Source organism: Equus asinus, chromosome 1, assembly GCF_041296235.1.
Source record: "Equus asinus isolate D_3611 breed Donkey chromosome 1, EquAss-T2T_v2, whole genome shotgun sequence".
In the NCBI taxonomy this organism is placed as follows: domain Eukaryota; kingdom Metazoa; phylum Chordata; class Mammalia; order Perissodactyla; family Equidae; genus Equus; species Equus asinus.
Window position 1 is genome coordinate 117,357,308 of NC_091790.1, and position 72,089 is coordinate 117,429,396.

Sequence of the window (72,089 nt, forward strand, 5' to 3'; positions counted from 1 at the left end):
CTTGGAAGAGTATTTGATTTATAAGATAAGGATATTGAAACAGGAACACACTTCAACTGAAAAGAAATTTTTAAAAAAAATAAATTACTACTTTCAGAAAATTGCCTTAGCGTTTGTCTTAGAGAAAATAAAAAATTATAGCAGTATTATGATTTATGTGTATGCTTATATATTGCTATTAGTCACGTATTATTCCATTTCCTATGTGCCACCAGAGTGATGTTTCTAAAAGAAAAATATGATTGTCTTCTACTTGTTTCTGATCTTAAGCAGTTCCTCATTGCTCTTAGAACAAAGGCAAATCTCCTTACCATCACTTTTAAGGCCCTAAGCAGGCCCAGGACCTGCTTATCTCTCCAGTGTTATCTCTTTCTATCCCTCCCTTTACAGTCACACTCCTGTCATACTGACTTTATTTTAGTTCCTGGAATGGACCCTGCTCCTTCTTTCCTCTGGACTTTCACAAACACATCACTGTCTATGTGGGTTAATCAATCTTCCTCCAGCCATCATACAACCCTAAGCGGTGAACTCCTTTTCTACCATTGACTCACTGTAGAAGTTTCGTTTTCTTAAGTGTGCTTGCTTGACCCCTGAAGGAGGCATTAGGTCCTCTGCCATCTGGTTCCATAACACCCTACAATTCACCGATTATCACAACTTCTTGTTGTTGCTGTTCTTGCCAGTTTGTTTACCTGTATTACTCACAATATCATAAGCAGTGGATAGTCAGGGACCATGTCTATCCATTGAGTTCTTGACTTGGCCAGATCCTAGACATAGTCCCAGGCACACAGTATGTATTTGCAAAACGTGAATGAGTGAGTGTTCTTTCTATTTGCTGCTACAGCTGCCCTTTTAAAAGAAAAAACATGAAATATTGAACAATTCTACCTATTGCTCTTATTTTCCTGATGAAATATTTCTCTTCCAAAATCCATTATTAGTTTCTCTCTCGAAGTTTACTCATTTTCCCCTTCCTCTAGGGCTTGATGAGTAACGGTAGTGGGCAGAATGTGCATAAAGGAAAATTAAGACAAATAAAGGGTGACATCAAAATTGTTGAGTCTCTTAAACTTTCTTCATAGCACAGTGAATGGAATGACTCATTTCCATCAAACTTTTCTATAGAAATAAAAATGAACAAGTCGTATTTCATATTTGAACACATTTGAACAAAGAGATGGCTTTGTTTCAAAAGGCTTACTCACCATTTCACCTTTGCTCAGTTGTATGTGTACATGTGCTTAATTCACAATTTCCAATGAAGTTGGGCAATTCCATCTAAATTTGTCCTTTAACCACGAAGTATGCCAGTTGAGAAGAAAGTCTAGTTTGTGGTTCTGTTCATCATGTTGAAAGGAAATATTGGCCCATTCATTTTTTAAATGAGAAGATCAGATTTCAGTGACAATCATGTATGTGTTTCAGAGGAAAACAATTGGTCTGAAATACTAACTATAAACAAATAAAAAATTACATTTTTGAAGTGTTTATAGATTTTTGACATGTCTAAACAAGGAAATCCAAGTATCCTGGAACCACATATCAAAAAGATATAAAAACTACGTTTTAAAATATACGGTTTAGACACAAGAGCATTCATGCTGCAAACTGACATAAATAAATTTGATTATGCACAACATTGAAGTGTCCTTTTGTTTGTTTTTGTTTTTAGTAGGTTATAATACCCACTAAGGTGAGGACGGTTAGCTATACCCCCTAGGACTCATCTCACCACCAGTGAAAGCAAATCTCAAATTTATTTCTTCCACACATACAGTCACTTACTAACCATATATTAACAAAACACTGCAAAAGAGTCTATACAACCTGTTCTTTAACCTTGATACAACCCAGCTCTTTGTAACCCCTTGTGTTCTGACAACATCTTGCATACAAGGTCCAGTTGAGTCAGAAATGGCAAGATCCTGGAAGCAGGCTTAGATTACCCTTCTAGTCAACACAACCCAGAAATCCTCCAACCTAATGTTTGGACATACGACTGTTAGCAATAAAACTTTGGCCACCATCCCTAAGAGGAAAGTTTCTAGGCTTGGATGGATTCTTCTTTTTTTTCCCCCAGTAATTTTATTGAAATCATAATGGCTTATAAATGTGTGATTTCAGCTTTGCATTATTATTTATCAATTTCTGAATAGACTTCATCATGCTTACCACCAGTAGTCTAATTTTTGTCTGTCACATATGTGCCCCTTTACCCAATGCCCAACTCCCAACCTTCTCCCCCTCTGGTAAGTATTAATCTGTTCTCTTTATCCATGCATTTATCGTCTTCCACATATGAGTGAAATCATGCTGTGTTTGTCTTTCTCTGTCTGGCTTATTTTGTTTAACATAACATCTTCAAGCTCCATACATGTTGTTGCAAATGGGACCATTTGTCTTTTTATGGCTGAGAAGTATTCCATTGTATATATACACAACATCTCCTTTATCCATTTATCTATAGAAAGGCACTTGGGTTGCTTCTATGTCTTGGCTATAGTGAATAATGCTGCAATGAACATAGGGGTGCATACATCTCTTTGTATCATTAATTTCAAGTTCTTTGGATAAATATCCACTTGTGGGATACTGGCCCATATGGTATTTCTATTTTTAATTTTTTGAGAAATCTCCATACTGTTTTCCATAGTGTCTGGATCAGTTTGCACTCCCACCACCACTGCGTGGGGGTTCCTTTTGCTCCACATCCTCTCCAACATTTGTTGTTTATTGTCTTGTTAATTAAAGCCATTCTGAACAGTGTAAGGTGGTATCTCATTGGAGTTTTGATTTTCATTTCCTTAATACTTGGTGATGCTGAATATCTTTTCATGTGTCTGTTGGCCATCTGTATATCTTTTTTGGAAAAACATCTGTTCATATCCTCTGCCCATGTTTTGATCAGGTTGTTTGGTTTTTTAATTGTTGTTGTTGAGTTGTATGAGTTCTTTATTTATTTTGGAGATCAACCCCTTGTCAGATAAATGATTTGCAAATATTTTCTCCCAGTTGGTAGGTTGTCTTTTAGTTTTGTTGATGGTTTCCTTTGCTTTGCAGAAGCTTTCTAATCAGATGTATTCCCATTTGTTAACCTTTTCTTTTGTTTCTCTTGTCTGAGTAGACATGGTATTTGAAAAGATGCTGCTAAGACCAGTGTCAAATAGTGTACTGCCTATATTTTCTTCTAGGATTTTTATAGTTTCAGGTCTTACATTCATGTCTTTAATCCACTTTGAGTTAATCTCTTTGCGTCGTGTAAGATAATGGTCTACTTTCATTCTTTTGCACATGGCTGTCCAGTTTTCCCAACACGATTTATTGAGGAGATTTTCCTTTCTCCATTGTATTTTCTTGGCTCCTATGTCAAAGATTAACTGTCCATAGATGTGTGGTTTTGTTTCTGGGCTTTCAATTCTGTTCCATTGATCTGTGTGCCTGTTTTTGTGCCAGTATCATGCTGTTTTGATTACTATAGTTTTGTAGTATATTTTGAAGTCAGGGATTGTGATGCTTCCAGCTTTGTTCTTTTTTCTCGGGATTGCTTTGGCTATTTAGGTTCTTACTATGAACTAGCAGAAAGAGAAATCAAGAATACAATCCCATTTACAATCGCAACAAAAAGAATGAAATATCTAGGAAAAAATTTAACCAAAGAGGTGAAAGACCTATACACTGGAAACTATAAGACATTTTTGAAAGAAATTGAAGATGATATAAAGAAATGGAAAGATATTCCATGCTCATGGGTTGGAAGAATCAACATAGTTAAAATGTCCGTACTACCTAAAGCAATCTACAGATTCAGTGCAATCCCAGTTAGAGTCCCACTGACATTCTGCAAGGAAATAGAACAACGAATCCTAAAATGTGTATTGGATGCATTCTTGATTTACACCTTATTATATAATTTTTAGTAATGCCTTGAAAATATATTATCCGATCCGTGTACTTCAAGTATCTTTAGTTTCACATAAGAGCTTATTTTATTATTCAATATGTTAGTTAATGGATCAAATAGTTTACCAATAGAACCTGTTTTTACTATGTTAGCTGATATTTCTATAGTGAGGATCTTCTGTTCAGGAAACTGACTGCAACTAGAACTATTCACAATTTCTAGATAATAGCTTAATGAAGTCTTTTTGATTTGTTGAATTGGTTTGCACTAGCCTTTGAGGTCTATTAGTAAGGGAGTGTGGAGAACTTCTCTTTTTCCATTTTTATTTAATATGTGTGTTTTGTAAAGTACTATTCTCTTTTACGTTTTACATTCCCTTTTATAATTACCTTAAACTTTGATGAAGGAAGTCCCTACTTAATTATAAGCATTTTCATTGTCAGGAGAGTCTGTGTAATCCTTCGGGACTGCCTAACTGAGATTTATAGGCTCTGCTTTGACAGTGGAACAATTAAGTCTATTTTTGTTTTATAGCCAAATGAGCAAAGAAAGTTTATTTTAGAGAAGTTGATACTAAGTATGTCAATTAAGTATGTCACCAGAAAGAGTTATTGTGCTTATAATATCAAAATTTTTGTAAGTAGAAATACATAATATATGCTCCTGTTTAAATGTAGGCTTATTTAGATTTCCTTTAAAATGATTAACTAAGCAAATATTTACTGAATTCCCATTATGAACCAGACTAATGCAGATCTTGCACAATAAATAATGAATCTTCAAAGAGCTGAGAAAGAGAAAAAAAGAGATGAGAGAGGTGGGAGAGAGTAGATGTGGGGGTCTTTCTTCTCTCCAAATTCACCAAGTTGGTCATAGGGGAGTCTCGAATGCTCTCTTGGTTTTTAGATTGCAAGCAGAATATAGGGTAATTCAATTTAGTTACAAACATTCATCTTCATAAATGTTTGTTCTTTGTGATACTAGATCAACAAAAAGTTCTGGATGGTTTTTCTACATATTTTATGGATGTTTAGCTAAATGTAACCAAGTGGCTAAATTCTGACCAATAAAATTTATTTGAAAATGCAAGCCTTTTGGGAAAGCAGCTTAAAACTGGCAACTCAGGTGGAAAGTACTTCTATTTGAATTTCTGCTTTTCTTCCTCCTTTAGGCTTGGACCTGCAGTGTAACGGCTGATGCTGTAACCCTTGTGGTCTGTGTGGTGATAAGAAGATACAACTACAAGCTAGAGTGATGGAAGAGCAGGGCAGAAGTTGCCTGGCTCTCTGAAGACTGTAGAAGTCCCGTTGCAGCTCTGTGTGCTTACCTTCAGACCTCTCCATGAGAAAAGAATAAACGTTTAATTTGTTTTTAGGCAACTGGAATTCTTAACTCACTAATCAGACTAGAAGAATAAAGGGATTTTTAAAAATTTCACCAAACTCTGTATTATTTTCTTTCCTGCATCAATAGAACATGTTTCCAATTTTAAACTTTATTTATGGGTAAAAATTTCAGAATCCCATTCAGACCCACTCTGAGTGTGACTTCAGCTTAAACTGATTACATCTTCAAAGATGTTATTTCCAAATAAGGTCACATTCACAGGTACCAAAGGTTAGAATTTCAACATATCACTTCGCGAGACTGACACTACTTCGGACAAGGATGTCAACTCGATCTGCCTTTGGTTTAGGACTTAAAGTAGCAAGATGCACTTTTAATTGTCGTCAGGGCTATACTGTAGTTAATGATTATTGAGGTGTTATCATGTGACAGGTGACTTATTAAGGTCTTTCCAAGAATTAATCTTTATCTCGCTAACATTTGTAAAACAAATAAAGCCTTCTGCAAACTCCTGTCAATAAATCTGAAATAAACAAAATCAAAAGTATAAAAATAGATCGAACGACGTGTTTTTTTCCCCAACAATAATAACACAAATTTTGAAATAAAAAATAGAGATGAAGTGAGAATTTAAAGAGTAGTTGAGATTAAGAGATCTTTTGCTGTGTAGACCTCATTTGTATCCTGATCAAATAAACAAACTGTAAAGAAAATTATACAATTGAGGAAATCTGAATGTTAATTTATATTTGGTGATATTAAAGTACTTGTCATTAATTTGATTTAGATTTGATAATGGTTAAAGAATATTTTTATAAAAAGTTTTTCTATCTCTTAGAAACTGACATATCTACAGATACCATGCTCTGATGGCTTGGATTTGCTTCATAGTAATCTTGCCTGAGGAGGTATAGATGTAGAAAATTGATCATGAATTGATCATTGTAGACATTGAACGATGACCACATGGAGTTGCATTATACTATTTTTTCAAATTTCCATATATTTGAAATTTTCGTAATGAATAGAGAAAGTGGTTTGAAAATAACATTTGATTTATAGATATGAAACACACAAGTTTTTATAACAAATTATTTTCCTTTCTTAACAAGAAGGGAATAAAAAATGTCACAATTCTATAAAGTTTTAAAACTTAAAAAGTTTTAACGTACTTTTACTGATATTACATTAAATCCACCTAAAAATGCAGAGAATTAGGCGGTGTTGTCATCCTGATTTTTCAAAAGAGTCACAAGCTAAGTCAATCTTTTTTTCCAACTTAGAATCAAGGTTCAAATTCTGTTTCTTCAGGATCCCTAAATGGACCCGCAAGGCTTGGACTTGCTTGGACCAACAAGATGCTTTATGTAGCATCTCAACTCACATTTTGTCATTTCAATAAATCAACATTTTCACTATGTGTTTGTGGAGGGTGTGTGTGTAAGACATGACCTATCAGAATGCAAACATGGGCATATGTTTATATAGAATGTTCATGAGCAACTTACCATTTACTTGCTGATATCTGAATATTTTTGATACAAATTAAGTGATGCTTTAACAACAAAGATATTAAAATTAAAAAAATAAAATAAGATGACTTCAAATCATATGAAAGAATAATTTGTCAAGAAGAGAAGTGAGAAAGGATTAGTTACTAGGAATTTGAAAACAGTGAATGTAAGAATCACAGAGAAGAGAACAGTTCAGAATAAGTGAAGGTGGTGAGGGAGGGAAGACGCCAGAGTTGGATTCTGGTTCTCAGTCACGCTCCAGGCAAGTTATAAAGTGGTCAGATTAGCCAAGGACCTCAGCTTCCTGACTTCTGCCACTACAGAGAGTAGCCAAGTGTAGACAAACATAAACAGGAAAACTATTTTTTTCAGGTTATTAAATGCATTGTTTTATTTTCTTGGGCAACAGCATGAGGAAATACATATTAAAGAATAATTTGTATATGATATGTCTTGCCATCTGGAGAATTTCTACAGAGAATTCTGTAACTTTTTTTTTCTCAAATCTCATCTATTTTCTCGTAAAAATTGTTGATCTTTCAAGCCTGAGAAGGGTAATATAAAGGAGATTTGCTTTGTACCAAACTCACTAAGAATCAATTTATGAGGCCAAAGGCTTTGAAGAAACAAAATGTACCTCTCTTTAAATAATAATAATAAAAATTCTGCAAACATAAAAATAAACGAATAATCCTCTCTTTGCCTTGGCAAGGAATATAAACTCAAAAACATTTAAAAAATATTAGATCTTAAAGGAAATTTTCAATTGAAGGTTTGTGACCTTAGAAATGGAAAGAATAGGGGTTCTGAGGCCTGATATTCTTTCTATAAGGGAGTTGTAGACATCAAAGAAGAGAAATGGTCATGAGTTACAGTGAATGAAAGATTTACAAGAACTCTGTCAATTACTCTCTTGTCTTAGAAGAAATTCTGGAAAGGCCACACATTTTGTGACTGTAAACAGTGCTTTTGTATAGAAGGGCTAGGATGCCATGATAAGCCACTGAAGAGTTCCCATTTTGTCTTGTGAAAGAAAAAGAAGAGTAACAAAAGCTTCGTATATATCAGTAGATAAGTTATATCATGGGTATAAGTAAAGAGCTGAGAAGCAGTGTGGTATAATGAATGGCTAAGAGTTCAGTATTTATTTTATTTTCTTTCTTTTTTTTTTTTTTTTTTGAGGAAGATTAGCCCTGAGCTAACATCTGCTGCCAATCCTCCTCTTTTTACTGAGGAAGACTGGCCCTGAGCTAACATCTGTGCCATCTTCTTTTACTTTATATGTGGGATGCCTGCCACAGCATGGCTTGCCAATGGGTGCCAAATCCACACCCAGTATCTGAACCAGCAAACCCCTGGTTGCCAAAGCGGAAAGTGTGCACTTAACCTCTGTACCACCGGCCAGTCCCAGAGTTCACCATTTACAATAAGATTATCTGACTTCAAATTCCACCTTAGTTATTATCCACTTATGTCTCTAAGACTTGACCTTCTCATCTCTGAAAAGGAGTTAAAATGGATTGTAATAAGATTTCGATATGATAATGCACATTACATGCCTAGAATGGTGTCTACAATACATTAATTGTTCAATGTGTTCTTATTTATCATCATAATTTTCTTACTCTTATTCATATTGTCATTATTAGTTGATCCTAATGTAATGATAAAATAAATAAAAGTCATTTATGATAAAATTTTATTATAACCAACTTGGAATACATTTTGGATTTCAGTGAAATTCTCAAAATTTGAATATTAGCTGAAGAGGTTATCCAAATGATCTCTGGCTTATATCTGTAATCACCTTTTACTGTACAACCACTAACATATAGCATGTGCCTTCTTGTGAGATCAAGCATTCATGGCTCAGGCTCTCTGGATTAGAGATTGGTGAATATAAATACAGAATTTTATAGACTTACCGCATGACCCCCAGTTGCAAGAGTGGGTCTGGAGCAGAGGTTCCTAACTCTCAATCATGGATAAAAAACAGAGAGGTATACTCAGAATCTCTGACTATGTCAAAGAAGACATTGAGAAAGAACTCAAGGATCAAAAATCCCAGTGGCCTGCAGACGTCTTACTGTGCATGGCCAGGCAAACACCAAGAAAAGGTTGATGAAAAGAATTTCTGCTCCTGAAGTGCTGGAAGTCTCTGCATGCCCTTACCAAATAAAATCTCATCTAATGCTTTTCACTTTTATTCCCATCCCCACCAGTCCACAGTTACATTTCCCCTAAAGTATATGAAAACTGGTGAGAAATACAGTGACTCCTTCCACACTAGATAATTGGGTACCACTGGCATAGAACAACCCCTGGAAGAGATAAATGATAAACTGAGAGCAATACAGATGAATTTTTCCATTGATTCTTCTGTTAATTCAACATTTGTGCTAATTGCAGAAAGTAATGTGAAGCCTCATAGCCACCATAAAACCTAAGTTATTTTTCCATACAACAACCTCATCAGCTCTTAAATGGCTAAACTAAGCAATCCTACTGCATTCAGGATTCAGAAGGAACCTCAAGAGACCCACAAGAAATTTATTGGTGTTTCTATGGATGTCCAGTGAGTTTGATAGGTTACCTGGGATATTTGCAGAAAGTTGTCAGAGGTCTCTCAGGGCCCATAAAACTCAAATTTGCATAGACCACTGTAGGGGAGGGGGACATTTCCTCTCCCCAAATGGGGGTTCGTCTGGCCGGAGAACGAATTAAATTCACATGAGACAGAATAGCAAGAGAAAATTAAACAAAGCTTTATGAGGAACCATGGCCCGGGGCCTTTCTTCCCAAAGGAAGAAAGGGCACCGAAGAAGTGGGGTGCAGACAGTGGTTATATACCCCCAAACGGGGTGTTTCACATGTGATTGAAATGTCCCTCCCACAATAGTCACAAGATTGCCCTGTCAGCACAGTGCTGGATGGACACAGCAGGCAGTGGGTCTGCTATCTCGGAGGGTGTAGCAGGAGGCAAGTCGATTGTCTGGAGCTGGGCGGTCACAGGTGAGCTCAGCAATCAGTTCCTAGCCTAAAGAAAGATGCTTAATCTTTAAGAAATGCCATCGTTGGGAAGGGGAGGGAAGTCAGTTACAGGAGGTTACCAGACTAGCACAATAAAATGCAGATTTTAAGTCATTGCATTTGGTATTGATTAAGAGTTTTTAGAGAGAAGGTCATCTCCTTTCTTCTTCCTGGTACAGAGAGGGAGGCAGCTTTTACAGATAGAGATTTACCTTACAAATGTAAATGTGCCCTAACAAAGGGCAAGTTCCATTCCTCAGAGCCTCCTTGCCTGTCCCAGTTTATCAAAAGCAATCAAACTCAAATAATCCTGATTCCAAAGAGACATATCTTGGGGTGGCCAATTCCAGGTCCCCACACCACTCCTTTGCGAGTTAAAGAGTTGTACTGGGTCCCTGTGAGCTTTTGCACTGTGAGAGCTCCGGTACCAAGGGCAGTACAGAAGAGAGAGCATTTCAACTGTCCTAGAACTCATGGATTTTTCTCTGATTATGTATATTGCTTTTTTTGAAGAAGATACTGAAAGATTGCCTATAAAACAAAGGTGCAACTTGGAAAATTCTGTGGTTTCACTGAGGGAAAAACAAAGAGCCATCACTAAAATTGAAGAAAAATAAAGTATAAAATAATTAAAGAAGCAACATTGTCAATCTACCTTGAAAAACAATGTTTCAGTTCGACCCAGGAATAAATTAATGTACTTAATTTTTTCTTCAAGTAAAATGTGTATTTATTTTTGTTGAGGTAACATTGGTCTATAACGTTACAGAATTTCAGTTGCACATCACTAGATTTTGATTTCTGCGTATACTGCATCACGTTCAACACCCAAAGACTAATTGTCATCCTTCACCATACACATGTGCCCTATTTCCCCTTTTGCCTTCCTGCTCTGCCCTTCCCCTTGGTAACTACCAATCTAATCTCTGTATCTATGTGTTTGTTGTTTTTATCTTCTACTTACGAGTGAGATAATACAGTACTTGACTTTTTTCCTTTTTGCTTATTTCACTTAGCTTAATACCCTCAAGGTCCATCCAAGTTGTCACAAATGGCAAGATTTCATCTTTTGTTTATGGCTGAGTAGTCTTGTATTGTGTATATACACCACATCTTCTTTATCCATTCATCCTTTGGTGGGCACTTAGGTTGTTTCCAAGTCTTGGCTATTGTGAAATTGTGAATAATGCTACAATGAACATAGGGAGGCACATATCTTTACGACTTCCTGTTTTCATGTTCTTTGGATAAATACTCAGCAGTGGGATAGCTGGATTGTATGGTAGTTCTATTCTTAATTTTTTGAGGAATCTTCATACTGTTTTCTATAGTGGCTGCGCCAGTTAACATTCCCGCAAGTAGCGTATGAGGGTTCCCTTTTCTCCACATCCTCTCCAACACTTGTTATTCCTTGTCTTGTTAATTATAGCCATTCTGTTGGGTGTGAGGCGATATCTCATTGTAGTTTTGATTTGCATTTTCCTTATAATAACTGATGTTGAGCATCTTTTCATGTGCCTGGTGGCCATCTGTATATCTTCTTTGGAAAACTCTCTTCAGATCTTTTGCCTGTTTTTAATTGAGTTGTTTGTTTCTTTGTTGTTGAGATGCACGAGTTCTTTATATTTGGAAATTAACCCCTTGTCAGGTATATGGTTTGCAAATATCTGCTCCCAATTGTTACATTGTCTTTTAGTTTTTTTGATGGTTTCCTTTGCTGTGCAGTAACTTTTTAGTTTGATGTAGTCCCATTTGTTTATTTTTTATTTTGTTTCCTTTACCTAGTGAGACATGGCATTTGAAAAGCTGCTGCTAAGACCAATATTGAAGAGCATACTGCCTGTGTTTTTTAAAACTATTTTTAAGGTTAACTTAGTAAAAACACTTTAACTTTTAAAGTCAATATCATGTTTATTGTCATGTCTGAAATGCATTCATCAATTGAATCTTAAATATTAAAATTTCAGAAAGCTTCATTTGTAAACACATGTAAATGTATTCATAAATTATACACAGGTAACTATGGAATAATAATAGACACGTTTCTACTCCAAATTTACAGGGGTTTTTTAATCTAAAGCATAGCTTAATCAATTAAGCTCTTATCGGAAACTATGAAAATCTAAATATCGCCAACCTGGAACGCTTTCCCTGCAGTCTAGAAACCTTCATATGCAGCAATCATGCATGATGTATCTTCAATGCTATTTCCAAGCATGAAGCACAGGACTGCTTTTTCTCCAGAGGCTTTATGGACAATGCTTGATCTTGCACGAAAACCCCATTATATTAAATTCTATTAATGATATATAAAAATCTTACAATATAACTTGCCATCACATTGGTGATACATCATATTATAGTTTTCTTGTCATTAATATTGTGTTTATGCCTATAGCTAGAGTTAAAAGGGGAATTATTAATAACCTGTAACAAGAACTTTTTAGTTGTCACATTGTTCTACGTGGTCTCTTTAGATACTAATAGGTTTATCTCAAACATGGGGAAGAAAAAGAAACTCATGTGAGTTTGTATGGTATACTATCCATGACTAACTTGTCTGAATGTCCAAATGAGAGCTGTAAAACCAAAATAAAAGACAAAATTAAACAACCTTATGACTTCACAGGTCATGTCCGAGTACACCAATGGGATTAAGCAATATTTTATTTTCTCTCTCTGGAATAGATTTTTTATAATCAGAAATGTGATGTTTACAATTTCTCCCCTTTTCTACACTTTTTCCTAGATTCTTTCCTCTGTTGATTCCATACCCTATCACTGTTTTTCAATGCCCTGTTCCATTGGTTCTTAGTTATAGTTTAATACTCACCTTTTCCACCACACATATGGTGTTGATTTGATTGTCCTTTAATTATTCTTCTTAATCCTATCATCCTAACTAATGCCACTCATCTCAGTGGTTGTGACTTGCCTTACTGACAATACAATAAATGCTCTCTGCCTCCAGCTTATGACAATTCTAAGGACTTCTGGGGATGTGCTAGGGGACATGTTATATTCTATTCTCAGAGGTGGCTGAGTTCACATGATCTGTAGCTGACTCAAGTATTTAAGGGTGGAACTTTTAATCTTATTATGTCTTAGCTAGTACTTTAGCATTCTTCTGGTTTTGTTCTTTTTGTGTGTGTGAGGAAAATTGGCCCTGAGGTAACATCTGTGCCCGTCTTCCTCTTTTTGGTTAAGGAAGATTGTCTCTGAGCTAACATCTTTGCCAATCTTCCTCTATTTTGTATGTGGGACGCTGCCACAGAATTGCTTGATGAGCTGTGTGTAAGTCCATGCCGGAGATTTGAACCAACAAACCCCGGGTAGTCAAAGTGGAGCACACGAACTTAACCACTAAGACACTAAGCCAGCCCCACCCATGTTCATGTTTTAATTAGAAAAATATTAAGTGCCTAATATGACCCAAAATTATACTAGCACCCAGGAAATTTACAAAAAGAAAACATGCATTTCAGTTTCCTCCCATGCCATAATTCTTCATTTTTAGGTTGTTTCTTTTCATGTTCACTTCTTTCAAAACAAAATAGAACCTGATACAGGACTGTCAAAAATATTTACCAAATTAAAAACTATCTAGCTCAAGGAAATTTATCATTTATTTATTTAGTCAATTTGTTGTACTGACTTTTTTGATATAGCTATAAGGATAAGTAAAGAAAAGTTTTAATTTTATTGAGGATATAAAAATACGGTAAGCTTATAAACTCTCTTTTCATAGTAGAGAGATTTGGAGAGGGGGCTCTGCAGTCAGACCTTGGATAACCGGTCTCGGTACTCACCAGAGAGGTACATATCTCTCTCGGCTCATCTGTAAAACAGGGGCAACATCATTATCTGTTATATAGAATTTTTGTAAGGATTGAATGAGTTAGTGTAGGTTAATCTTATAGAACAATGCCTGGTATATAATACATGCTCCATTAATATTTGTTATTTTTCTAGGCATTAATACATTTAATACAAAACATACCTTTATTGTTGTTGACGTTAATGAATAAGCTCACTTATTTTATTTGTCTCCTGACCACTTAAAAAAATTTGAGTTGACAGAGATTAAAATGCCTTACATTGTAAGAAAATTGGAAAGAAACAAAAGAATTCTATGAATGAGGTTAAGAGGGTAAATTAGTGAGTCTACCCTGGGATGACTGCAACTCGAAACTCCTTTCTAGTTACGCTTCCTTGTAGCAAATGCGAAAGCGAAACTTAACGCATTATATTATCTTCTTCCTTTCTGCAATTAAATGCAGGCACTTTTCTCCTGTGGCTTTCATAAAATGGTATTGAGTGATATTTTCAATTTAATTTTATTCTTGACCCTCAAGGAAACATTGGCCAAGGATCTTTGTTTTATTTATGTCATTCTATCTTCCATCCTGTTAATGTCGGGAATGAGAAGGGAAGAGACTGTCTATGCCATATGAGCCCATCATTAACAGTAGTGAAATTCTATCAACAGGCCACTGCCACATCAATCCTTGAAAAGTAAAAGACATTAATGGCAAACAATCACTCAATAATATATGTACTTTATCGGGTTTTTAATAATAGTTGATGCTCCATTTGTAATCCCACTATGGTATAAGAATCTGCTTCAAATTTAAAGTTCATTAGGACTGAGTTTTATTAATAATTAATATTACCTTAATATTTATTCTTTTACTTTGCAGTGGGGCATGAAATAAGAGATGAGCTTATCATATAAGGATCAGTTTAATGACATTAAATATTATGTAATGGTATTTTATAGAATAAAAGACATCAAGAGATCCGCTTTAGAATAGTTACTAAGTAGAGAGTCCATGTGGGTGGCGTGAAAGCAGCATAGAATTCAGAGTGTAGAGAAGCAGGTGGGAGTCAAGTGTATCATATTCCTTTATAAGCAAAACAGAACATGCCTTTCAGTCACTCGTTTCTCTTCTACTGGAAGCTAATATTTCTGAATTTTGTGACACCCCCCCCTTTTATTTCTAACTATCAACTTTAATGCCGCCACATAAGCAAATAAGCATTCAGGTACTCTGGCCATTATGCTATCTGGATGCTCTGGTAAGTATTAAGACAATAAGCAGATAAAAACGTTATCCTTGTTATTTTACCACTAGCTGCTCTGTGTGTGTGTGTATATGTGTGTGTGAACAGAGAGGATATCATTCGTTGTAACATGTTATTTGCTAATATATTTATACAAGAGTATTAGAATGAGTCATTATTCTCTGGAAACCAGATTCTCCCCAGTGGTTTCCTCACTGTTGGGCCAGCCAGTTGCTTGCATGTTAACCACTTCAGGGCACTGATGAGTCATGCCTATAAATAACACTCACCCTGAATCCAAGTCAGGCTTTCAAAAACACAGAGAATTCCAGGGAAGAAAAAAAGAAAAGGTACTACAATTCACATATTTTGGAATGCTTCTGTTTTAAACTCTCTCAAGTCAGCCTCAGAACTTAACTTTAATGTCCATGAGTCACAGAGTCTCTGAAGATGAGGCCATTTGTTTCTCAAGTCACAGCAAACTTGAAAAATTCATGCTTTTCGTGCATGACAGCAAACTTCTGCCTTGGCCCCTTGGCCCTGCACGGCCAGGCCTGTTAGAGTCTAAGTCTTAACTCCCCAGGACATGGAATTGACCTGTCTGGGTGGTGACATCAAAATAGTTTAGTGATGCCTGGCATTGCTAAAGTCTATGTGCTATATTCTAAAATGATAAAAATGCCTTAGAATAAGAAAAGCCTCTTAATTCCTTCCCCTGGTAGTTATTTTAGGCTTAAGCTTAGACAGACAGAAAATTTCTCCTTGCCTGGCTATCTGGTAGAGTCTTTCGATGTGAACTTCAAGTACATATAAACCCTCTGCTTCACTCATTTTTTGATCCTCCTCTCCACCCATAACAAAACAAAGCTGGTGAGTGTGCTTGGAAAATCATCGTGGGTAGAAGGTATGTTTTTATTCTCCAAAATACCCAGCCCACAGTCTATGCTTGCAGGTGACAGGCAAGCAAAATTGGCTACTGCTCAGAAGCTGCTGTAAGGCGTTTCAGCTCAGAGAGAGAGTGTCTCTCAGCGGGAGCTCTCCTCTCGCGCTGGGACGCCTCCCCCACCCACTGGAGACACTTGCTGAGGATTTCCATCTCCATTAGGCCCTCTACCTCCTTCTGTATTCCCTGAAAACGAGGATGGAGCCAGCAGTCTTTGTAACATTTGCTTCGTAACAATCAAATAGCTGGAAAACTTCATCTCAAATAACATCAGGATCATTATAAGAGTATTTGCTATCTGATGTGCGTGTGTATAATAGATTGGGTTAGATTCCTGCCAGAGCCATTAAGTTCATTCAGGAAATGTAATAACAGCATCATATATAAGAAGCCTGGACCGAGTGAATAGATTGGGAATCTGAATTTTAATAGAAACCAGTTGCTCTATTAGGGACACGTGCGGAGATGGAAATACGTTCAACCAGATCAACACCTTCCAAATCTTTCTGAGAGCATTATCAGTCACCTTTTCTGGTAGTTATAAAATTATGCATTTTATGTGTGTATACCAATATAGATAGACACACATGCACAAAATCAAATATATATCTACGCATCATACTACACATATGCAATTTTTGCAAATGTAGCTTGATTTTTAAAACAATAATAGCGACAAAGATAAGCTGAAATACCTCTAAATTTGGATTACACATTTATCTTCCATTGTAATATGTCGGTGAGGAGCACAGGCTTCGGAACTGGGTTCAAGTGTTACTTCAGGAATTACAGCCTCAAAGTTTCTAGAAACCAAAAGCTCACAAAACTGAGGTAAATTGACCAAGTGTAAAATTAAATTTAGGAGTAGAGGAAAGTGGTAAAATAAATACTTGATATTTCATCAAAATAGGGATGCCTTCTATAAATCATCTACATTTCAGTTGATTTGCTATACTAGAAAGTGTGGACAGTAGCTTGATCTCCTAATTTTTCAAGAAAAGCCAGGTATCAGAGTTGTACCTAAAGTATATTGAATTATAAATTAAGCATTTATTCTACAATATAATTACAAATCTAGCTCATAGCCCTAATTGAGGGTTTTGTTCCTCAATTTTTATGTGTGTAAAATGAAGACATTAATGTTTAACTCATGGCATTTCTCTGAGGATTCCGTAAATCAGTTGAAATAGTGTTTGGTATCTAGTAAGTACTCAGTAAAAGTAAGTGATTTATGTTTTTGGAAGAAGATTAGCCCTGAGCTAATGTCTGCCTCCAATCCTCCTCTTTTTGCTGGGGAAGACTGGCCCAGAGCTAACATCTGTGCCTGTCCTCCTCTATTTTATGTATAGGATGCCAGCCACAGCATGGCTTGACAAGCGGTACATAGGTCTGCATCCAGGATCCAAACCAGCCAACCAGGGCCACTGAAGCAGAACATGTGAACTTAACCAATGTGCCACCAGGCAGGCCCCAAAAGTCAGTGATTTTTATTCTAACTGAAATATCTATTGTTTTCAAATTGCATCATCTATTCAACAAGCACTTTGTGCCCATTAGTTTTCAAGTACCACGCAAATTTCTGGCTGAACAGAAGACTCTGGAACTACTTTCTTTCTTTCTTTCTTTTTTTTTTTTTTGAGGAAGATTAGCCCTGAGCTAACTGCTGCCAATCCTCCTCTTTTTGCTGAGGAAGACTGGCCCTGAGCTAACATCTGCGCCCATCTGCCTTTACTTTATATGTGGGACGTCTACCACAGCATGGCTTGCCAAGGGGTGCCATGTCCACACCTGGCATCCGAACAGGCAAACTCTGGGTCGCCAAAGGGGAATGTGTGCACTTAAAAGCAGTGCCACTGGGCTGGACCCTGGAACTACTTTCTTTTCATTAGGATTGAGTCTTTGCTTATCAACTCTTATCCTGATTTGTATTGATCTTAACTGTCTTATGGACTTAACCCTTTTAGGATTTGCAAACTGGAATTTCACAGAGATTGTTTAACAACTGGCTCTCCAAAAAAGAGCAAGAGGGACAGCATGTGTGAGGGAGAGAAGTTGAGAGAGCTTGGTTTGTAGAAGCTACCAGTTTCCATGGTGTAAATACTCCTATTGTGGCCGATTTCAAGTTACCAGTATGAGGTCACTGAACACAGAATTGGGAAGAAATGCTAAAAATTGGCTCTCACAAGCCAGTCTGAGACGACTACAGTACATCCCTAAATATAAAGCTTATGAGCGAGGCTGTGGGACAATTTGAAGGAGAGCAATAAAGCTTGAATTCTAACAGAAGTGTCTTTGTGCCAAAAGTCAAACATAGCTTCAGTAGGACACACAATAACATCAAGTATAAGTTAAAATGATCTCATATGGAAACTAAAAATAAATGAAAAAAGAATTTGTTTTGGACTGGAAGGAGAAATATAAACATAAGTACAAAGATGACACAGTTTTGTTTTCTTTTTTTAAACAGACATTTATAAAGCACTTCTTATGTACTAGGCATGATTCTTAAAACTTTATAAATGCTAACCAATTTGAATAATCATTCATTTGAAAAAGTAACTCATTAAAATGAATAGTCTTGGATAATTATACTTTGATAAAAATAGCCATGTTCTACAAAAGACTAGAAGTGATTTTTCTATATGTGGAAGCTAGAGTCCAGAAAATCTGCAAGATGGAAGCTGTACTCTTTCCCAAGGAGAATAAGGAAAATGATGAACACATAAGAAAATGAAATTCTTTAACTATAAATAAAATAACTTAATAAATAGTAAAATTTGTTATAGAATAAATAACATAATAAAATAATAACATAATGAAAATAGCTGTGATTTATAAAGCACATATATATGTCCAGGCTGCCTTGCAGCTATTTTTCAGTGGTTTATATTTTCATTCATATTTGAGTACCTCCTGTGTGCTGGGCACTGTGCTCACTCACGTGGTGGTGAGCATGATGAATGTGAGAGACTACTCCTTTCCTGGAGCTCTCAGTCAAGTCAGGAGCTTATACTCTGTACAAGGTAGCGTTATTAATGCTAGCAGCTGTGTCAAAAAAAATCTCCAAAGCTTGTTGGCTTTCGAATAAAAATTTATATCTTCTTCATACAAATTCTAATGTGAATGTTCCGCTTCAGCAAGTGCTCTTCTCCACAAGGTCATTCAAGGTCCAGGCAAATTTCATGTCAAGGCTCCCATACTCTGGTCCCAGCAGATGGGGAGAGAGACACTGGTGGGTCATGCAAGAGGATTTTAATGATCAGTGTTAGGAGAAGCACATAACACCTCTGTTTGTGCCCCTCTGGCCACATCCAGTTGCAAAGCAGGCTGGGAAAAGCAGCCCACCTGTGCACTCAGAGGAAAGAAAAATGAGTTTGACAAAATCACACTCTCTGAATACATATTTTAATTTCTCAGTTAATGCTCACAACATTCCTTTATCTACATATGTAGATAAAATTTTTGCATCTATGTTACAGATGAGGAAACAGAAACTCAAAAAAAATTTAAATGACTTGCCCAAGTTAACATACTTTAGTTTATGTCAAAGCTGAGATGTGAAATCAGGTCATGATCTTACTTCATAAGAATCAATACATAGAAAGTTTTTGCTTTTCTTTGGCTTTTTTTTTTTTTGTCTTGGTTTGTTTTTAAACTTTTGGGAAAAAATAATTCAGGTGGCTTGAATCAAAATTATTTCCAAGAAAACAAGCTCCCCAACATTTAGAAGTAACTCCACTACTCTCAGGAACTCAGCTAGATCAAATTACATGAAAACTTTTCCCTACCCTTTATTTTCCAATAAGGGTATTTTATATAGATAGTAGAAAAATTTTGATAAGATCTCAGGGATAGGCTTTCTTCAAAACATATTCTTCCAAATGGAATATCATTTGCAATTAGCATCCATAAGATATAAAATGCTGCTGAAAGTGAAGCCATAAACCTTAGTGAAGAACACAAAATGATTGTTCTACTGTGTTTCAGAGAGGTATTTGAAATACCATTCTGCTATCTTTGGAAACTAATAAAATATAGGTTGAAAAGAAGGGTAAATGATTACAGATTTTTAAGCTCATATTTCAAATTCCACTCAGCTCATGCCAATCTGAAAGTCACTGATTTGAGTTAAGTCTATGTGGTGAAGTTCCGCTTGTCTTTGAGTTGTCACTCAGCTCTCTGTGACAAATTCCTAAAATGCTTTCCAAGAGCATGTAGAACTTGATGAAATATCCTTAAAGCATTTTAAGCAGTTATTAGAAATAGTCAAGAATATTGGGAAAATATCTCTTTTGTTTATCTATCTAGTTTTATTAGCAGATGTGAATTTAGAAGCAGGTGTATTCACATACACCACGTGGTAACACATAGTGAACTAATTTTACACTGTAATAATCTAATACTTTTATTAAGCTCTTAGAATTACTGGAAATATGTGTTCTTGGTACTTTGGTAGGATGGCAATAGGCACTTTAGATCTCAGATCAATAGATAGAAATACTTATTTTACATAGAGACTTTCCATTGTCTTAAAATTCATTTTGCTGTGTCATATGAACTCATTTTGCAGTCTTTTTCTTGTCAGCAATAACATCATTTTGTTCAAACTGAAACAGAATGTGTTTCTCTTTTGAGAAAGCATCTTAAATAGAGCAAAGTTTCAAAACAGCAAGTTAGACTTATTTTCATCACTAAACTCTTTAATTTTTGAAAAAGGATATAAAGAAAGGAGACTTAAGCATCCATGCTAAGAAATTCCATAGCCGAACTTTCCTACAAAAACAACTAGCTGACCAAAGATGTTACCATTGTCTAGAAATTAGCACTGGGAAGAAAATAAGCAAGACTCAAGCATTTATAGTTTATACATCTGTCTATTTAAGGACTTCCAACCCCGTAGCCCTGTGCTGTTGTCAGGAAAGCAATGGAAAATCGAGTTACAATTGTCCAGTAGGGCTATCATTATTCAGGATGAAAACACAGTTTAGTCATTCACTAACTCAGAATTCTCTCTTTTTAGCAACTTAATACAGTATCATGAAACAACTGCCCCAGACGGTTTATAACAAGACTCTGTGCCAAAAATACATCACTTGGTAGGAAAACAGGAAACAGCAAAGAGAAAGTCAACTTTAACCAGTTTCCTGAGTCACCTCTTCCTGTGGATTCATCTTGTCACAAAACTCCACTTATTTAGGAGAGTTCAAAGTGTGAATTAGAGGAAAGAGTTAGAACCTGATAGTGTTGTTGATTGGTCTCAGCCACCAGCTCCTCTAAGGGCTGGTTCTAGGCCACGTGATAAAGTGGCAAATACCTCTGACACCATCTCCTCTTCCCTTTCTGTACTCAAATTCCCCCCTTCTAGATAACCGGGCCCTCATGCTTTATCTGGCTTCCTAGGGCCTAATCCTTTACTCACTAAAACCAGTGCAGTTAGTTATTAACATGATGATTTAGTCAGTTGACATGATAAACTAGTGCCAAGTGCAGATAGAAGTGGAGGTTTCGTAAAAGTTTGTTTGGGGTTACATAAACTGTGTTGGAGCTTCTTCAAGTGGAAGGATGGCCAACTGGTAACAGTAACCAAAAATAACAATCAGAATTTGTTCCCCATTTACTCTACTCAGGTGGTGGACTAATTGCTGTTTTTTACCAGCCCCCATCAGCCTGATGCTCTTTGAGAAGGCCCTAAGGTGGGAAATCAGTTTCTCCATCTTGCCCCAGGCTCCTTGCTCTTCCACTTTTTTGTCTGCTCTCCCCATTTGAGGGGAGACTTAGGGCTCTAGAGTTCTGTTCTGGCGGGCTATGTCCAAGTGGCGATGGCTACAGATGCGAGACACACTCCAGTTTGCAAATAGAGTCTTCGAGAAGTCTCCCTGGCTGAAGACGCCAACTCCACTTCCCTGGGAACCCAATGCAAAACTCGCTCTTTTGGTTACTATGGCTTTGTAGTATATCTTGAAATCAGGGGGTGTAATACCTCCAGCTTTGTTCTTTTTTCTCAGGAATCCTTCGGCTATTCGGGCTCTTTTGTTGTTCCATATAAATTTTAGGATTCTTTGTTCTACTTTTGTGAAAAATGTTATTGGAACTTTGATAGGGATTGTGTTGAATCTATAGATTGCTTTAGGAAGTATGGACATTTTAACGATATTAATTCTTCCAATCCAAGAGCATGGAATATCTTTCCATTTCTTTGTGTCTTCTTCAATTTCATTCAACAATGTTTTATAGTTTTTGGTGTACAGATCTTTCACCTCTTTGGTTAAGTTTATTTCTAGGTATTTTATTCTTTTTGTTGCAATTGTAAATGGGATTGTATTCTTAATTTCTCTTTCTGCTACTTCATTGTTAGTGTATAGAAACGCAACCGATTTTTGTATGTTGATTTTGTATACTGCAACTTGACTGTGTTCATTTATTGTTTCTAAAAGTTTTTTTAGTAGATTCTTTAGGGTTTTCTATATATAAAATTGTGTCATCTGCAAAGAGTGACAGTTTCATTTATTCTTTTCCAATGTGGATCCCTTTAATTTCTTTTTCTTGCCTGAAACAGCACAGTACTGGCACAAAAACAGACACACAGATCAATGGAACAGAATCGAAAGCCCAGAAATAAACCCACACATTTATGGACAGCTAATATTTGACAATGGAGCCAAGAGCATATGATGGAGAAAGGAGAGTTTCTTCAATAAATGGTGTTGGGGAAACTGGACAACCACATGCAAAAGAATGAAAGAAGACCATTACCTTATACCATGCACAAAAATCAACTCAAAATGGATTAAAGACTTGAATGTAAGACCCGAAACCATGAAACTTCTAGAATAAAACATAAGCAGTACACGCTCTTTGACATCAGTCTTAGCAGCATATTTTCAAGTACCATGTCTGACCGGGCAAGGGAAACAAAAGAAAAAATGAACAAATGGGACTACATCAAACTAAAAAGCTTCTGCACAGCAAAGGAAACCATCAACAAAATGAAAAGACAACCTAACAATTGGGAGAAGATATTTGCAAACCATATATCAGATAAAGGGTTAACACCTAAAATATACAAAGAACTCATACAGCTCAACAACAAAAAACCAACAACCCAATTAAAAAATGGGCAAAAGGTCTGAACAGAGATTTCTCCAAAGAAGATATACGGATGGCCAACAGGCATACGAAAAGATGCTCAAGATCATTAGCTATCAGGGAAATGCAAGTCAAAACTACAATGAGGTATCACCTCACTCAGGTCAGAATGGCTATAATTAACAAGACAGGAAACAACAAATGTTGGAGAGGATGTGGAGAGAAGGGAACCCTTGTTCACTGCTGGTGGCAGTGCAAACTGGTGCAGCCACTATGGAAAGCAATATGGAATATCCTCATAAAATTAAGACTAGATCTACCGTATGATCCAGTTATCTCACTCCTCGGTATTTATCCAAAGACTTGAAAACGCAAAGGCAGAAAGATACATGCACCCCTATGTTGATTGCAGCATTATACACAATAGCCAAGACTTGGAAGCAACCTAAGTGCCCATCAAGGCATGAATGGATAAAGAAGATGTGGTATTTACACACAATGGAATACTACTCAGCCATAAGAAATGATGAAATCTAGCCATTTGCGACAACATGGATGGACCTTGAGGGTATTATGCTGAGTGAAATTAGTCAGAGGGAGAAAATCAAATACCATATGATCTCACTTATAAGTAGAAGAAAAAAACAAGGACAAACAAACACATAGCAATGGAGATTGGATTGATGGTCACCAAAGGGGAAGGGGGGGGGAGGGAGGGCAAAGTGGGTGATTAGGCTCACGTGTGAGGGGATGGAGGGCGTTAGTTTTTGGGTGGTGAACATGATGTAATCTACACAGAATTCGAGATATATTACCATGTACATCTGAAAGCTATATAATGTTATAATCCAATGTTACTGTAATTAAAAAAATAAAAATTTAAAAAAATTATAAGCAAAAAACAAAAAGCCAAATACAGTCATTTTTATTATATTTTAGATGAGGTGTAATTGCAGTTTTAATTTCCTCTGTGGGTATCAAATGAGCCCTGTTGCTGGCCCCTTAGATGCTTGCCTACTTTACTTTATCTGCTCACTGGATATCTTGACAAGGAGCCGTGCTAGGAGCGGTGGGAAGTGTGATGAATTCTTCTGTGCTGGGCTAGTCATGAAGCAGCAAAAAACAAATCATTTAGTTCCAAGCGATTTGGCCTCCAGAGAAGGCCTCTCTGCCCCCTTACATCCTAAGGGACCACCAATTTCACAAAGTGGAAGCGACGTAGCCCATGTCTCCACATCCCCTTAAGTGCCTGTGAGGATAGGCATGCTACTTCAGACTGCTGTAGACCTCCCAGGGCTCCAAATGAGGGTGGAAAACAGATACTATTCAAAATGCTAGAAAACAATTATGAGGTCATAGCTCAGATGTACATGTTGAATTCAACCACAACAATAATGAACTGAGTTTCTAGGAACAATAACAGTTTAACACGTTCACCCCACTTCTACACCCTCCTTGATCCCTTCTGCTTTGCTCATCCAGGTGAGAGGGGACAGGAGGGTGAGGATGTGACAGATGCTGAAGCACTTACTTCCCTCTGGACTGCCCAAATCAGAGTCCTGGCTTAAAGATCTAAACTGTGTTTGTCGCGGCTCAGCACTCTGGGGGAGCAGCAAACGTTTCCAAACACCTGAAAGCACTAGGGATTGAGACACTTTGGGGAAGATTTTGGGTGAAAAAATAAGAATACTTCAAAAACTGACCACCCAGGGTCAGATGATATAATGTACACTACAGATGATGACGACGTGGACACAAGAGGACCTCGGACCTTGTGTCCCTCTGCCTGTTCCTTGAACTACATATTTTCATAGGAAATTCTCAGTAAAGACAGGGAGATCCTTTCTCGGCTGATGATGAGTTTCCAACACCCAATGGAATGAAATTCATAGAAGAAATTATGTTAGGTTATACAATATTGAAGAAAGTTATGTTTCATACACATGTTTTTGGACTGAGCTTGCTGGGAGACTTAGCTGTTGATGATAATGACGTCACTCAAAGGAAGTACTCAGAGCCACATACTGTAAAACTGCATTGATGAGAACTATGAGCTTAAAGTGCATGTAACTTAGCATCAAATAAGATCTTTTTGGTCTGGGAATAACTTGAATTTTATCCAGGAACCTTTGTCAGCATATCTGTTTTCCTGCTAAATGGTAAGCCAATGTGATCCAGGATTTTCATGTATGTATTAGAAATATTTCAATATAATGTATTACCATCATTCAGAATTTAAACTATTTTAAAATAATTATTCATGTATATCATATTTTTATGGAGGAATAATTATTTTTCTAACATTCATGTATAAAGCATGAACAAAAATGCAGATACGTTAACTATTTATAATTAATGAAAATCAACAATTTTTTTTCATGATTTAGTTTTTTGGGGAGGAAAACTGGCCCTGGGCTAACATCCATCGCCAACCTTCCTCTATTTTGTATGTAGGAAGCCGCCACAGCATGGCTTGATGAACAGTGTGTAGGCTGGTGCCCAACATCTGAACTTAGGAACCCTGGGCTGCTGAAGTGGAGCATGCAAACTTAACTACTGTGCCACCAGGCCAGCCATAATTTATGCTTAAAATGCAGAAGTAGACTACAGAGAAGAAATATGAAAGAGAATTTGAGTTACTTAGAAGACCGTCCTTTAAATTACATTTCATAATGCCTTCTTTGTTACAGGAAATTTAGTTTAATTATTTAAGAAATAGGTCGCTGTTCTATTTCTTATTGTGATATTATTCCTCATAATGGGCTGAATGATTTTCTTTCAATTTTTTTTAATATTCTTATTTGTGACTGGCTTTTATTGACTTCACAAAGTGCACTTAATAACTTCAGATATATTACAGATTCCTAGTTAATTAAATATGTATAATATAAATTCACTGGGAACATAAATAAATACTTCCAATTGTTTTTAGATTATCACCTTCACTGTATTATAAATATATTTTGCTAATGAAATGATGGAGCAAAATAATACAGTGATGTGAGGTGCATATTAGGAAGATTCTTCTTAGCTTGATTTGTGATGACATATCCAGGTAACAAAAAGGAAGTTATCCACAAGTTTCTGATTGGCTTTTCAGGTACCCTGTTATGCTATCTTCATTTTCTCATCTCTCCATCATATTCCATTAGTTAGTAAGCTCCTCAGAATATGGGCCACATCTTTCTTATGTTGGAATTGCCAGCATCTATCACATGGCCTGGAACATAGCAGGTATGTGATAATTAGAACTCTATTTTCTTGCTGAGGCTCAATATCTTGTCTTTGTAATGGAAATAACAATTATAATATATTATATTGCCATGACAGGAGGGATGAAGTATTACATAAATTTAAAAAATTTTAAAAATAATACACATCTTGTTATAGTTTATTATGCAGATTCTATTTATCCTTTAAGATTCAGTTTAAATCACTTATTCTTTCTGAAGATGTTCTGATTACCACATTGTACAATTATCCCATCTTTCCCCACACTCTAATTTTTCTGTTTAGATGATAAATGCATTAAAATTAGGATAATGAAATTTTAGAAACAAGAGAAACCCTAGTCCAATATATGTGTTGTGTGGAGGAAGAGGCTGAGGCCCAGAGAAACCTGCTGGGAAGCCCTGGAATCTTAACTCTTGGTGGACACGGTTCTTCCTGTGATTGTGCATGGTGAGGAGCTGACAGATATGCCGTGTTAAAAACATCTCAATGATTTATCTGTAAAATCAATGGTATTAGAAGAGGCTGTCTAGAGGATTTTGTGTTTTAGGACTGATCTCAATATGTGTGCCATATTGATTCTATAACATAATGGTTCGTTCCTGAAGGTGTTGCAAATAAATTATGCACAAGGGGAAATTGCCTTCAGAAAAATGCCTCTATATTAGCAGATGGCATTCTTCCCATTTCATAAGGAAAAATGAAGCCAGCAGGCATGACCAGCCTTAACTCTACTTCCTCAAGTAAAGGAACATCGGCACTCTTTCTTATGACAATACCACAGGAAGGGAGAAAAAAAATCCTTATGTTTGTTCAAGACAGATTTTTCAATCTTGAGTTTTTAATCAAATCCTTTTATATCTTCTCTGATACTTCACTCCTAAATTATTCCCACTTTCCATATGAATTTTCACCTTCTCCCTTCCTATTAGCATGTTTCCTACAAACATATTTATGTCAGTCTTCTCAAGAAGACTTCTTGACTCTGGCGTCCTGTACTGATACCATCATCTCCGCTTCTCTTTGCCTCTAGAAAAAGGACCCCCTATTTATTTTCTTTTTCCTAACTTGATACCTAGTGTTTAATTTGCTGCATTTAGCCATGTATCCAGGTTTTGCAGAGTGTGATCGTTAATTTCATGTGTCATCTTGACTGTATTATGGGGTGTCCAAATATACGGCTAAATAGAACTTCTGGGTGTGTTTGTGAGGGCATTTCCAGACAAAACTGGCATTTGAATCAGTGAACTCAGTAAAGCCATTCACCCTCCCCAATGTGGCAGAGCATCACCCAATCCACTGAGGGCCTGAATAGAACAAAAATGTGGACGAAGGAAGAATTGAGCCTTTCCCGCCTGATTGCTTGGGCTGGGACATCCATCTTCTGTTCTCGGGCCTCAGGCTTGGACTGGAATCTACATCATTGGCTTACCTGGCTCTTAGGCCTTTGGACTTGGAATTAATTACATCATGGGCTCTCCTGGGTCTCTGGCTTGCAGACGGCAATTGTGGGACTTCTCAGCCTCCATAACTGTGTGAGCCAATTTTTCATAATAAATATCTCCCTATCTATCCTTCTATCCATCTATCTATCTATCTATCTATCTATCCTATTGTTTCTGTTCTCTAGAGAACTCTGACCGATATACAGGGTCTGGAACCTATATGCAAATGAAAGGCTTTGAAGTTCAAGCTTCAGGGGCTTCAAGATAAATCTGCCTTTGCCTGCAAACTTATTTCTCTTTTTACCAACTACTGAGATTGCTCTCATTAGGGTCATCAAATATTTGTTGGTGCTTAGAGAGAGGGCACACTTGAAAACCTGCTTGAATAAATTTGTAATTATGTTCAAAACACCTACTGCAGAGGGCTTCAGAGGTGCTGCTGCTCCATCATCTAGCAGCTAGTACTAAAAATGCAGCTTGACAGCCATGTGATCTCATTCCTTGCTAAGCAACCTTTTTCCTGCTACCCAAATGCCTCCCCAAGATTTTAGGCTCTTTTGTGTATGATTTGTGCTCTGAAATTCAAGGAGAATGTTCTCACTGGGGGTCTATTTACGTATATCCCGCCTGACAGCTGGTGCTTCTTACCATACAAAGACTCACATGTATTTCCTGCTCTTGGGAATTTTCTTCTATTTCCCATTGATCGTTTTTTTTTAAAGCTGGAAAATAATATGAGGTATAATTTATGTAAAATATTATATGTGTGTATATACAAAATTATGTATATAGAGTCATTAAAATACGTATCAAAGAATATGACAAAGACAGTTAGCATGGTTATCTTTGAGAAGATTTTGTATGACTGAGGTGAAGAGCAAAGGGGGTCATTTGCTTTCAGTTTTTTTTTTTAAACAACTTGTTATGTAATTGAAATAGAGTACACCGAACGTATTTAAACTGTACATTCAGGGAAGTTTTGACGTATGTGTACAACCATGAAACAATCACCACACAGAAGATAGTGAACATACCACTACTTCTAAAAGTTTTCTCCTGCCTTTTTACAGTGCCTCCCTCTGTTTCTTCTCCACCCAATCCCATCTCAAAGTTATTACCGATTTTTCTGTCACTATCGATTGCCATTAATTATTTTGAGATTCACCATGTTGTGTCAATAGTTAATAGTTCATTAGTTACTCCACTGAGGTTTCAACTAGTGTTGCCTTTAATATATGTATAGATCAATTTAGAGAGAACTGACAGCTTAGCAATATTGATACTTCTAGCCAATGCCCATATTTAGATTTTCTTTAAGTTCTAACAGCAATGGTTTTTAGTTTTCAGTATATAGGTCTCATACATCTTTTGTCAGATATATCCCTAATTATTTTATGGTTTTATGTTAAGTATTACTATTTTAAATTTCAATTTCTGATTATTCTTTGATGGTAAATAGAAATTTAATTTATTAATGTGTTTTGATCTTATCTCCTGCATATCTATGTATATTTATCATATAACCTGCAATAATATTCTTTATTATTTTTAGCAGCTTTTAGTAGGTTCCATTGCATCTTCTACATATATGAACATGCAGTCTTCAAATGAAGATAATTTATTTAGAACCTGGATAAATTTTATTTTCCTTTTTTTCTTTATTGCACTGGCTGTAATCTCCAGTACATTGTTGAAAAGAAATGGTGAAGTCAGACATGCTTTTCTTATTTCTGAGTTTAGTGTAAAAGCACTCAGTTGTTTACAATTACACTTTTCATGAAAGTTCTTTGTCAGGATGAGGATTTCCATTTCATCTCTCATTTCCTGAGAGTTTTAACAGCAGTGGATATGAAATGTGTGACATGCTTTTCATGCTTCTATTGGGATGATCTTCTTTTTAGTAATTTGCTAATACGGAGAGTCATTCCAATAAAGCTTTCATACGAAAAACCTATAGGAAACACCACACTTAAGGAGAAACTGAACACTTTCCCTCTAAAACTGGGAACAAGGAAATTATGTCCTCTCTCACCACTCCTGTTCAATCTCATACTGGACATCTTAACTACTGCTATAAGACAAGCAAAAAACGGTATATGGTTGGAAAGGAAGAAATAAAAGTATATTTATTTGTAGATGATATGATTGTCTATGTAGAGAATGACAAAGAATATAAAAAAATCTTGTAACTAAGGAATGAGTATAGCAAGTTCTCAAAATACAAAAGTCAATTGCTTTCCTATATACTAGCAATGAACAATAAGACATTGAAATAAAAGAAATATCCTTTACGATAGCACCCAAAACATATTCAGTGCTTAGGAGTAAATCTCACAAATTATATGTAGGATCTTCATGTGGAAAACTATAAAAGACTGATGAAAGAAAGAAAGAAAACCTAAAAAAATTGAGAGATATTCTGTATTCATTGATTGGAAGAGTCAATATTTTTACAGTATTAATTCCTCCCAATTAGATTTATGGATTCAGTGAAAGCCCAAAGAAAATTCCAGCAATTTTTAAAAAGATATTGACAAACTGATTCTAAAATTCATATGGAAATGAAAAATACCTAAGAGAACCCGCAGAATACCAAAGAAGAATGAAGTTGTAGGACTCACAGTATCTGATTTCAAGAATTGCTATAAAACTGCATTAATCAAGACATCGTGGAATTAGTGAAAGAGTAGACACATATTCAAAGGAACAACATTGAGTGCCCAGAATAGATCCACACGAATATAGTCAATGGGTTTCTGATGACGGCCCAAAGGTAATTTAATGTAGAAAGGATGGTCTTTAACAAAAATATTGGCGGAACAAATGGGTGTTCATATGCAAAAAAAAGAGAACCCAGTTGCAGATTTTACATCTTTCACAAAATTACCTCAAAATGGACTGTGGACGTAAATATAAAACTCAAAAATATAAAACTACATGGAAACAGAGGAAACCTTTGTGATCTTGGGTTTGATGATGAGTTTTTAGATATAATACCAAAAGCACAATCTAGGAAAGAAAAATATGATAGCTTGGGCTTCAATAAATTTTTTTTACAAACTTCTGCTTTGCAAAGGCACTGCTAAAAGAACGAATAGACAAACTGCAGAGAGAGAGATTATTTTGCAAAACACGATGAGAGATAAAGGTCTTGTATCAAAGAACTGCTCAAACTCAACAATGAGAAACAGCCCAACTTAAAAATAGACTAAAAAGCTGAATAGACACTCACCAAAGTAGATAAAAAGATGGTAAGATAAGCATCTGAAAAGATGCTCACCATCTTTCTGTCCCATTAGGGAAATGAAAATTAAAATAATATTGGGATATCACTACACCGCTATTAGAATGACTAAAATCCAAAAAACTTGCAGTGTCAGGTCCTGGTAACTATGAGAAGCAGCAGGGGCTCACATTTGTTGCTGCTGGGAAGGCAAATAATCAAGCTGCTTTGGAAGAGGGTTTGTCAGTCTCTTACAAAGCTAAATCTAAATGAACATAGGAAGCAGCAGTCATACTCCTAGATATTTACCCAACATTTAAAAAACAGATTTCCACACAATAACTTGCCTGTGAATGTTTCTATCATCTTTATTCATAATCACCAAAAACTGGAATCAACCAAGCTGTTCTTCAGTTGGTGAATTAATGAATGAACTGTGGTACTCCAATACTATGGAATACTTCTCAAGGGTCCAAAGGAACAAGGTATGATTCCACATTGCAACACAGATGCATCTTAAAGGCATATTTCCAAGTATAGAATCCAGTCTGAGAGGGCTATACCCTGTGTAATTCCATTTACTTGGCATTTTGAAAGAGGCAGAACTCTGAGAGATAGAAAACAGATCAATGGCTACCAGAGGCTTTGGAAAGGGGAAGCCCTGCTTTGGAGAAGCACAGGGGATTTTTGAAGGTGAAACTATGCTGTATGACACTGTAATGGTAAATACACGACACTATTTCCTTCCCAAAACGCATATGACTTTATAGCAAGAGTGAACCTTAAAGTTTGTACATTTAAAAAAGAAAATCCACTAGGAGGGTGGGGGATTTCTGGGTGGATTTCAGACTGTGGCAAAAATGTCTATCTGTCTTACAAATACATGGCACAAACACATTGAAGGTGGTGGGGAGAGGGGTGCTGACCTCAGTAACTTTAAAAATGACTGGAAACTGTAAGGCCAATGACAAAAGGAACTGTCTAGAAGCCCTGTAGTCTAGTCAGTAAAGTTATTTCTCATGGGCGTCTGAGTTAACAGTTTTGAAACTGTTGTACATATATACTGGAATTGATCAAATAAATAAATGGGTGGTGGATGTTGGGAGCCATGCACATGTAGGTATGAATGTGTGTATGTGTGTACATGTGTACTCAATGTACATGTATGTGGCTATGCACATGGACTGAAAATGTGGAGCTCTGTAGCATAGAATTCATATTAACCAAGTTTCATAATATGTTTACACAGAGTCTTACAGTAAGGGTGGATCATTATTCTATAGTATTTCTTATTTCTTTGCTGAGATTGACGTTCATATTCTTGTTTAATAGCCATAGTGACAGACTTTATGTTGTTATATGCTGAGCTCATTTTGACAGATTCGGCAATGAAGTTATTTTCCACAGGCTGGTAATTAGGTTTAGTGACAGGCAATAAAACAAAATGGATCTTGCAAATAATGCAATGCACAGTGTGTTGATTCCAAATGATTTCTTTTGAGTGTTAATTTGCCTCTGATTAAACTATTGTTACAAGTTTGGGGTGGTGGTGTTTTTTTTTAGAAAAACTTTTTTTAGAGTAGTTTTAGGATCACAGCAAAATTAAGAAGACATTATATATCTCTGCCGCTACACTTGCATAATCTTCTGCATCCTCCACCAGTGTGGTATGTTTGTTATAATTAATGAACCTACATTTTCACATTATAATCACCCGAAGTCCGTAGTTCACTTTAGGTCTCACTCTTGGTGATGTATGTTCTTGGGTTTGGACAAATGTATAATAACATGTCTCCATCATTACATTATCATACAGAGTATTTTCACTGCCCTAAAAATCCTCTGTGCTTTGCCTATTCATTCACATTGAGTTTTATTTTGTTTTGGTTTGCTGACTATGCAGAAACTAACCTGAATCTTAATGTGAGGATTTCCTAGGAGCTTTTCTTCCACGGAATTTACTTGCAGCATTTTCAATCCTTCTGGATAAGGTCAATACTCGACGAGTCATGTGGCTCACAGCCAGCAGGATGTATATAAAGCAAGGAGGAGAACAAACAGTCTCTGACTGAAAATCATCAGATTTCACCTCTAAGTCTGTGGTCTGGCCCTTCGGGCTCCTGGTTTGGGGAATTCTTCTGTTTGCAAATACCTGTGTTACCTCTGTCGAATCTATATTTTAGCTTTTCTCTTTGTGTTTCATAATGGCCTTAAGTCATTCCCAATTTGAATATCTTTAAGGATACAAAAATCGTTTGTAGATTGATCTAAAAGTTCAGATCTTAGACTTGACCTAGAATATGGGACTCTTAGGAGTTCCAGCTTCCTGACTTTGTGCACGACTTTCTTCAATTTCAGTGATTTATCTAAACAATAGTCTAAAGTAGTAACATTTCTTTGTGATTTTGTAAAGCAAACTGAAATCATGATATAGAAATTGACCTAGAATTTAATTCATCTTTAAGAAGTGAATAGGGAGCAGAATCAAGTGTATTACTTGCTCCTTTTCCTTTGTTAAACCCCACAGTAATATTTTTATCTGATCTTACTCTGCTTGTAAAATATAAGTACAATGATTATTATTCAGCGTAAATTGTATGCTTCGTTGTATTTGATATGCTTGAGATGTTTATGTTGTGTTGTCCTACAGTAATATCCATCTTAAACTGTGTCTCCTAAGAAACTGGAACCATGTATCCTTACTTGACTATATTTACTAAATCAAGAAATATTTATCGTGTTTAAAGATCTGTTCTAGATGTTAGGAATGAAAAATTTAGTGAGAAAGGCAGACTGAATAATATACAAACAGGTATGTTAATTGCTAGCACAGGAGATTTCAAGGTGTTGTGGGAACCAATTTTGCACAGTACTTTGAAAAATCATTCCTGAAAGTGGAGGTTAGATGAAATTGAGATGCTTTTTTACAATTAAACAATCGCCCAGATCATAGGCTGAGATATCTTTAAAATTCAGTTTATAAAGGTCAAATCAAACTGAATTCATTAAACAGAATGGTAAATTCCAGGTAAAAATGATCACATGTCATTTTGTAATTAAAATTCATTCATTTTTAGAGATTAAAATACTTATATCGAATCAAATCCCAAGTGCTTCTCAAAACATTCTAGTTTCCTTGATAACCTATATCTTGTTGTCCATTTATATAGCTAATCTACTGCATCTATCTATATTTTAGCCTTTACAGTCTCTTAGAAGTAAGCCTTTCCTTATATTACTACTTTTTGTATGAAATAGTAATTGGATTTATGTGTATTAAACAGTAATTGTACTGATTTATTTAGCGTAAATCTATCAAGTGCTCCCTTTGCACTGCTCCTTTTCTTATCCTGCACCCATCTTATCAGGCCACATATTAAATACAACTTACAAATATACAAATTTATAAATATCTTAAGCACCAATTAGATAGAGTCCTCGGTAGTGTGGGATCAGCAGCAGAAACAGTAGACTGAGTTCTTACTTCACAGAACTTTGAGCTTCATTTTGATGGGAGTGGAGCTCTCAGTCAAACCTCATACAAATAATTAAACAAGTGGCTACATGACTGTGACAAGTGGTATGAAAGAAACTCATATGAAGTTAGAAATGCTATCTATCAAAGTGGTAATACAGGTGTGTAAATCAAGCTGGAGGGTCCTAGAAATTGTCTCTAAGTAAAGGAAATTGAATCTAAGACAAGAAAGGTGAGCAGGTGTGAAGAGGCAGTGATCTGAGTGGGGATAGAAGGAGGGGATTGGACAGGATGGCACAACAAGTAGAGATACTAATGTGGTCTTGAACCTAAAAAGATTTGGTGCTGTCCAGAAACTGAAAGAACGTGATATTCTTGCAATAAAAGAGTAAATGAAAAGAAAAATGTCTGCAACAATAGTTCAGATCAAGCTAGACTTTGCAGGTTGTACTTAGTTTATTAATTTAAGAACACTGGATTTTTAAGAAGGGGAACTACATTCATCGATTATGTTTTTCAAAAATATTAATTTTACTGCTTTTTGAGCAGAGGATTGGAGAGAGGTAGGAATAGAACCAGACATATCACTTAGAAGGTTTTTGATACAGTAAAGTAACTTTTAAAAGAGAGAGGAAGGGGACATTTTAACAGAAATTCACTCAACTGGGGATGGGTTAAAGGTGGGGGATGAGAGAGCAGTTCTAAGAGTTCTCTCCAGGTTTCTGCCGTGAGTATTGGGTGTGTAGTAACATCCATTGCTCATATGAGGAAGACTGGAAAAGAGATATCTTTTGGGGATGGCATTGAGGGTTTGGGTTCACACATGCTATATTTGTGATGTTTATGAGATATCCAAGTGATGACATCAGATAGACAGATGCATGTTCCAGAGCTCAGACTAGAAGTGTGTGTGAGTCAGCTACATCTTCTGGGTATTTATAGTTATGGTGACGGACAGTAACCTAAAGAAAGGGTATAGATTGAGAAGAAAAATGGCCTTATATGGAGTGATGGAAACTAACAATTTTCTGAAGGATCCAAATTGAGGGAAAGGGGACAGTCAAGATATTAAGAGACAGTCCAGAGAGTTGGGTTAAAAACCAGGAGAGTTTTGAGTCTCTGAAATCAATTAAAGTGCGTTTCCAAGATAGAATAAGCTATGCCAAATGTTACTGAAAAATCCATATATCTTAGATTAAGTAATAACCACCATGGCTCCCATTCACATTCATATTTTTCTTTCTCCATTTAGTTCTTCCCAGCCTAGTCCAATTTCTAAAACAAAACAAAAAAAAACAAAATGTTTCTTGATTATTTTCATTTTTTGTTGTTTTGGGAAAGCATCTTCATGTTTCTAAGTAGTTTGTTTGTACCTCTAGTTTTTGATCCAATAACTTAAAATATATTCATCTTTCTTATTAAGAAAAGAAACATCTTTTTCATCATATTACAAATATATTTATATTTTAATAATTTTATTTGTTAAATGTTAAATTCTTGTCAGTCCAATTTCTGGGCCTGATTTATTGGAATCACCCTGTAATTTACTTGTTGTTTGTTCGTTTTCAAAAAACATTTTGACATCTCGCCTTCATTTTTGATTGATATTTTATGTCAATTTACATTAAGATCTTATTATTATCCTTTATGCTTCATTGGAAACATGCAGATTTTGGCCTTCATTTTCCCTATTAATTTTTGCCGCTTCTCTTCCATTTGACTTTTGTCTTTCAGAAACTTCTCAAAGTCTTTATGCTGCTCATATCCACACTTACCCTCTGCGAATAAACTCAGAAAACGCATTCATTTTGTCTGTTTTGTACCTATTATTCCAAAACTTTCAAGAAGAAGAAACGTATCCACTGGATTTGCAATGTGGGCTGTCAGAGTGGGTTTGGGTCCTGGTGATGCTGGGAAGGACCTGGTGCTGAGTGTGTGAGCTACTGAATACGCAAGAGACAGGTAAACACAGATGTGGGTACTGATCAGGAAGGACCTTATGTGATCCACAGCTTAGCCAGAGGAAATCGGCTTTTTCTTTTGAAATTTGCACTTCCCTCATTCCTTAGAAAATTTTAGTTGCCTGGAGATTTGTAGATTCCATATTTATGTAGGCTTTGGGGATAGATAAATGCAGGACAGTATTGTCAGTGGTTTTCTAAAGGGTTTACCTAGCGATGATGAGTATTTGTTGTCTTTAATACAACAATCTCTTTTTCCTGCTGTCTTGAAGGATATGGTTTCTAATGATTCCAAAGTCCATAACTTATGTGAAAACCAGTATTTTCAAGTGGAACCTCCTCTACCTACAATTAGATTATTTTCTAAGTAAATTGCCCCAAATTAAAATCCGCCATTAGTAAGCCAAATAACAAAATATTCCTGAGATCACTTAGCTCCAGCAGGAGTTTACATACATGGAAAGGTCTTCCAGAAACTTTGAGATTCCCTTATGCACTTTTCCCTTAAATCATTTATGAAAATGTTAAATAAGGCTTATGCTGGCACTGCTCCCTAAAGAGCATCGGTGTTTACACTTCTTTATTTAGAAAAGTGCCTACTTATTTCTAATCTTTCCACTTGTCTCTGAGTTTTGTATCCATGACAAAATGATACCCCAGATCCCATGTTTTTAAAATTTTTACTACATTTTGGTACATAATTTTATCAACGATTTTTTTTAAGTCTCAGTAGTTATCTCCATTGATTGCTTTTGTGGGATTTTTTCTCTCCCCTGAAAAGCTTTTGTGATTTACCTTTTATGGCTCACTTATATACCCTTTTTTATGGGACTCATTAACTATTACACTAATATATTACTAAATAATCTATTAATTTTATGGGAATGCTGTTTGACTCTATTATTTTATCTATTTCAGAACATCTTATTCCAAAGCCTCTTTTGAATGAGAGAGCAATTACTTTAGTCATCCACAGTAATTCGTACATTTTAGGAGGAAAACATTTTATTTCTAATGTGTACCAACCAAGTGTTTGTTTTGAGGACTAATGTTTTTTACTTCTCAAATATTTCCCTACAGCTCAGAGCTGGACATGTCCAAAGTGTTTACAACATTAATTCACTGAATATTCTGTATTTTTCACAGGTCTCATGCAAGGTATTTTCTTTTTAATCTCTCCTGGAAACAGGACAACCACATAAAGAATTGGTGGAGATTGGGGCCGGCCCCCTGGCGAGGTGGTTAGTCTCAGCACACTCTGCTTTGGCGGCCCAGCTTCTGTTCCTGGCCATGGACCACACCACTCGTCAGTCGCCATGCTGTGGTGGCAACCCACATACAAAATAGAGGCAGACTGGCACAGATGTCAGCTCAGGGTGAATCTTGCCCAGCAAAAACCCCAAAAACAAAAAAAGACTTGGTGGAGACAAAAACCTAGAATGTGTGGCATATCCTTAGCTTCCTATTGGCTATTAAACCCACTCAGGGAGGTTGTCAGACAATTTCAGCGGAAATGTGGTAAGTCTTACAATATCAAGCACAAGCATAAAATTTGTATTATAATGCATATTACCAACCTACAGGGTAAGCAAAAAATAGTTGAACACAATTCATTTCACACAATATCCTTGATTCTCAAAAATAAAGCGAAACTCTTTTCATCATGCAGTTAAAAGAAACAGAACCAGAGACACCTGCACTTGGGTGTTTGATATGCTTTTTCCCTCTGATCTACAGCTGAGAGAGACAGGTTAATATACACAGTACCTGGTCCCAATTTACATTGTCTTCACAAATACTCATTTAGTGTATTTATGCTCAGTGTATATATGTATATATATTTTTTTCTTATTCCTGATTGCCTCTGTCTGATACTCTGAACAAGGGATTACACAACATAGCACATCTACAGATAAATTATTCTAGATTCTTGTTCTTCTAACCCCTCCCACAAGCTGCAGAAATAGCTTCATCATCTATCTTTTCTAGTTCCTGGCACTCAAATTTTCTGGGAATGGTAATCCATTTATGAAAATGAAAAGTAATGAAAATATGTGGCCATTTAAAAATTAGTAGAGTTAGCTATTTAAAAATTAACAGAATGCAGCAGAGAGACACTAAGATAGGAGTCTGGATCTTAACATCAAAGGATGGGCAAAGGGGTTGGGACAAACTCGCTTTCCGTCGGCTCGGCAGTGTGGTATTCCTCAAACGCCGAGAGCAAGCCAGCACGGGCTGCCAATATGGAATGGCACTTCAGGTTTACACATCTTGTAAATAATGAAAATCATTCCCAGATTTGGGTTGCAGTTTGGCTTCTAGTACTGAGAGTCCCTGTTAAGGCTACATATGCTTTTGACCCTTATGTCTTTTAAGGGTATTTGAGGATACTGAGAAATGATATTCAGGCAGAAAATTGAAAGTGTGATTTTGACGTAGAATGTGAGGGATGCCTAAAATTTCAAACAGGCAGAGATGGAAGAAGAGTGAGGCGATTCCAGGTAAAGAAAGCAGTGTGAGCCACAGAGAAAAAAATAGGCAGTATTAGGAAGAAAATAGGTAGTTCCATTTCACTGCAGTGTAGACTATATATGAGGGATTAATGGGAAATAAGAATAAAAACATTGCTGCCATGTTAGAACATGCCTTGTGGAGACTGTGTGTGTGGTGTGTGCAGTGGGAATACGAGGCCTTTAAAGGTTTTGAGAACAAGAGTCGTGATCAGAGGTGGGCTTTGGAAATCCAAATCTGATTATCGTACGTGTGATGGTTGGACTAGGGAGAGGCTGGAGGCAGGCTGTTCATAAAGTAAAATATTGGTCTTACTAAGAGGTAATGAGGTATAAAAAAGCATAATTGTTTGGAGAAAAAAATAATCGATGTTTTCTTTCCTGTAGATCTCTTTACCTGCAGGTTTCCACCTGGTGAATAAATGCATTGCTTTAGAGACTAGACAGGACTGTCTAGTTTGAACAAAGAAATCACTGCTCAACTGTGGGTTTCAAATATAAGTGTCCTTTGGATACAGTTTAGAATTAGTGGTTGTTCTGTTCGTTTTCTCTGAGAACTGATTGGGCAATGGGCAGCCATAAATATTTTGGAAACACATGCTCATCAGAGTGTCTAAGGGCGTGTGTCTATGGGACAGGCCTTAGCAATTGTCCTATGTATCTTTTAAAGAAGCCTGTGGTATTTCCGTTGTTTTTCTGTTTCACATCTGACATTTTCTTTCAAAGTTCCTATTGGCTTCCTCTCACCTTGTTATTCAGAAACAAAGCTTCTGAGAGCGCGGCTCCCTAGAGAGGGAGAGATCAAGGTGGGAGCGCACATTTGTTTGAATGTATGTCAAGTAATCGCAGTTAAGCCCCTGACTATTGACTGAACAAACAGAAAGGCAAAAATCCTGATATTTTCCATTGGAACCACAAACTCTAAGGCTATGTGTGCAAAGAGATGAAAATGTGAGTTTTTTCGCTCATTTTCAGAAAACAGGTTGTTAATCTATGTTAATCTATGACCCATAAAAACAAATTGTGGTGTGAGTGGTCATTATACATGAAAGGCTTGTTTAGCACTGCACTACTTTATTTCCATATTGTAATTTTCCCATGGGATGGCTAAAATTACTATTAAATGTTGCTCCTTTCTGTGCTGCCAACTTCTCTAAATATGCAGGACTTCAATATTTTGATATATGCTAACGCCACTGCTTGCATGTTTACATACATCCCAGAATGGAAACCGAAAAGATGACTAATAATAGACGATAAAAAACAGAGCAAAGTTAACAAAACATGAGATTTTGTACTCTTTCTGATTCCCAAGGCCAAGTTTAAAGGCTCAATTATCAGCCAGTTGGCTTCTCTTTGATATGAGTAATTATTAATAACATTTAACTAATGCTTGAATAATGCTTTGTAAATGTTAAAACTGTAATATCCTCATGACAACCCTTTGTAGAATCCTTTGCTCATTTTCTCCTTCATTCATTGAACCCCAGTGAGATTAAGTTACTTTTCCCCCGATTACAATTAGAAGTGTGGAGCTGGGACACGTTTCCTTCTGACCAGCTGTGTCTAGGCTCTTTCCCTAATACCTCCACGTCGCCTCTATCAATCCCTGACCTTAGGAGCTTTACTTGTTCCAATGTCTTTCTCCAATCAGCTGTGTCACAATAGCATCTCTGAGTCATAAGTGGGTCGCTCAGGCAGGTATCAATAATGAGGAAACACCTCACAGTGCACTTTATTTATTTACTTATTTTCTTGCGAGTCAGTAACATCATCTTCGTGCAGGGCATCTTGCCTGCTTGTTTGTCTTATGAGTGAAAACATCTCTTCAGCTTTTATGCAAAATGAAAGCATCATTATGAACACCAATTTAAATTAGAGGAGGCAGAGTAAATCTGTAGAAGACAAAAAAAATTAATCACCTGTGGCAACTGTCATTTGACGTTATCCTTCCCTCATTCCACTCCAGCTCCTCCACACAAACACAGAGAGAGATCATATTGTTTACTGGTATCAAACTGCAGAATTTGGCTTGCCTTAGGCATTGCTCTAGCCCGGCATCCAAGCCGCCACAAATATCAATTTGGAATGCAGCTTCAGCGCCCATGGAGAAGCTGTCACAGGCAAGTCTGAAATACTGAGAGTGGTGAGCTACTGACAGCGCTAAAGATGATCATGAAGACATTCATCCAGCCTTCCCTGCCTCCCCTTCACCCAGCCCTCCAGAAGCTTATGTCAAGTGTGACAGGCTAGGTGATGAATGGGTAGAACATTGACAGGTGACGACAGGCAGCTGAGTAAGTGAAATTCTCCATTGTTAATTCTTGTGATTTTACCTTTCTCATACAATGAACTTATATTAGAATGTGTGACTAAATGAACCACATTGAGAAAAGCCATTCGCTAAAGAATGGAATCCAGAACAGAAAGACCTGTTCTTCTTTCTGTTGAACTTCTTGATTGCTGGACATTTGGAATACACTGCGTAATCAAGGATGCGTTATCTAGAGTTAAGTGGGATGATTAGCTGTGTTGGTTTTCTCTGGAATAAATATCCAGAGTACTTAGCTCAAAGTCCTGAGTCAGAAAAATCCTACTTCTCATAAATCTCTTCTAGACTAGACTGAAAAAGAAATCAGCTCATTGGAATTTTGATTAATGAGGAAAGGAGAAAGGCTTCTGGGTGAGGCCTTTGTTCTATTGATGTCCATGAAATGTTGGTGACTGCCTGACACTTCCCAGTCCAAAGCAATTGAAAATCATTTTAACTTTGCTTTGTTTTGAGAGGCTTAGGGGTTATTGAATTGAAAAAAATTGGACTGAAACAAGTAATTTTTTTGACACAGGCCACTAAACAGCTTGGAGTCCGTGAGCCTTAAGGCCCAAACAGATCCTTCAGTGTAGAGTGGTGCCTTTCTCCGGGTGCTTTCTTCTTGCATAAATATAGTGAGAAACAGAAGTCATAGTGATCTTCTAAATTTCCTTACGTGTCTTTATGTTTGCAATTAGCAATTAATGGCAATGAGGCTTTTGCCTCTATCTCTATATCACAATTGGGATCAATATGGACAGAAAGGATGATAAGGTTGGAACCCTCTTTAAAGTATGGAGGAGAATTTCATGATTCGATTTCAAGAATATGAGTTCCTATTCTGGATAATGGTTCATATTCTTTTTGAGAACCTAAAGGAATTCTATTTGACAAGATTTTTAAATTAGCAATACTGGAGTGGGGACTGGAAACAATTCTTACGTTTTTTCTACTTTTTAAACACAGGTTTACGGCTGCGGGTATTTCTTTAATTTGAAAATCCTCGCTCTATTTAAAATATATATTGCTATCATGAAAATAAAAGTGCTCTAATAAAACCCATTTTGAAATCCTTTCCTCTTTTCCTGATATTGTGATACTGTGACTTAATCACTTGCCGATTCTTCCTGCTTTAGCATGTTTCATTTTTCTCTAACTCCTTTCTATATAATCTGTATAAAACCTTTAGTTTTCCCATAGTGATATTTGTCAGCGATCTGTATTCTATTTTCTATTTTGGGGATCCTGTGACACTTCTTCTTGAAAAGTGTATTTCGTATGAAAGAATAAGTAAACTAAAAGAAACGTAAAATAATTTTTGCTTCTTAAAGGATTTACATTTCTTTATGGTTAAAAATTTTTAAATTAGTTATCTGTTTTTCTTATGTCTTTGTACCATCTTCTTGGGCAAACCATCTTTTTAATATACGTTTTCCAATAATTAATTAATTCAGTATGTGCTATGATGCTGAAACATTTCATATATAGCTTTATGAATCGATTCATTTGCACTCATTGAATTTTTGTTTCTACTTATTTTTTAATCACCTAAACTTATTTCCTACTTTGTCTTTTATAATCTTATTATTTCCATGTTATTTCAGTCATTATCCTACTATTAAATTGAAATACAATCTAAAGCATTATTCTCAGTTTATGCCTTCCTGAGTTTTAGAGTAATTTTATGACTCTCTTTATTCTAGGTTCAAATCCCGACCCACGGCATCATAAACAAGTTCTAAATCTTAGAGTTTGGCCAAGAGAATTAATGGCTCAGAACCCCAAGTTCCTCTTCTGGCAAATGAGCTTAATAATTATCTCTAGAATTTTTGTAGGTCTTAAATGAGATAAAACATAGCCAGTGCTTCAGAAATGTTTCAGTGAACCCTCAATAAAGAGCAGGTATTACTTTCATTCTCAACTCTGAGGATGATCTACAGACTGACTACAAAATAAAATGCCTTCTCTCAGTTTAGGTTAGAAAGCTTTATTGTGAACCCATTGTGTTTCTGGCATTCTGCATGGCACTGGTGATAGGCAAATCAGGTATTGTTTCTGCTCGCAAGGCAATTGCAGACTACAGGACAGAGAGAACACACATTCTAATAAATAATAACTCAAGGTGACGTGCACCTGATAAAGAATGCAGCATAAAGGAGCAGAATAGGAGAAGGAGTGATTCGCTGTCACTGGGGGAGGGGAAGGGGAGAACAACATGTCACTTGCATGAGCAAACTTGTCATGAGCAAGTTTGAGAAGAATGAACATATGTTTACCAGCTATCAAGGGGTAGAGAGGGGAAGAAATATCCAGGTGAAGTAACATCATGTAGATAGCATTAATATAAAGCCAGATAATACATTATAAAGATTTTATATATAATATAGATTATTATAATATTACAGTAAAACTTTAGAATAAAAAACATGTAGAGAAATATATGTAGTCAGATATTTCTTGGAGTAGGAGTGTCGAGGCAAAGTATTTCATTTTAGTCAAAATTACTATGTTGTATATATTTTAAATATTAACAAACAATTTTCCGTGGTTTATCATACAGTTTTATCTATGTAACCTTTTTGGCATATAGATATACACGCTGACAGTAAACAATGTAAAACTTCACGGAAGAGTATAAAGCTTAAAATTAAGGTGAACTTTCATCATCTTAGCTCCGCTCCGAAATATTAATCTCTGTTAAGAATTTTTCATGCAGCCTTCCAGAAGTCTTCAAAGAACATGAGAGTCTGTAACAGGATACAACCACTAGCAGTTTGAAAAAAATAATTCTTGGTCTTGTTTGGGCAATATGGTACTTTAAAATTTTTAAATCTGAATTTGAATGCATTTAAGTCTGAAAATGGCCAGATTCAGACAGGTAGGAGAGGTAGAGACACGTCTCATCAAAAACCCCACCCAGGGGCCCGCCCAGTGCCACAGAGGTTAAGTTTGCATTTTTCCCTTTGGTTGCCCCAGGGTTTGTCTGTTCAGATTCCGGGTGTGGACCTAAGCACTGCCTGTCAAGCCATGCTATGGCAGGCATTCCACATATAAAACAGAGGAAGATCGGCATGGATGTTAGCTCTGGGCCAGTCTTCCTCAGCAAAAAGAGCAGGATTGGCAGCAGATATTAGCTCAGGGCTAATCTTCCTCAAAAAAAAAAAAAGCCCACCCAAAGTGCATGACCCACAATTGAGAGGGATCTCACAAAACCAGAGGAGTGAGGGGTTCTTGCTCCCCATCAGCACCCCAACCTTCAAAACTTGCAAAGGAGAGATGAGACCCCAAAACATCTGGCCAGCAAAGGAACTCATCAACAAAATGAAAAGGCAACCTATTGAATGGGAGAAAATATTTGCAAATTATATATCCAATAAGGGGTTAACATAAAATATATTAAAAAAAACTCATACAACTCAATAGCAGAAAACAAACAATCCAATTAATAAATGGGCAGAGAATCTGAATAGATATATATCTAAAGAAAATGTACAGATGGCCAACAGACTCATGAAAAGATGCTCTGCACCATTAATCATCAGGGAAATGTAAATCAAAACCACAATGAGAAATCACCTCACACCTGTTAGAAAGGTTGTTATCAAGAAGACAAGAGATAAGTGTTGGCAAGGATGTGGAGAAAAGGATTCCTCATGCACTGTTGGTGGGTGTGTAATGTAAATTGGTGTAGCTGCTATGGAAAACAGTATGGAGCCTCCTCAAACACTTAGAACTATAACTACCATATGATCCAGCAATTCCACTTGTTGGTATTCATCAGAAGAAAATGAAAACAATAATTTGAAAAGATATATGCATCCCTAAGTTCATTACAGCATTATTTACAATAGCCAACTTATGGAAACAACTTAAGTGTCCATCAATGGATGAATATACATACATATATACAGAATACTGCTGAGACATAAAAAACAATGAAATCTTGCCATTTGCGACTACATAGATGGACTTTGAGGATATTATGCCAAGTGAAATAAGAAAGACAGAGAAAGACAAATATTATGTGATCTCACTTATATGTGGAATCCAAAAAAACAAAAGAAATAAACAAACAAAACAAATTAAAACTCATAGCTACAGAAAACAGAATGATGGTTGCCAGGTGGTAGGGGGGCTGGGGGGAAAAAATGGATGAAAGGGATAAAAAAGTACAAACTTCCAGTCATAAAATAAGTCCCGGGGTGGTAATGTACAGCATGGTGTCTCTAGTAAGTAATATTGTAGTGCATATTTGAAAGTTGTCAAGAGAGTAAATCTTAAAATTCTCATCACGTGCATACAAAAATTTGCGTAACTTTGAATGTTGATGCATGATAAGTGGACTTGTGTGATCAGTTTGCAGTATATACAAATATCGAATCATTATGTTGTATACCTGAAACTAATACAATGTTATATGTCAATTATATATCAATAAAAAAAGCAATTTAGGGTCAACTGAAAACCCTCAACAATATCTGATATTGTTTAACATTTACCAACCTAACAGACAAATGAGACTTTACTAATTGTTTTCATCAGTTTAAATATGAGGGTTCTTTCCCATAGGTGTATTGGTCATTTATATTTTTTACCTCTAAACTTTGATATACATAACTTATCCATTTCTAGAGGGTTAGTAATATTTATCAAAACAAGCACAGCTATTATTTATCGAGCATTTACCCCACGCTAGATTCTATAGTAAATCTTTTGTTTGGATTATGACATATAATCTACAAAATAACATGAGTTGTGTACTATTTCCATTCCTATTACTCAGGTGAAGAAGTAGATGCATGGATGGAAAGAAACGTGCCCGTGTTTACATCTAATCTCTGGTAGACCTGAGGTTTGTACCTGAGCTGCCTGCTCCAGAGTCCCTGCCTTTATTGACTTTGATATCTTTTTCCTCATGGCTTGTTTTCTAAAATAATTATTTATAAATGTTATCTCTTAAAAGTGGAAATTTAGTCACTAGTACATTTGTTGTACAATGTACCCCCTTTTGATATGTGTCTTTTACCTTTGTAATTGTATTTATTTGTTCTGTTGTTGGAGTTATTCTAGACCCCATGGTGAATCCTGGCTCACAAAGATGCGTGTCCACAGCAATTGCACCAGCAAATGAGACACGTTGTCTGTGGCCAGAGGCAACTTTCATAAAAAGGGACCTCACTGGGATGGGGTCATTTAGATTTTCTCTCCTGAAATTATAAAATATAAATTAAAAAGCATGGAAAGCGTTGCAGCTGAGTTGAGTGAATGACAGAGCCCTGGGAGTCTCCAGATCCTTGCTCTTTTGCCCTTTACCTAGTGCGTGGCTGCTCAACTGACCGTTCAATCATGTTCGCTGTCTCCAAATATCACGTTTCTGGTTTAAATGTGTTAGAGTCAACTTTCTGTTGTTCATAACCCAAAGAACCTTAACAGACATTCATCACATTTATCAATCAGTCTTACTCTTTCTTTGAAAGGTTTGTTTTCTTACCTCTGCTGTCTTGGAGCACCTTGATTCTTTTGCTTGTTTTCATTTTTGGCGTGTTTTACTTTGTACATTAAAATCTGTGACTTATTTCAAATATTTGTTGTAAGAAACTTTATATTGTTTCTTGGCCACTCAGTTTTCCCAATAGTGTAGTGAGTAATCCAAATTTTCTCCACTGACTGAATGTCATCTTTATTAGACATTAAATTCCCATAAAAAATCGGAGATCCTCCTTTTTTAAAAGTTTCATTTTATTTTTCTGGTTATTTCCTTGCCTATACTATACCATTTGTAACAAAGTAAATTTATACTTTATTTTATGACAGGTACTATCTTCCTTAATCTCCCTTTTTAGATTTTTTTCTTTTGGTTTCTCTCACTTATTTATTTTTCCAGATGAAATATAAGAATTATTTCCAAAGAGAGTTAATAATAATAGATAGATGGATAACACATCATTGGTATCTTCACAGCACTGAGACTTCATATCCAAAAAAGAATTATTTGTGTTTGACTTTTTTAAAAAATATTGTAGCCGCCCCTGACACAGGAAGGGTTAATAATCACTGGAAAAAGCTTGCCAACAAACTGTGACCCGGAGGTGTGAAGGCCGGTTAGCCAATGACGGGTAAGACCCCCTGGGGGGGCAACCTAAGCCAGGAGGCGGCCGCCTGGGGGCACAGATGGAGAAACGATATCGTTATCGGGAGCAAGAGGGACCGTTGCCTAAGAGACCTTGCCTGCTCTGAGATAAAAATATAGGAGCACAGCAATAACACAATAATATCAAAACAGAGGCCAAGGGAGGGCTCCTTGAGAAGTCACTAAGAATTCTCGGCATTCGCTAATTACTTCATCCAGAACACCTGTGTATGTTTAACAGATGTAAGCTATGTATATATTGAAATGCTGGTTATAATAAATTCAGAGTGGCCATCAGCCCTCTCCGCATCTATCCTGATGTGTACATTGGATTGCGACACCGACAAATATATTTTATTGTGGACATATTGGCTTATAACATTGTGTACATTTCAGGTGAACATTATTCTATTTCAGTTTCTGTATAGACTGGATCATGTTCGCCACCAGTGGTCTAGTTTTTATCCATCACCATACATGTGTGCTTCTTTACCCTTTTCACCCTCCCCCAAATCACCTCCCCTCTGCTCACCACCAGTCTGTTCTCTTTGTGTGTTTATCTTCCACACAGAGTGAAATCACACGATGTTTGATGTTTGTCTTTCTCTGTCTAGTTTATTTTACTTAACATCATACCCTCGAGGTCCATCCATGTTGTCACAAATGGCAACATTTTGTCTTTTTATGCTTGAGAAGTATTCCATTGTATATGTATATACACGACATCTTCTTTATTCATTTGTCCATTGATGGACATGTCAGTTGCTTCCATGTCTTGGTTATTGTGAATAATGCTGCAGTGAAAATAGGGGTGCACAAATGTCTTTGAATTGTTGATTTCATGTTCTTTGGATAAATACTCAGTAGGGAGATAGCTGAATCACATGGTATTTCTATTTTTAATTTTTTCAGAAATCTCCATACTATTTTCCTTAGTGGCTGCACCACTTTGCATTCCCACCAGCAGTGTATAAGGGTTCTCTTTTCTCCACATCCTCTCCAATGCTTGCTATTTCTCGTCTTGTTAATTAAAGCCATTCTGACCAGTGTAAAGTGATATCTCTTTGTAGTTTTGATTTGCATTTCCCTAATAATTAGTGATGTTGAACATCTTTTTCATGTGCCTGTTGGTCATCTGTATATCTTCTTTGGAAAAACGTCTGTTCATATCCTCTGCCCATTTTTTATTGGGCTGTTCATCTTTTTGTTGTTGAGTTGTATGAGTTCTTTATATATTTTGGAAATTAACCCCTTGTTGGGTATATGGTTTGCAAATGTTTTCTCCTAGTTGGTGGGTTTTTTGTTTTGTTCTTGGTTTCCTTTGCCTTGCAGAAGCTCTTTAGTCTGATGTAGTCCCATTTGTTTATTTTTTCTTCTGTTTCCCTTGCCTGAGTACACATGGTTTTTGAACAGATACTACTAAGACCAATGTCCAAGCGTGTACTGCATGTTTTCTTTTAGGAGTTTTATGGTTTCAGGTCTTACATTCAAGTCTTTAATCCATTTTGAGTTATTTTTTGTGTGTGATGTAAGATAATGATCACCTTTCATTCTTTTGCACGTGACTGTCTGGCTTTCCCAAAACTATTCACCGAAGAGACTTTCTTTTCTCCATTGTATGTTCTTGGCTTCTTTTTTGAAAATTAGCTGTCCAAAGATGTGTAGTTTTATTCCTGGGCTTTCAATTCTGTTCCATTGATCTGTGTCTGTTTTTCTGCCAGTACCATGCTGTTTTAATTACTATAGCTTTGTAGTATATTTTGAAGTCAGGGATTGTGATACCTCCAGCTTTGTCTTTTTTCTAAGAATTGCTTTAGCTATTCAGGGTCTTTTGTTGTTCCATGTGAATTTTAGGATTCTTTGTTCTACTTCTTTGGTGAATGTTATTGGGATTCCGGTTGGAATTGCATTGAGTCTATAGATTGCTTTAGGTAATATGGACATTTTAACTATGTTTATTCCTCTAATCCATGAGCATGGAATATCTTTCAATTCTTTATGTCTTATTTGATTTCTTTCACTAATGTCATATACTTTTTGGTGTGTAAGTTCTGTTAGGTATAGTTTAAGATTACTTGTTTGAGATTTTTCTTGTTTGTTGAGATAGGACTGTATTGCCATAAATTTCTCTGTTAGTACCACTTTTGCTGCATCCCATAATAGTTGGTATGTTGTGTTTTCATTTTCATTTCTCTCCATGCATTTTTTAATTTCTCCTTTGATTTCTTCATTGATCCAATAGTTGTTCAGTAGTATGTTATTTAGTCTCCACATATTTGTGACTTTCCTAGCATTTTCCGTGTAGTTGATTTCTAGTTTCATAGCATTGTGGTCAGGAAAGATGCTTGATATGATTTCAATCTTCTTAAATTTATTGAGGCTTGCCTTGTTTCCCAACACATGGTCTACCTTTGAGAATGTTCCATGTGACTTGAAAAGAATGTGTATTCTGTTGTTTTTGGATGGAATGTTTTATGCTTTCTACATTATTTTTTTATCTCATTAATTGTGTTCTTCATATCCAGAAATTCTGTTTTTCTTTAGGGCTTTGATCTCTTTGGTGAAGTATTCCTTCTATTCATTAATTTTATCCCTCAGCTCATTGAACTATCTTTCTGAGTTTTCTTGTCAGTCCTTGAGTTTCTTTATGACAGCTGTTTTGAATTCTCTGTCATTTGGAATGTGGTATTCTGTGACTTCAGCTTTGGTTTCTGGAGAGTTGTTATTTTCCTTCTGCACTGTGACTATAGTTCTTAATGGTGCTTGATGAACTGATCCTCTGCCAGCACATTTTTGGTAGTCATCCACACACATGCTGGCTGCTGTATGAGTGCCTGCGACCTGGATTGCTGCCACTGGAGAGGGGGAGAGAGCTTCTTCCCTAGTTCCACTGCTTTCCAGGGGGTCTAGTCCACCCACCTTCACGTATAGCTGTGTGGATCTCTCAGGTGTCCTGTTGTGCTGTGTAGTGACTCCTCTGTTTGTTAATCAATGTCTGTTTAGTTTTAACTTGGGGAAAGAGACAAAGGGAATAACTCACTCCACAATGATGCTAAGATCCCTCTTGACTCTTTGTTTTAAGGAGAGCTTCTGCATATTTTATCATTTTTAAAATTTAGGTTCTGTTGCTTTTATTGTTTTCAGTACATTTCACAGAGAATAGTAAATATGCTTCTGCTTCCCCAATTTTTATCATACATGCAGCATCAATTTTTACCTCTCTGTATTTTATTGAGCCTAGTTCTTGCCTCTCTCTTTGTTTTATATATTTTTTAAACATCAGCTTTGGTTTGTTGGTTGTTGTTAGTGCAATATGTGTTAAATTATCTTCTATGACTGGTCATAGTTTGTGTTTCCTTTTTATACTTCAGGGCCCTTAAAGTTTCTGTGATTTTACTTGTGAAAACCTCTAGGAAATGTCTCTGAAGGCCTGTAAATAAGACCCTGTGGATTGCCTTGTAACATTCAAGTAGCTCATTTTATTTATTTATTCCACACTCATTTTGAATGGATATCTTAGTATTTTTTTATATTGTAGTCTTTCATCCGCTGATACAACATTCCCTGTGTTGTTACAGTTAACACAGAAGCATTTGACACTAATACTACAGTACTCTTCCTGAACTTCAGGTAAGAAGATTGCTCATAAACCATCCCACCTTTTTCCTTTCAGATTATGATATGATTTTACAATAAGATCCATTAATTACCTTGTTCTTTCTAGAAAATAATCTCTCCTGAGCTCATCTAACAGTAAAAAATAAGTGAACTGGGGAAAAGTTGAGGTTTTATATACTTTTAGAGAAAGATAATCCATATAAGGAAAAAAAAAGAGAATGTGTTTTGAGGTAGAGGATGAAGGAATCCCCGTAGTGCACCGGAACAAGAATGTTTTCTACACGGGAGCTGAGAGCACCTTCGGGATAAACGGTCCACAGAGGTCTAGGAGCTGGGCAACATCTTCAAAACTGAAGAAAAGCATTAGACAACCATCTTTCCTTAGAGGATTTTGCTTCAAACAGCTTGTATTATCTGAAGGTTATGATTCAACCGTGAGAAAGTATGGAAGAAATGCAGCCTTCAGAAAGGATAATCAAGATCTTTTGCAGTGGGGTTAGTAAACAGGCCAACGTTAGTTACCGAGCAGGAAGGCTACCTGCTGAGTAGTGTACACTCGCTCTGTAGATCATAAACACACACACACATGCACACACACACAACACTTTTAGATATCCGGCAGGCTGGGGTTCTTAATCATTTAAGAATTTACACTTTGTTGAGATAGGGTAGACTACCAAAGCCTTACTAATTCATTTTGCTTTGCATTTCTGAAGGACTTTAACCATCTATCCGTTTTAGCATTTGTTTCAGGTTTCAGAATTATCCATCAAAATGTCTATCTCCTCCCACCACGTATGAGTCCCTTGAGGACAGAGACCTGTGTAACTTCAGCACTTACGTGAGAATCTGAAATTGTAAAGCTCTAGACACTGGGATTTTTAAATTCTTCATTGAGGAGCCTTTAATGTCATTTCCAAATGTTTGTTGTGGAACGTATGGGACGCTGACCCATACTGTAACGATGTTTTAAAGTGTGAGTGATGGTATCAGTCTGCTAAGCACATTGTGGAGAAAAACCCACCTCTCAAAGCTCTTAAAGGAATGGTTGGGGATGCAGATATTCTGTACACTAAAAGATGCCATGGCATCTCTTAGATAGAGTTGCCCTTCTACATGCCCTTACGCATGTAAGATTTATGTACTGTACTATCGAGGTACTAGAGATTCAGAAACTTAATTATATTGTTTTCTTTGCAGAAACTCTCATATGAACTATAAATAATTTACTGCTCTTATTTCTTTGAACTCAATTGTAGAATTGAACATGTACCAATTTTGCACCTCCACCTTGCTCCCATGTGAAATTAAATACAAAATATCATAACTTATCACTAAGCTGATAAGAGATGAGTGTAATTTTGTAAATTCTAAAAGTTTGGCAACTAAGAAGGCATTTGATTTCAATTTCATTCTTTTTTGCTCTTGTTACAACAATTTAATTCCAAATATAAAATGGCATTTTTTTCCCTCATATATCTGAAAGCTTTTTAAAGTTTGTCCAGAGTTTAGGTAGATTAAAAAATAAAGAGGGAAATACTAGATAAAAATCATATTTTATTAGAAAATTACATTTCTAGCTCTGGAAAACTGAATTTATTTACTCATGGAAAAAGTTATATCAATATCAAATTGATCTATTCACATGTCTTATTATATTAAAGTGTCCTGTTACAATAGCAACAATAGAAACAACACAATAGTACAAATCATGAAGGAAAAAAATATGTAGAATCATATTATTTTCAATTTATAAAATATTCCAGTTGCCAATCACAATAAGTAATATATTCTATTACTTCTGAGTGTAAAATTTTAAGTGATTTTTCAAGTATCTCCTTCTGTTCCTGAATCATACCTCACTGTAAGAAAGGTTTATTATCTCCATGTTAGAACTGCAGTAATTAAAACACCAAGAGTTGAAGTAATCAAGGAAACATAGTTAGCAAATAAGCTGATATAACAACCCACTTATTCCACTGACTTCTCCACTGCAGTCTACTGTAATCTGTATGCCATTTGGAGTGTCAGTTAAACTTTAAAATCTTCCAAGCACATAAGCAAATAAATACATATCCCACATTAAATAGATATAATAGAAAGTTTATTTAAAAAGTAGTAGATTTTCATAACAATGCTTTAAAAATTATCTGATACTAAGACTCAACATTAGATCATAAACAAATGAATTGCAAAGGATGTTAAATATATATAAACAATAATAGCTGTACTAACAAGGACAGTTACACAAACAACATTCAAAAGTTATTATATAAGATGAACTTTGAGCTGTTAAAAGTAATGGCAAAAACCTTGGGCTTGAAAATAAATGTGTACTTAGGGACTAGACAGAGCCAAAAATTTGCCCTAAAGAAGCTAGAAAACCGTGATCAAATATCCTATTTGTCTCATTAATTTTATTTTAGGAAAATATACACTCTCTTAAAAGATAAAAAAAACAAATACCAAACCAAACTAAACCAAACCAAAAACACTCACATCATTTTATGGTAAAAATGGAACGTGACTCATTAAACATTATTTATCTCAATTAGAAAATACTTGTTTTCTCTTAATTCTTTAAGAAGAGATTTTATTTTAATTATTTATTTACCTATTGAATTATTTATTTCATGAGGAAGATTGGCCCTGAGCTAACATCCATTGCCAATCTTCCTCTTTCTGCTTGAAGAAGACTAGCCCTGACCTAACACCTGTGCCAATCTTATTCCACTCTACATGTGGGACGCTGCCACAGCGTGGCTTGAAGAATGGTGTGTAGGTCCATACCTGGGATCTAAACCTGCGAACTCTGGGCCACTGAAGCAGCATGCGCAAACTTAACCACTATGCCACCAGGTTGGCCACAAGAGTCTTTATTTTGTCTAAGCGAAATATTTTTAATTGTATAACAGTTTATTCCCACAAGAACATGTCTCATGGAACTCAGAGAAAGTCAATGGAGAATTTAAGAACATTTACTGTAAAGACAATTTTAAAGTATGAATTTATGCTACAATGTAATTGTAACTATATGTTTATTTCTTTAAGTATGTGAATAAATCTATTTCAGTGAAACAGGCTAACATGCTTGATATTTCTCCAGGGAATCAAACTTATTGCACAGGAAAAAATCCCAGAGTCAAATTCTAAGATTTGGCACATTTTAATATTGATTTAATGTAACTTATTTGTGATAGCTGGAAGGGAAGGAGAAAGACACATAAAATTCCCATACTATATCATATTTCTACTTCAATTCATCTTCTATGCATCGATAACAAAAAGCAGAATTCCCAGCTTCAATTTATTTTAAAAGTAGTTTTAAAGAAAATGTCCCTTGTTCAAATTTTCAAATTCCACATGTATAAAACTATAAAGGGGAAATCAAACACATGAATAAATGAATAAATAAGTATATAAAATTCAAAATTAAATCATTTACAAATAACCTGTTTCAATATTTTATTAACATCATTCTCTAACTTGCTTTATGTACAAATATAGATTTTTAATGATAGTTATAATGTTTAATAAAATATCTAATTTAATTTTACTTTAATTGACAACAAACACAAAGCAACCTGAAGTGAATATGAAGATTAGAAATTTATATTAATATTTTCCACTTCAACATATAATCTCTAAAAGATCCTTTTAAATTAAGAAAACTAATTCAGTCTCTTAATGGTTTTCATAATAAGGTTCTAACCACTTTTACAGAATTTACTGAATATTGGTATAAAAAATAAGATGATTACCACTGTTATCTTTCTCCCTCGTCCATGAAACTTATTTTTCCATTCTGTTCTTAGATTATTAATATTTTCTTACTTTAAGAATATTAATATTTTCTTAAAGTAAGTGATATTGACCATGTGTTCTGTAATCATTATTCCTTAGTAATTTAGTTATCTCAATATTCAATATTTACTGCAGGTCATTATTACCATCGCTTCTTGTCTTTTGCATATTTATTTTTAGTTAAATTTTAATTTTGAGAAAATGGTAGATTCGCATGCAATTTTAAGAAATAATACAGAAAAATCCCATGCATCCTTCTCCTAGTTTCCTTCAATGGTAGCATCTTGAAAACTTATGATACCATAATACTGCCAGGATATTGACGTTGACAATGTGAAGATAAAGAACTTTCCCATCGCCTGAATTGTCCTTCATGTGTTTTTTTTCAGAGCCACCACCAATTCTCTCCCACTCTCATTCCCTCCTTGATACCTGGTCACCAATATATTCTCTATTTCTATAATTTTGTCATTTCAAGGTTGCTACATAAAGGGAACACATAGTACTTAACTATTTTAAGAATTTTTTTTCACTCAGCATAATAATCTGGAGATTCATCCAAGCAGTTGTGTGCATCAGCAGTTTGTTCCTTTTTATTGCTGCATATTAGTCCGCGGTATGAACATACCAGAGTATAACCATTCACCCACTGAAGGAACCTGGGTTATTTCCAGTTTGAGGCTACTACAAATGGAGCTGTTATGAACACACTGAGTACAGTTTGTTCTGTGAACATAACTTTTCATTTCTCTGGGATAAAAGACCAGGAGTACAGTCACAAGGTCATATAGTAGTTGCATATGTAGTTTATCAAGACATTGCCAAGCCGCTTTCCAGAGTAGAAGATGACTTTACATTTCCACTGGCGATGTATGAGTGATACGCTTCCTCTAAATCCTCACAAGCATTTGGTGTTGTCATTATATTTTACTTGAGAAATTCTGGTAGGTGTATATTGATATACAATTATGTTTTAAATTTGCATTTGCCTAGTGAATAATAAGGTTGAATATCTTTTTATGTACTTTTTGCCATCTGTATGTCCTCTTCAGTGAAATAATCATTTATTTTGCCCAGTTTCTAACTGGATTGTTTGTTTTTTGCTATCAAGTTTTGAGAGTTCTTTACATATTCTTGATAGTATGCCTTTGTCAGATATAAGGGTTGCAAACATTTTCTATCACTCTATAGCTTGTCTTTTTCTCTCTTAACAGTGTCTTTCTCAGAGTGAAAGTGTTTGATTTTTAACGATATTTATCAATTTTCCCTTTCATGGGTTGTGCTTTTGGTATCAATATATGTTTCTTTGTCAAGATAGAGATCACAAAAATTTCCCACTGTAGTTTTTACTAAACTTTTCCAGTTTTACTTTTTCACTTAGGCTCGTGACCCATTTTGTATGAATTTTTGTCTAAGATGAGGTTTATTTTAGGTTTAAGTTTAGTTTTATTAGGCTAAGGTTTATTTTATTTTGTCTATGGCTGTCCAATTTTTCCAGCATCATTTGTTGAGAAGCCTTTCCTTTCTGCATTGAATTTCCTTGTTACTCTTGTCAAAAATCAGTTGAATCTATTTTGGGTCTATTTCTGGGTTCTCTCATGTTCCATTGATCTATACATCTATCATTCCACCAATACCAAACAGTTTTGATTACTGTAACTATATAATGAGTTGAAACTGGGTAGATTGATTTCTCCCACTTGATTGATTTTCAAAATTTTTTAGCAAGTCAAATTCCTTAGGCATTCCACAAGATTTTTTGAATAATCTTGACCATAACTACAAAAAATAATGTTGGGACTTTTATAGGGATTGTATTAAATCTGTATAGTAATTTGGGGAGAATTGACATGTTTATTATATTGAACCTTCCAATCCAGGAACACGTGTGTTTTTCCATTTATTTAGATAATCTTTGATTTTTTTCATCAGCAATTTGTAGAATTGCAATTTGCACAGCAATTTGCCCAAATTGTTCCTGTTTTGGCCATTAAGGGATCTTTCAGTTGGTTCCTTGTCACTTTGACATAACCGCATCATTGTGTGTGTGTGCGTGTGTGTGTGTGTGTAGGACTTCCTTCCTTTGAGGCACTACGGTTTGCTCCATGTCCATCTTGTACATTTTCTTCTCTAGGATCAGCTGTCTATCCAAGGATCCCTGGTTCCTTTAATTGGAGAATGGTATTAGTAACCAATATCTGATCACTATATATGCTTGTGGCTACTGCGTGTTGTTGCTTCTCTGCCCTCTCAGCTGACAGAGTTAAGGAAATATATGTGTATGTACTCACCCATGTATATACACGTAAGTTAAATATTTCTATATTTATCTGTCTCTATTTACGTTAAGATATACTACACTTCTACTGATTTCTCCAATTCTATCGATTAGAAACACTTGGACCATTTTAGCCTTCTATCTTGCTTATCCGTAAGCTCCCATACCAACCTGAGGAACTGAGAAACCTGGTTCTCCCCATCCATCATTCATTCATTTATTTGTTCACTTCCAGTAAACACGAACAATAGTTCTAGACTCGTTAACCTATACCCTTATAAGAACTAGCTTTACCAATGGTTCTTCCTGACAGTTACATTCGTCTTTAATCTTGCAGTCACCCATCATTTGCAACATTAATTAGGTCAGCTGAATTTTCCTGTAGCCTCTTCAGTGAGCTTATTTTATACATTTGTAAGAAAGATGTTTCTTCTTGTGGCAGTCTGCATTCTGTCCTAGGATCATCTGATCTTCTAGTCTGTGTTTTACAGCACAGCCTTCAGGCAAGCAGCAGAGATAAGTAGAAACCTGTTTGCTAATAAGACTGAAATATTGTGGTTAATTTATTATAGTCATCAACGATGTCAGTCTGGAGGAGACTGCAATTTTCTGTTGGAGTGTAATACATAACATTTTATAAGGGTTGGTAAAAGTTTACGATGAGAGTAAGAATATCATGGATAGTGAGGCCATCAGCAAATCTACAGGTTCTTCCCATATAACATTCAATATCTGAAATATTTGTATTAACAACATTTTGCCTATACAAACTTAATCTTGGGAAGACTGAGCATCTCTTTTGAGTTGACAATTCTTCTTATGAAGATATTAATGTAGTGTTGAGCTAATTAAGAAGTACAGATCATACCAAACAAATCTAATTATTTCTACCATCTTTATTGTATAAAATGAAATATCAAATCTTTTTTATTTTCCAGGGGCTTGCTGGGAAATCTCAAAGATGGTTTTAGAGGTAAAAAATGTCATGAGTTTATTTATTTTATTTTTTTAGGTCCTGATCTTAAAAAGATAGAATCAAAACAGTTGACAGATTGATAGATTAAAATATGCTCATAAACTCCTGAGAAATAATTACTTGCATATTTATTTAACCAAAGTGACAATAAAATATTTAAAATAAATATCAAAAGTGTTAACCCAAGTTAGGAGCCTTTGTTATTTTATAATGTTTAAAAATTTGTTGTTATATTTTGTATTAGCAAGCACCAAATACAGTCACCACACACAAAAAAGGAAATCATTCAGGTGAGATTTGGAATTTCTGTGATAGCAGCATATTACAAAGAATATAAAGAATACTTTTCATCAGCCCATGTTACAATTTCGAAGACCAATTTACTATTTCAACAAGAAAAAGACAAATTCTATATTTGCACTAACATAGTAGCTTGCAGTAAATGTTTCGTTTCTCCCTTCATTTTTTGCATAATTATTATGAGAATAAGTCCACAATTGGAGTAAAATTTTTCTAAAATTTAAACATATTTCATAGCCATTTTTCAGACTAAGGTATTACGAATTAAAGAAAATGAAATTCATTTTCCCAACTCTATATAACTTGCTAAAAACATTCAAGTATCGTTGTTCACTACACTCTTTCATATTCTGGATAAATTGAGACTCTATTTTCGGTCAAAATTTCTCTCTTTTTCCTTTGAAAACATAAGCACTCAATTACCTTACACGGTTGTATTTTTCTATCACTATTGCTCCTAGTGTAGTTTCAATCACTATTAATTGTAAATCTTAACAAGGTAGCTTGAAACTTCTCTTTCACAGAGAAAACTGGAGTACACGATGTAAATTGTTCTACATAAGTATCTTAGCAGGCTAGAGAACATTATGATAGACAGGAAACCTTTACCAGTCACATTGTTCCCTTTTATAACTTCTTAAAGTGACAAACAAAATGCAAATTTATTAAGACCTTCCAAAGGTACAGACAGTACTCCATAATGTGTAAAAGTAAAAAACAAATGTTTATAAAGTTTTTGCCTCTGTTTTTGTGGAGAGTTTTATTTAAGACAGCCACAGTCATTCATTTTCACACTTACTGTGGCTGCTTTTGCACCAGCACTCATATTTAAGTAATTGCAATGGAGATCTTATCATCTGCATAGACGTGGATTTACTATCTTGCCTTTTATAGAAAAATTTTGCCAGCTCTTTATTTAGGTTTCCAAGGATTTTACATTTGTTGATTCAACTATCCCAAGGTTTTATGTTATTACTTATGAACCTTGGAAATCATGTTCAAGAGGCTATGAAGTCACTTCTGCTTCAACACTTGTTCTGAAAACATAGATTTTTTCTAATGAGGTTCATAGAGTAAGAAACAATGCGAGCATACTGCAAATTTTGCTTTTAGTTATGCACAATTTCTTCTGCAAGGAACACTACCTGAAAACAGAAAAGACTGCACCCCACTGAGCTGAGGTGCGTAAGAATCTACAGAATCCATACACACTGACCTCAAACAGCTGCCAGCTCCCTCTTATCGCTGTGTGTGCTGTGAGCCACACTTCCCCCTCTGGTGTACAATTCTCCATCAGATTTCACATAACCCTCCTTCTACCACTTCATAGTAATCACAAGCTGCAGTCCCTTTCACGCCCACTTCCCCAAGCAAACTGCTGGTCATTTTTAAAGAAAAAGTGACAAATTTATTGTCATATTTATGCACTTCTTAATCATTTCATATGTAGAAAACAGTGCTGTCATTTTAATAGGTTCTTATCTGTGTATGTACGTATGTGTGTTACTGGTTTTGAAAATATCCCTAACTCTGTTTTTCTCACAAGCCTCATGGGTTTTATTGTGTGACTTTTGCATAGCACAGTGATTTTTAGCAATATGCATGTTGCGTTATAGAAAACTGTCTATACCTTTGTCTCTATCATCTATCTATCTATCTACCTCTATCTATCTATATCTAATTTCTATCATAAAATTTGAAATTGAACAAGTATTTCATCAAAGAATATATCTGAAAGGACACTCAGTTAGTTAATATTATCCTCTCTCTATCACTTATTAGTTATCAGGAATACACAAATTAAAATCATAGAGAAATGTGATTACACAAGCATTTTGTTAAAAGCCCAGCAATGGCAAATGATGGCAAGATGTGGAGCCCCCAGGATGCTCTTCTGCTGCCGGAGGAAGTATGAAATAATTAAACCACTATGGAACAGGTTTTATATGTACGTACTCTATAACTCAGCCCTTCTTCTCCTGAGAATATACACAAGAGAATGACTACCTATGTTCACAAATATACTTCTATAAGAATGTTAATGAAAGATTCTTTCATAATCTTCCAAAACCAGAAACAACACAATGTTCTCCAATTGGAGAACCTAATAAAAGACTATTCAGCAATCAGAAGAAGGATTGACTTACACACACAGTAACGTGGAAGAATCTCAGACACTTCATGTCATGTGAAAGAGGCCAGATGCATAAGCATGTATACTGTGGGTATAATTTCATTCATGCCAATTTCAATGCTAGGCAAGCTAATCCATAATAGAAGTCAGAACAGTGGGTACCACTCTAAGTAGATGGCATTGGCTGGAAAGGGGCATGAGGATGATGGGCGTTCTGTACTTTGATCTAGCTGGGTGATCACAGCGAGGTGCATACACGTGGAAAACAGTGTCCAGCTGTGCACTTAATATCTGCATATTTTATTGTAGGCAAAATATGTAAACTATACGTCAATAAAACGTTCAAAATCAAACAAGGATCAGATAAAATACCATTTCTAAATGAAATCTTTTGAAACTCCTACAGAAAATATTTCCCCTTCTCAATAAATTATTTTAGCCTTTTCTTTGGGCATTTCCTGTTTTTCATTTTATTACAATTACTTAGGGGTGTTTAGTTAGATGTTCTCTTATATAAAACAGTAAGATGATTGGTGAAAGTCTTTCTATATATTCTAATAAGTGTAAAGAAGAGCTTTGTCTGGAGTGTGCATGCAACACACTTTACAAAATTGAAACGGCTTAAATGGGGGAACAGCAATGAGTATCACTTCCAGTGAATGTTACTCCTGGCAGTTATAAGAACACCTTTATTCACGGTATGGTCTTGTTCTTATAACGATCCAGGTAAGCAGATATTGATGTAAATATAACTGTAACATAAAATGATTTGCCTAATATTCCATTTAAAATATTATAGTGAAAATATAAATTCTATAGCTAAAGTTATTAATTCTTTTTTTAATGGTGCAACATAAAACATGGGGCACATTAGTGTTAATATTGTAACACACATACTTACATATAATGTTCAAATTAATGAATCTTCAATTACTAAGGCCATTTTTTTCAATAGTATTCAAATATATGTTATTTTAAAGGCACATTCCAAATTAATGAGTAGTTAGAAAAACCTTATTTTATAGAAATCCTTGATTGAACTCTCCTACTGTCCTAAGATGAATGCAGACTGAGGTGGATTCTTATGGGGCTCTAAAATTTATACATCATTCTTTCTCTCCCAAGGCAATCAAAATTCCAAGGAGACCAAAAACCACTCCATGGTTTGAGGTTTCCGAAAGAATTCTGATAATACCTTAGTGAACTAACTTCTGGGATATCTTGGATATAAACTGAGACTGTGGTAATATTAATATTGAAAGTTATTAATATTTATAAAATTCCCTATTAGACTCAAAATTTTAGAGTTTATAGAGATTTTTTAGAAAATTCCCAAGTATTGGATATTCCTAAATTTTTGAGTGCTATTTTTTTAATTAGTGTTTCCTTAAGCACAGTCATCTCTCTAGTTGTATCATTGTGAAGGTGTAAAATCAATTTTCCTATGAGCTATGTCCCGGACGCCTACTATAAGTGTTTTCAGTATTTTGAGAAGAGCCTACAAAAAGTCTCAACACTGAGATTTTACCCTCTTTGGTCAAATTCAAAGGACAACAATAAGTACAGATTTTTGGGTGTGTGTGTGTGGTGAGGAAGGTTGGCCCTGAGCTAACGTCTGTGCTCATCTTCCTCTATTTTGTATGTGAGATGCCACCACAGTGTGGCTTGATGAGTGGTGTGTAGGTCCACACCCAGAATCCAGGCCAGTGAACCCCAGGCTGCCAAAGCGGAGCACACAACTTAAACCGCTGTGCTGCTGGGACAGCCCCCAGAATATTTCTGTTAAAATATTTTTTACCTGAGCTAACTTTGTATTGAATGATTTAAATGAGGAAACATGGTTCCCTTCTTTCACTGCATATTTAAACTGATTATTTAATTGGTCCTCTCTCTGTTTTATTTTTCTGATTACAAGTCAGAAAATTAGCAGTGTTCATTTTATTTTGTGTCCGGCAGATGCATTGATAGAAATAAAAGGCATAAAGACATCTATATTCTCAATCACTTTAGTGTTTTCAGAGGTAAATTATTGTCAGAACTACAAATGTTAGCTGACTTAAGCATAAAAGTAGGTTGAGTTAAGATTCTACAGAAAGAAAGCTTTCAGTCGGGTAACTTTCCAGCTGATTAAAGCACATGAAACAAAGTTCAAATTAAATGTCCAGTATTGTTCACTGATAGTGGAATTCTCAGTGACTTCTCTTCAGACGTGACTGCTTTCTGCGTATGTGTGAGTTCATGCATTCACGTAAGAAGAAAAGATAAATCCTCCATCAATTTTGGTATGTATTTCTTTGAGCTCCAAATACCACATATTTCAATGGATAGTGTAAAAAATAAGAATGTGTCTTTATTCAAAATATATGCCATGATTTAAAACAGTGAATAATTAATTATACAAAATATCAGAATTTTAAAACTTGCTGTGTCTAGAAACTTACATGATTCTTTCCCTTTGGTATTCTAGTTTCATGAAAAGCACAAACAAAAGAACAAATAATCCTGAGTTACAGTTTTAATCAAGTTATTTCTATAACGGAGCCAATCAGAGCTCATCATTTATTGGAATGTAATAATTTTATTTTACTGTAACCCAACAAATTGTGTGTCTGATAGTTATATTTCCAATCTAGGGGTTAAATACCATTAAGCATGATATTTAATATAGTAAATATGATGTTTTATACAGTAAATATAGAGTAAGTGATATAACTCATTGCAATAAAACGTGGTATGTTGGTTACTCAAATATACTGTTTAAGAAAATTACTACACATGCTATGTATAGACTGCCTTTAAAAGAAAAATGAGAATATATGAATTTTTTGGACACTAAAATTATACTGAGAAAATTTGTACTATCTTTGAGAAGGTAGAATAATTGTTGAGTTCTCTTGTACTTTATGGGCATTTTTAGGAAAATGAAGTATCAAGAATGAACGTCTGTATTTATTTAAAATGATATCCAAATCAGCTTTGCTTGAAGATCATTTCTAAGAAGCCACTGTTGGTCGAAGGTGAACAGAGAGCTGCACTCTATAATATGTGTGTTAAGTGTTCAACAGAGAGCCTGGAGGCATGATAAAGGTCAAAGGACCAGTCGCCGGTGATCAATAACATAAACTAGACTGTCTGTAATGTCCTTTCCACACTGGATAATTCACATCCATAGATCTCAGCTTAGGTAAATGTTTCTTGTAGACCTAACTTCTCTCAATAAACTCAATTAATTCAAATTAAAAAATAAAACATGGTAAAATTTGCTTGTTTCACAAACTTCACATTCCACGTCTTCTTTCAACGATATTTTCAACTTATTTCTTGTAAAAGAACAAAATAAGAATAAATACTCAAAGTTTTTCAATGTGTGTGTGTCTATTGGCTCCAATAAAAACTGTAAAAAAGATCTGTTCAGATATCGTGATACTCAAGGTATTTACTTGTATTGTTTGCCCTCACAAATGTTAATAAAACAAAGAGAAAAAGGTATTTGGCCAAATTGTTGAGAGAGTGATCACATTCCATTTTCAAAATAAAGACTTAAACTGAGAGTCAAGCTCATATTTAGTGGTTTTACATAACTAATTTGTTAATGGCAAAATTTATAATGGGAAATCAAATTTTTGAATAGGAGAGACATGTGAATTAATATAATTTGTTTCAAGCAACAGATGGATAATATTTGAAACCAGAAAACAAATCTAATTCATTCTGTGATCAAAGGATAATTCAGAAAACAATCCACCAAAAACTAAGGAATAAATCCAAAGAAATAAAATATAATCTATTAGCTGATGAATATTAAGTGTAAGAACTAACCCTGGGAAAACCATCACCATAACTTTCTTGACCTCTGAGGGGCCTGTTGACACAGCACTATATATATCACCCCTAAACATTTTTTTTAAGTGTTCCTGGATGCCTGGCTCTGAGGGATAAACCTAAATAGAAAAGCAGTGTCCACAGAAAATTGGAATAAGAATGAGGTAGCTTTTTTCTTTCTTACAATAATTACAAAGAAATAATAAATTTTTTGTAAATAATTACAAAGAAATTATTTTTACTTAATATTGATTTGCAGAAATATCTACAATTTAAAAAAAAATCAATCCATGATTATTATCCAGAAAGTGATCTTGAGTAAAAGATTAGTCAAGTCCATGTTCCTTCCATTTAAACCAGTAAACCGTTGAATTGTCTTACCAGCTTGACCCTGGAAGGAAATAGGCAGGCTCAAACAAATCTGCTCATTTTCAACACTGGAGAATTTGGTGGAGAAATGTTGACCATTTATCAAACCAGTAATCAAAAGCCACTTCTTGGTAGTAGGAATAAAAACTCTGAGGAGCAGTGGGGTTGAGTAGACATGAAGTGTGTGTGTGTGTGTATGTTCACTTATTTATGACATAATGCCACACTGTTTTAATAATCTCTTTTGAAATTTTACATATTTCAAAATGATTCTGATGTCAAAGTAAAGTAAGACACACTTCAGTGCTGAGAAGCCCACCAAGGTCTAATTGCTCAAAAGTTATCTTTTTTCATGAATTGGCTTTTGTACAGGGGTTGGCTGTGGCTAAATCCATTCATACATTTTTACAGGAGTTTCAGGATCTCTGATTGCCCTTTTTCTCCCCTCCCCGCCTTGGCCATTCTATTAAATCCCATTCCTGCCAACCTCTGTCTGCAATGAATGCCCCTTATTTAGTAATTGAATGTTTATGATGATTGTATTCCCATACTGTGACAGAGTGAAGTGGCTCTTGTTTTGACGAAGGCCCAGTGTTCATGCCAGAGACTCATGAGACAAACAGCAGCAGCACTGATGCACAGCTGTTTCCCACTTTGGGCCTCTTACACACTCTTTTTGAGTTTCTGATCTAATTACACATCTCATGGACTGTTTTTATCTGGTATATCATCTTCTACTTTTGCCTCTCTCCTGCATCTTTTATTTTTAAATGTTCATCCTATTTTGCTCCCCCTTTAATTTTCCTTCTGAATCTTCCTTGTCCATTGAGAGATCAGTACTGACTGTGGCGGAATGTGGAGAGAAGATACCATGAGCATCACAAAGTGTTACTTTCCAAAGACCTAGTTCTATTTTGGCAAAGATTTAGCTACATTTCTCAAGCTTCAGATTTCAATAAGCGTCTTTTTCCTTGAGTGACGTCACTACTAGAGATTTTCCCGCATTCATTTGAGGACCCAGCCTTAACGTACCTTTCCTGATGATTCATGGGAAGAGTTGTGAATCCAGCAGAAATCACCGAGATGCATTCTGCAATGGATTTTGTTGTTGTAAGTGCTATGGAGTTGATTCCAGTTTCTAGTATTCCTGTGTCCAGCAGAGCGGAATCCTGTTGCGCCATCCTCTCACCTTCTGGCGCTGTATCAGACAATGCTCCACTGTTATTCACAGAGCTTCATGGCTAATTTTTTCAGAAGTGGGTGGTCAGGTCCTTCTTCCCAGTCTGTCTTAGTCAGGAAGCTCTGCTGAAACCTGTCCATCCTGGGTAACCCTGCTTGTATTTGAAATACCAGTGACAGCTTTCAGCATCCTAGCAACATGCAGGTGCCACAGTATGACAACCAGCAGAGGGGCGGTGTGGTTCCATGACCAGAACACCAACCCAGGTCGTGGCGGTGAAAGCACCAAGTCTTAACCTCCAGACCACCAGGGCTGGCTGATGGGATCTTAAATAGTCGTTATTTCTGTAACATTTAATGATTTTCATAGAATCTTAGGATTTTCTCCCCCAGACCCTGGTTTATCCATTCCAAATTCATATCGCTCTATCTCTATCTATCTATGTATTTCTATGTATTTCTATGTATCTATATCTGCAAATCTGTTATCTGAAATCCATTTTAATTGTCTTACGAGTGCTATGTGACTTTTAGACCATGAGTTCTTGTAGCAGCCACCAACTAAACTAGTACTGACTTCTTTGAATGTTCTTCAAGAAATATTTTAGCATTTAGCAGGGACTTTTAGTATCTTAGTTTTTAATAGAGAACTATGTCTGTTCCTAGTATGCATGTTAGGATAGATATTGAGCTGTGGTTAGCTCTGTCTAGTCAAATGATTTTGATGATATATAGGATTATATGATGTGGGTTAATTATTCCTCACTCTAATTTTACAATTTAGAGTAGATAAATCATCAAAGTCTAAAATAGACTGAATCATTACTATACAATTTTCCAGCCAATCATTAAAATTCAAAACGTTATTACCATGGAAAACATCTCATAATATTCAAAATACAGGTTATTTAAGACATAAGCAGTTCCAAGAGAAAACGGATTGTAGTCGACCATATTTTCAAACTAAGCATTAGTGGTCATTACAGACTCAAAGTAGGTTCATAATATGTGATTGAGTAGTGAAAAGCTCTTTACCCCATTATCAATCCCTTGAGGCAAATTAAAACAATTGAAAAAGAACCCCTGAAGCACCATAAATAACGCGTCTAGGTGCGTTCGGGAGTAAGGAGCGAACTAATGTGATTTTAGGGCAGGATATATCAGGGGTTTGCATGGCATATAAAGCAAGCTTAAATCCGATGGCATTCACAGACTGTGAACCTTCATAAAATCAGTGGTGCAGGCAGTAGGCACCTCAAACGTTTCAAGGGGATTGGTGTACTTATCATAATGCAGTCACAGATGATCATCTAAAAACTCTAATTACAGGCTTACCGCAGTGTGAAATCTTTCACACTGAAAATAGTGCCACACTGTATATTTAGTTGGTATGAGCAAATGCATCAATAAAATATCAATAGACAGAACCTGTCCCTTTAATATTCATTAGATATTCAAAATCATAATTAACCTTTTTCCACAAACGCTGAATTTTTTTGTTCATATAAGAAGCTATAGAAAAATAGCTTATTTTAATAATAAACACTCATACATTTCTTTGCGGTGGAAATGGATCACACAAGCACCTCAATGCGATTAAAAAAAAAAAAATTTATCCTATGGCTTTTATTTTTCTAACGCATGTCTGAACTCCTTGGCTACCATATGGGAGCCCGATATCAGCTGCACTCAAACACGCTGCGCTCGTGTGCCTCTCCGGGCTGCCGTCGTGTGCTGCATGCGTTCGTTTCCCAGAGATAGAACTGGCGTGGAAAGGAGGGAGAAGCACCCCCGGGTATTCATTATTCTGGATGGTCACCTGGGAGTGGCCAATTTGAAACCACGTTGGCACTAAGAGATCAAGGAGATTTGAATAGAAGGCGATGGCTCCAGGGTTTCATTTTTGCTGGATGGCATTTAACACGGACGTGTAAGTGCCTGAAATGGGAGCGCTTATCATGGAGAAACACTGGGCTTGTACGGCCGCACGGAATGTTCAGTACGATACTGTTCAGCACAAGAGAGGCAGAAGGGCAGCAAGCAATGCAGAAAGGGACAAACCATTAAGTTAATCCTATAAAGATCTGGCCTGTCAGGCGGCACAGTTCCTAGATACTTAGAAAGCATGAGAGAGGCTTCTGAATGGTTCATCACAGTTCTTACACTGCTTACATGGCTAATATGCAAACACTGCCCTTTTTTAGTAGGGATTTTCAGCACATCAAGATGTCGCTTCCATGGCTGCTGTATGTTTTTTCCTCCTGGGTAATTGAAGCATTACCATAGAAGACAATGATTGATGACGTCTTTAAAGGTCTGAAAAAGCACAGGCTATTTTTGAAACTGTGCCATCTCTATATAAGGCGAGAATAAAGAACAATCTGAATTCTACAGTATGCTAGAGCAACAACAGCAAAGCCCGGAGGCTTATGTAGAGATCAGGGCTACTTTCATTTTTGCTCCCACTCTCTGCACCCTTTCCTTTCCCTCTTTGAATTTACTGACTACTGCTGGTTAGTGCAGGATGGTCTGGAGTTTGTCAGATGCTGGCTGTAATTAGACCATCACGCTACCAAAGTTTGACACCACACTTCATCCCTGGGAGCTGCAAAGCTCTTCTCACCTTTGAAAGCTGCTGGACTGAGTTGAAAAGGAGACACAGTGGTGGTGATGGTGGGATTAGCATCATTTTGCATTTAGCACACAGCTTTCTTCGAGGGATATACATCATTTACCGTCTTGTGCGTACACATACTTTCCCCTCCTGATTGTGTTTTTCTCCTCCTCAGCATCTTCTTTCAGCCTTCTGTCAGTGTTGATTCAATCCAACAAACATTTAGGGAGAATCTACCACACCTTACTAGGCACTTGGAATACAAAACTATGTACTTATTTATTTAAGTGCTGGAAGAACTTACTCCTGTAAGATATGCACACATAGTAATGAGTAAACTTCATTCTAAAATTGCTGTGCTTGCTTTTCTTCTTTTTCTCGTCATGTACAAACAGGGCATAAAGACAGAAAAGGAAGACTTATTTTTGAGGGATAGAAGAGTTCAAAGTGGAAACTATGCATTGGTTTATGTCAATTCATCTCTATTCACAATCATTTTAAAAGATTGAAAATTTAGGGTCTAGTGTTTTAAATCATTTGAATTAACCCCCCCAATATTTGATTTAATACATATTTAGTACTTGCCAAATAAGTAAGTAAAATCACAAAATCTAACCAAAGCACAGGAAGCTGATTATCCAAACTCCCTCACCCCACCCCACCCCCACCCCCAGTTAGAGCAATTCTGGCTGTGTGAGTTTGGGCAAGCTAATGAAATTTTCTGGAATTCAGTCCTTCATTTAAAAAATGAAAATGATAACACCTGACTTACATGATTGTTCTGCAAATTAAAGGAGAACATATATAGCGTAGTGTGTGAACACAGAGTAAGATGTCAAGAAATTAACACAATATACACGCAATGCAACAAAAACAAACCAATAAACATATAAAAAATATTCCCTTTGAGACTGAGCAGGAACTGTTTCTGCTCAGCATTATTTGTTGGAAGACTATTATAACACTTATATATTTGTATTTTTTCCTCCTTTTGACTGTGACGGTCTTCTAAACAGGAATGATAGATTTTACTTATAAAGTAATTTTTGTTGGTTTACTTTTCCATATTCTTCATACATTATAGAACATGGATGTACCTAATAACATTATAAGTGAAACTTAGGATGCAGAGAGAACAGATGGAGTGATTCTTGTTTGGCAGAGAAATTGAGCTAAAGGAGGATTAAGTAAATTACATAAGGTCACACTGAAAAATAATAGGGAAGAAGAGAGAAAAATAACAGAAAAGAATAAGAAAGAAGAACAGAGGACTAGAATACTGATTCCAGTACCTTGTCAGCTGGTCAATATTACTTTTCGGGATTGACCAACACTTTCACAAGAGGAAAGGAAATTCATCTTCTCTGAATCCTAATGTTCTTAAGGGTGGCTTCACAAGAAATTAACATTATTTTAACGTGTATTGTATCTAAAAATACCACTTTGTGTTTCCAGTTCCCTTCCTCAGAATTGTCATGAGTTGTTGCTCCCTCTCTTCATACTTGCCTATCTTCCTGCTTGCTGGCCAGGCCTTCTCTACATGCCTGCTTATTACTCACTTCAAAAACCGGTGCTTGAATCCACCTGGAACCCAGCACATGAAGCCAGCCCAAATCTCCTCTGACCTTCAGAAAATCAAAGCTGACCAGGAAAAAAGTCTTCTCAGGCTCCAACCTCTGGATTCAAATACATACTTCAGTGATTATTGTATGCTCTTGAAGTCTCTGATAGTAATGACTATGAGACTATTGCCAGGAGATTCACATTAATCTCTAATTACATTTAATTTCCCATCCAGGCTCTGAACCTAAAATTAAATTTTTATATAATCCTAGCCAAGCTGATATAATCCATTCTTTCCATTAATAGTTTTATTCAACTGTCAGTATACCATGCTTTACATGGTAATGGGGAGTTAATTTGACTCAGTTGTGTTGTGCTTTTAGACTCTGAACTTATAACGTAATGATGAACAGTTTCTCCTCGGTTTCAACAAGGCAATCTTCGGGCTATCTCAGTGCTCTTGTTAAGGATGCTTTATCTGTACCCCCAACCACGAGCACACACACACCCCGAAAGTGTAATTCAAACTTCAGAAAAGAAAACATTCATGGCACAGGAGAGGAGGCTCGGGGCTGCCTTGGACAGAAGAGAAGCAAGTAAGACGATTGCTATGTGTACTCTTCAAGCATCATGACGTTTTGGCCATTTTATGAGATGTGTTGGATACAGGATAGTTTCTTACAAGATCGCTTCAGTGCTCTTTTAATCTCTATTAATCTAATTTTTATAGTGATAGGAATTGGATGACTCTGTTATAACCCATCAGAAATAAGGACTAGAATTAAGCTCGATAATTGAAAAGCAGTTTTAATTGGTAGATAGGATTAATGAATAACCAACAGACTGCAAGTTCTGTGGGAAATCCGGATATATCCAAAATAAAATTCATATGTTGACACTCCAACCACCACTACCTCAGAATGTGACTGTATTTGGAGATGGGCCTTGAAAGAGGTGATTAAGTTAAAATAAAGCCATTGAGTTTTGCCCTGATCCAATTCAACTGGTGTCCTTATAAAAAGAGGAGATTAGGACTCACAGAAAGACACCAGGGATGTGTGTGTGCACAGAAGAAAGACCATATGAGGACACGGTGAGAAGGAGGCCACTTGGAAGCCAAGATACGATTTACTCAATTTTCCAACTTATTGATTCCTTTATTCATCCAATTAGGATAGTCTTTGACTTTGGGGAGGATGGATAGTGAATGACAGGGTAGATAGGGGGCTTTGGGACTCTTATAATTTTCTGTTTTTTGTTTTGTGTTCAGTTTTTGAAAACATCAAGTGGTTTACTTATGATTTATGCTTTTCTTTAAATATGTCATACTTTGATTTTTAAAAATGCCAAAAATACGAGGTAGATCTCATAGAAGGACTGGCAAAGTGCCAGCTCCAGGCTCAGTATATATAATGAAGACCCCAAGATACTCTCCCAGGCTGGCTGAAAGGAGCTAACACTGCTGCTGCCTGGCAAATCCCAGAATCATCCTGAAAATATGACTTTTTGGGGAAATGCCCCCCACAGCTTCTGTTTCCTCCTATCAGTAGACTAGGGCCCTGCACAGAACCTCACACAATCATCTAAGTCATGTGCAACAAATGTAATAAGGTACCGCTCTGGTGGGGGATGCTGGCAATGGGGCAGGCAGTACATGCACGAGAGCAGAATGTATATAGAACTCTCTGTACCTTCCTCTTAGTTTTGCTGTGAACCTAAAACTACTCTAAAAAATAAATCTTAAATATGAAAAAAGAGTACAAAAGTCCCATTAAGAGAAAAAGAATATCCAGTGAGAAATTCTAACATCTATTTGATTGATTTACAAAAAGGAAGAAATACAATGGAGCAGAGAAAACTATTTTCAGATTTAAGTCTGAAAATTTTACAGATTTTTGAAAGATATTAATTTATACATTCAAGATGCCGAGGAATTCCAGAGGAAAAAAACACAATGAGAAATATCATTGTCAAACTACAAAAAATTTTTTAAAAAGATAAGAGAGTAACACCTGAGTGCATCTAGACAAGAAAAGTACAGATTTCATTCAAAGGCCAATTGACTTTCTATATGAACAATGGAAACTAGAAACCAGTGAAAGAGTAGGATCAATATGCTAAAAAAGTAACTGCCATGTAGAATTCTATACCCATCAAGATATCCCAACAAAGGGATCTGAATATATTTTTTTAGACAAAACAAAACAAAGACATTGTTAGGAAGAAGGCAAATTATCTTGTTAACTCATTGTATA